This window comes from Meriones unguiculatus, chromosome 10 (genome assembly GCF_030254825.1).
Source record: "Meriones unguiculatus strain TT.TT164.6M chromosome 10, Bangor_MerUng_6.1, whole genome shotgun sequence".
NCBI classification, from domain to species: Eukaryota; Metazoa; Chordata; class Mammalia; order Rodentia; family Muridae; genus Meriones; species Meriones unguiculatus.
Window position 1 is genome coordinate 54,392,487 of NC_083358.1, and position 72,089 is coordinate 54,464,575.

A 72,089-nucleotide genomic window follows, 5' to 3' on the forward strand; every position below is an offset into this window, starting at 1 on the left:
GAAGAAGTTGAATGGAAAAGTATTTTGGAGGAACATGGGTATTATTTAACAGTAAAGGCATTTGCCACCAAGTCTGGTGGTCTGAATTTGATCCCCGAGACCCGTATGATGGAAGGAAAGAACTTTCTCCCCCAAACTGTCCTTTGACTTTCACATGCACCCTATGGTACATTTCTGCTCACGCACACATTCCCTCCCATATACACATAAAAGAGCTAAATAAGCGTAATTTTAAAATACATGTTTCTTAAAAGACAGACATTTTGTATCACCTGTCATGTGCTCAGCCTGTAACAGGCTCCTTCATCTCACATGGATAGTAGCCTGATTGTTTTCATCCTCAGACACAAGGGAGATGGGCAGACAGCTGAGTGAGCAGTCTGCTCTGGACCACAGAGCACAGAAGGAGTGCTCACTCATTCGATGTCAAATTGCACTGCTTGTGTCAGAAAGTCAGAACAATAGTGATTTCTTTTTCATAGTATTACATAAATTGCATTATTTTTCCAACTACTTTGCATCTATTACTGGAATTTCTTCTTTAGAGTCCAATTCCTCAATCAAGACATAGTTCACCTGAGTGTTCCTAAAATCCCTAAACACCAATGTGTGCTCAGACTGTGCCTTCTGCTTCTAATTCCTTCTGCTTCGTTCAAAGGAGTCCATTGAAGATCCTTCCTGGCCTCTTACCTATCCTTCTTCCTCTACATCTGGAACTTGGATCCTACTCATTCCAAAGCCCCAAGTTTCTGTTGTTTATACTTCCCAGTACGTGGTACTTGGTTACTCAGCTCTAGGAAGTGAACATATCCTTTATTAGGTAGCAAATCCACTGGATATTTTTATTATATTTTATAATTCTCTACTCACAAGTGTATTACATATATTGCTGTTTATGTATCAAGTATTTATATAATAAACTGAAAAGAATAACTTGCAGTTTTCATAATAACTAAAATGGAGCATGTTTCTTTTCTCAATGGCAAATTCCAATAAAACTCTGTAGGCAGTTTAATTAAAATGACAAAACTCAGTTTTGAACATTCCTCCTTGTTTCTATTTCAATGTCATAAATTGCTGTCTAATCCTGAGTGGTGGTTGCTAAGCACATGCTTGCGCGTATGCACACACGTGCACGCACACACACACACACACACACACACACACACACACACGCAGGCACGCACAGTGCATTGTTTTTTGTCTTCTTGAGTGGAGACAAAGCTGGCATCAATTTTGGCTCCATTCATTATAAAGAGAGTGCTGGTTATCAAAAACCCTATCACATGCATGTCCCACAAGCATGTTTGTCTTCTAGCAGAACCCACACAGTACAGGCTCCATGCTTGCTCACACAAGAGTTATATCTGTGTTCTCACTGAATCTGTTGAATTGATGTGTGCATGGACAGTTTATAAGATTGTCAACTTCTCAAACGCAACAATAAAACTAAACTATGTTTTCGAAGGCTTTATCAGCCTCTCAGCCTCTCCTCGTATGTTTTGCTCTGACAGCTTTCCTTTCTGTGGATTAACCTTGGAGGGCTACCTCTTGGGAATATGGATAGAGGGTCAGATTTGGGTGGCGCATAGGACTGGGAGCTTCATTGAAAGTTAATTGTTCTTTGACAGCAGCTTACCCTGCTAATGTTAAATATGTCTAGTTTGTCTTATCTATGTTTTGGTTAAGGAATAAGGTTGTAAAGGAGGAATTCCACTAACAGATGCAGAGTAGATTGAAGAAATGATGCAAGTTACGTAGCACCTTGAAATCACCATTGCTTTGCCTTATTAAGTATTGCAAGTTGACAGTGAATGAGCATGCAAGTTTACCCAGTGCCGCAGCAGCCAGTGGTGTGAGATGCTCCTGCCTTCCAGTGGCAGAGATCCAAAACCGAAATGCTGACTCTAGAATTTATTAATTCCAAGGTTTGGTGAGTGTCCAGATGTTGATGTGAGGACGGAGGGGTGGTGGAGAAGTCTTCTGTAGAGGGTCATTTCTGTGAGAAAAGCACAAGGAAAGCCCCCACTATGCCGCACTGTGACTGAGTACTGTTAGTCATTAAAGGAAAGAGTGCCACTCGCTGTCACATTTTCAGCACGGCTTATGACATGGTTGTTCTTTGGGTGCTGGCCATCCAGGCACAGTATTTTTTTTTGCTAATCAAAACATTCAATTCTCTGACCATACCCAAGTAACAGTTTAAACATGCTATGATAATATCAATTAAAAAATTCTCTGTCTCCACCACAGGGGGAAAGTGTGCAATCGGTCTTTCCTACAGTTAATGGCTAATTTATTTTATCTCGCTTTTGCACTTTATGAACCCTTTCAAATTTCAGGAATTTAGAAGCACCTTCTGGTTCTGGAATGGAGAAATGGATTTATTTAGATGTGGCGCTGTTTTGTCACAAGGCTGGTGACAGCATTTTACTAAGTTAGGAAGAGAAATTAAGAGCAGTAACAGTCACAGAAGTGTTATGTCAGGATTGATATGTTAACGCGTGTGGGGTGCCGGCTATCAGTAAAAGCAGTTATAGTGCCAAACTTCCCATTGTACAAGTTAATCCAACACTATAAATTTATAGTATAACATGGGTCAAAAAACAATTCTTAAGGAAAAAATGAGAGTATCTTCACTTGAGCATACAAAATCTGTTAAGATGAACATCCTTTGTTGTGGATGTCATCAGAAATTCTCTTAAGGACTTTGATGCTACCAAAAGGTCTCCAACTCCAGGCCAGGAGATGCTCAGGAAGGCGGACTGCGGCTCACACTTTTCCCCTCATTCTCTTACCCAGATGGTCCTGCACTCTGGTGACAGTGGAGCCTAAGGCTGTCCTGCTTACAACATCTGGCCAGAACGCTTTTTATTTACTCCCTGGGGATATCTGAAGTTCTCTTTCAAACAGGCAGCCCTTTCTCCCCATTTCCGTGTCCCTTTTTGGCTGGACTTGGAATGAGTTCATTTTTTAAGTTGCATCCCACAACCCCCGCACACGAGGTCCCTGGTCCTCTTTATTCCTGTCTTGCAGCTTCGGAAATGGCCTCTTTCATTTGGAAATGAGTTTAACGTAAAACTTTCCGTAGCTGTCTGGTGGCTGAATGTGTCTGCGGCAGCTGGGTGACCAAAGCATCAGAGGATCGTGCCTCAGAAAAAGGGGGCGGAGAGGAGAGAGGCGAGGAAGGGGCGGAGGTCACCCAGACCTCCACCCCGCGGAGACTGCGAGCATCTCTAGGTGCCTCGAAGTCCTGGAAACAGTAAGTCCTGCCGGTGATCCAGCGCGCAAAGGGTACCAGGGAGGTGCGAGCCGTGGAACCTGAGGTTGCCGCTGTCCGCTGCTGGGTGCGTCAAGGCACGCGGGGCTCAGCTCTCTTCTGCTCCGGACACAGCCACTCAGTGACCCAGGATGCCGAGGTAACCAGCAACGCGGTGGCTGAATTCCCACGGCCGGATTCCCACGGCCCTGGGTTCTCCAGCCGACCCGGGAAGAAAACTCCTGCGGCGACAGCTGCAGAGGCCCGGCAGGAGAGCTCCTCAGGCTGCGCTACGCAGTGACTTTGGACCCAATTTGTGGTGTGCTGTGGGGAGTGGGGTGCTTGGGCTGGACTGTGTGCATGGGGCCCGGTGGCAAGGACCCCGAGAAGCAGGCAATCACAGCTACTCACTTTTTTTTCCTGAGATTCCTGCTGGCGGCCCTTCACGGTCCTTCCACTGGCTGCTGCAGACCTTTGGCGCCCCCCAGGGTGGGAGGGAAAATAATTCTCCTGTGTCTGAAGAATTGCAAAAAGTTTCAGCAAGTTAGTTAAGCTTAGAGGCGATGTTGCAAGTTGAGGGATTGTGGGGTGCGGGGTTTGCAGCTGGCGAAAGTCTAGAGGGGCCCCGCCAGCCTCTGCCTCTGGGCACCTAAAGCCAGCCTCCCGGAAAGCAGCTTTGGGAAAACAATCTAATTAGCTAGCGGTGGGGTGGCTGTGGTCCCCTAGCTAGTGACTTACGATTCAACCCACTAGGGAAAAAAATGCAGTACTTCTCACTGGAGGTTACAGTTACTTGACAGTGTGTTTCTGGAAAAGAAACGAGGGGATGCTGCTTTCTCCTTCCTCACCTTAAGCATGGGTTGTTGACTGGGTGAAAGGAGGCTAGTTCAAAACTCAAAGCCTCAACACTCTCTTCCACAAGTCAAAGTGTGAGTGCATGTGTGTGTGTGTGTGAGAGAGAGAGAGAGAGAGAGAGAGAGACAGAGAGAGAGACAGAGAGAGAGAGACAGAGAGAGAGAGACAGAGAGAGAGAGAGAGACAGAGACAGAGAGATTCTGTGTGTTGCCCTGTCAATACTCCCATTTTATGACAAGCAGGTGGCTCACCTGGGGATCACCTACTTGGGGGTCAATGCCCCGCAGAGAAAAGAACAAGTTTTTAAAGGATTAGTTATTTAAATAGATTGCTATGCTTCCATTGGATTGAAATCAATAGTTAGTGCTTTAGCAAGACCTCAAATGAAGTACAAGGTCAGTAACTCTTCAGGAGGGTTTTCAGAGATGTCTCTTCTTCCAGGGAAGTGAACTGACAATTGTCAACTTGGGCGACATCTTTACCTTGAAAGAGGAAAAAACAAAAAACAAAAAACCAGAGGCAGATGCACGCTGGTTTCAGAATGCTGCAACCTGACTTATGATAGGCTGGGCAAATCCTTCCCATTGCAGGGTGCTGAGGCACTGGGTTTTAAATGTCAGATGACTGGAAATTTGGTCCTCATAATTGCTGTCCTGTGTGCTACAGATGTCTGCAATTCGAGACTGCACAGCTGTGATGGAGAGGTGACTTGAGGGAACAGCTTCCATTTCGACAACGATGTCCATGAACAGTTCCAAACAGCCAGTGTCTCCTGAAGCAGGGCTCGTCGCGAACACAACCTGCCACACAGAAAACCGGCTCTCAGTATTTTTCTCGATAATTTTCATGACAGTGGGGATCTTATCCAACAGCCTGGCCATCGCCATTCTCATGAAGGCATATCAGAGATTCAGGCAGAAGTCGAAGGCTTCCTTTCTGCTCTTGGCTAGTGGCCTGGTGATCACAGACTTCTTTGGCCATCTCATTAATGGAGGGATAGCTGTCTTTGTGTATGCTTCTGATAAAGACTGGATCCGCTTTGATCAATCAAACATCCTGTGCAGTGTTTTCGGAATCTCCATGGTGTTTTCTGGCTTGTGCCCACTTTTTCTAGGCAGTGCAATGGCCATTGAGCGCTGTATCGGGGTCACCAACCCCATATTCCATTCTACGAAAATTACATCTAGACACGTGAAAATGATCCTGAGCAGCGTGTGCATGTTCGCCATTTTCGTGGCTCTGCTGCCCATTCTTGGGCACCGAGAGTATAAGATTCAGGCATCCAGAACCTGGTGTTTCTACAACACAGAGCACATCGAAGACTGGGAGGACAGATTCTACCTCCTGTGCTTCTCTCTCCTGGGCCTCCTTGCTCTCGGTGTTTCGTTCTCGTGCAATGCCGTGACCGGAGTTACACTTTTACGGGTGAAGTTTAAAAATCAGCAGCACAGACAAGGCAGGTCTCACCACCTGGAGATGGTCATTCAGCTCCTTGCCATAATGTGCGTCTCCTGCGTCTGCTGGAGTCCCTTTCTGGTAAGTATGGATGATTTCTGCTCCCTTGGGTTTATCTGTGTTCTGTGTGCAAAGTCTTTCTGGGAGCCGCTGGTCTAGAATGTCAATCTTTTAAATGCTGAAACTGACCTCAGCACTCAGCTCTGGCTGTGTTTGATCCACATGTTTATTTTTCCATAGGCCCCAAATGAAATGTTTCTGAACAAGTGTAACCATGGTCTTTCCTGCTTCCATGTGGGGACAGTATGAAGTAACATGAGTAGAAGTTTCAATATACTGGGTGTCACTATCTTCTAAAATGTTGATAGAGTGGCTATGATACACCACTGCAGCAGAATCAGGTGTTTTAACAGAAAGTGACACAGATTTCCATTTGCAGACAGAGCAGAGCAGCTGTGGGGTACTTTATTTAAATTTATTTATTATTTATTACAGTTTACTCACTTTGTATCTCAGCTATAGCCTGCTCCCTCATCTCCTCCCAGTCCTACCCTCTCCCCCTCTTTTCCCCTATACCCCTCCCCTAGTCCACTGATAGGGGAGGTCCTCCTTCCCTTCCACCTGACTCTAGCCTATCAGTTCTCATCAGGACTGGCTACATCCTCTTCCTCTGTGGCCTGGCAAGGCTGCACTCCCCAGGGAGAGCCAGCCATTGAGTTCATGTCAAGACAGACCCTGTTTTTCTTACTAGGGAACCTACATGGAGACTGAGCTGCCATGAGCTACATCTGAATAGGGGGTCTAGGTCCCCTCCATGCATAGTTCTTGATTGGAGTATCAGTCTCCGCAGACCCATCAGGTTTTTTGGCTCTGTTGTTCTCCTTGTGGAGCCCGTGTCTTTGTGGGGCTGCTTTTAACATGTGAAGACCAAGTCACAGCTTGCCAGCTATGGGGATGAGCTGAGATAGTTGGGAGATTGGCCGACCATGTGGATAATGAAGACAAGACCTCACGAGTGCACCAAGGCCAGAGCAATGCTAACAGTGTAGGAGAAGTATGACTGGCAGGAAGATCATGAAAGTAAAACTGTCATTACTTCAGAAACTCTGTAGCCAGCAGGCACCTGAGATGGCTCGGTGTTTAATCTGGGAACAAAGAAACTTGTAATTGAAGTGAAGCGTTCACATTCTCTTCCAGTAGAAGACAGAAAAACTGTAAGAGAGTCATGTCTCCAGCTCATTCACCGAACTCACTGTATGATGAGAGAAATGATGTTATGCGATTAGAAAAAGCTTCCTTCTGTAGAGGGAAAGGCAGGGTCAAGCAGTTTTGTTTCCTTGCCTTCTGTGGCGAGGGGCAGGCTGGCATCCAGAGATGAGCATCCAGGACAGAACCAGGTTGAAACGAGGCAGGAGGAGAAGCAAGGCGGAGGTAGAGCAACGCTAGCTATGGCAAGCACTAAGTAATGAGGTCAGTGGCAAGTCTGTTAGCAACGTTCTGTCGTGTGTCCCTGGCATAGCGGCTGAGAACAGCAGCCTGCCCAGCTGGAATACATAACATAGGTGATCTTGGTGCACATAGAAAGTTGCTCAGGAGCCAAGGAAAAACATGGCTTTGTTTTATAAAAGAACTTCTTTTATAAATACTCAGTTATTTCCATCTGAATGCTTTGAGATTTTAATTTAGTTTCTTTAATTGTTAAATCATTTAAGAAATCTGTTCATGCTTTCCCTGGGCTAGCCAGGTAGAAGGCTCCACCTGAGAAGACTGAGGCTCTCCTGACAATTCAGCTTCGGGAAGACTGCACTGTCAGTTTATGGGATGCGCAGTGAAAAAAGGCTGGAGTCTGGTTTGTCCCTAGTAGTATCTTGCTTTAACTGAAGGACAAAAGCCATATCCAACATTTTGAATTACATCAGTGTTCATTTTGAGTGGTTGAATTTAGATTTACAATTCTTGGCACAAGGAATTTCTTAAGTTTTGGTTTTTCAAAATACAAAACGAGACCGAGTGAATTGTACTTTGGTAACTGTGGAGGTAAACTGAACAGAGGGGGGCGGGGGGGGGGGCGGATGTTAAGGGAAATGCGAGTGTGAGGGGTGGAGGGCACAGCCCTGAAGAAGGAAGGACTCTGCAGTGAGCATTAGAAGAGGGGCAAATGATCCAGACAGCACAGGCGGTCACTGAGGTCTGTTGGTTTGTTTTTGATCATCAAGAAAGTTCTGTTTAGTGCTGACCTTTGACCTTGAGGAACTGGAGCAAAGGTCAACTCCTGTAAGACCACACAGGAAGTGGAACCCCAGACTCTAGCCAAGGGTATTTTGAATTCACATTTCCCATTTTTGGCTCATATTTTGGTTTTGTTTTATTGACTAGATAGATAATATGATATAATCTATATTTCAAATAAATTTATTGTGTTTCAGTTTGAGACTTTTTTTCCTCTCATTCCCCCTTCCCCTACTCCTTTTGCTAGGCATACAAAGTAGCAGGCTTTCCTGAGCCATTTGCTTTAGCTTCCCTTTAGGACTTACTGATATATTTAAGTGTCACTACTTCTGAAATGCTTTTTAGTGTTCAAATTCCTCCTATGTTAAATGCACAAGATATGCACCATAGGTGCTCCTAGCTGGTTGATACGGTGAGTTCTTTCAGCCACTCCAAGGGCTTGGCTGATGCATGATGGGGCCGAGCTTCCGCCGATCACCCCGTTCGGCTGGTGCATGATGGGGCCGAGCTTCCGCTGATCACCCCGTTCGGCTGGTGCATGATGGGGCCGAGCTTCTGCCAATCACCCCATTCTGGCTCACAGTCATATGGTGTGCTTCATTTCTCGTGGGAGGAAAACGGAATTTGCTTTTTCCTTGAGATTTAGAAGTCAAGAGTAAATATTGCATTTGTTTAAAATATAACTTACTAGTAACATTTCGGGTTTTGCCATATCTGTAGTTCATAACTGTAAATAAGATTAACTCAGATAAATTCACTGAATTAAAATTCCAGCTGGTAAATGCAAGAACCTACACTAGGCATTTAGCTTAGAGATACATGTAGAAACAAACTCACTCCAAACTCTGAGAGCCAAGCAACAATTATAAAATCTTCTTTTGAGTTACATTTACATGGAACTCACTAGGTAGACCAGGCTGTCCTTGAACTTGTAATGGTCCTCTTGCCCTGTCTCTGAGTGCTGGAATTAAAAGCAGGCTCCACTATGTCCAGCTTCAAGTAACAATTTTTTTAATAACCTTTACTTTGCCTTTATATATGTGTACGTAATGATTCTTTTTAATGTTCTCTTCAAAGACTATCTGACTTTAAAAGGAGTTTACTGCAATTGCTATGCATATTTCTCCAGTTTGGTAGGGCAATAAATACTTGTTGACTGGTTGATTGAAACTTAAGTAGGATGAATGTCAAGAGATTGGAAATGATTGACCAGAATGGATTCTGAATTTTTTAGGTAAGAGATAAGCAAATACTGAAACACAATGGTGAATTTTAGTGTTTCCCACATCAGCACCTGTAGATAAACAAAATGCTGAAATTCAGCTGTCTCTCAGCAGAACAGATGTTTATTTTACTGTCTCCTCTGAAACAGAGGATAATTTTACATGAAGGAAAACATAGAGTAGGTAAGGAACAAGATGATTTCATGTGCAATGGAGTTGACCCAGGAGATGTGTTCTTTTGTATACGTAGAACTGAATTTAGATTTTTCTCAGGCTGTAACTCCTCTGCAAATGTTTCCAGTCATCTTTGTAGTTAAATATCTAGTTTCTGGGGTCATTAGCAGATACAAATCAATTAGATGGTTAGGTTAACTTTGAATGAAATTGGTGAATGTCTCAGTATTAAACTGACCAGGTGTTATAGAGTGAGTAGGCAATGATGGGGACAGAGAACCTCTGTCATGTGGCTATTAGGTAAAGGCTGTTCTTTTTGGGAGGCTGACACACATCATTATTTAAAAACACTGAATAGAATCTCTAAATATCTGTGTTCTTGTTTTAGCACTAAAGGAGGGTAAATGGATACACATCTGTATGTGCTAAGTTAAAAAAATCCATAAATATGTATTATGTCTTGGATCTTAGTCAAACATTTTTAATCTTTTGACATTCTGTGTACATGACAATCAGCTAATATTTATGTGTCTAAATTTGTGCATACAAAATGTGTTTATGTATAATATGTATATAATGAACACTCTTTAAATGTGTTACTTATTAGTATCATTATTATTTGTGTGTATATAAAAATCATGACATGTATATACACACACCCTTGGAGGCCAGAAGAGGGCATCAGATTTTTTGGACCTAGAGTTACAAATTGTTGTGAGCAGCCTGACATAGGTATTGAGAACTGAACTCAGGTCCTTTGGAAGATAAGCAAGTGCTCTTAAATACTGAGTCATCTCTCCAGTGCAATCGGTATCTGTATACATAGAAAATACGCATGTGTATACAGGCACACACACATATACACAGAGAGAGATTACAAACAATTGTTAAATTATTTATAAGTTTAAAACTGTTACCTGTGATACTGTTAGGTCTGACCATGTGAAATAAGAGGGATACCACGGAAATTAAGAGCAAAGTGGACTCTCGCTGTGTTATTTCATGTATTGGGAAAAGGCGGGTTCTTTGGTTATCATTGGGCTGTTGCTTACTTAACACTGTCTCAGCAGCTTTCCAGCCTAATGTCAGTGTGTTTTTGTTTGGAATATGGGAATCATAGGGTAGGTCCTTGGATGGACCTATGGCTTCAGGGATTCACTTCTGTAAAGGTACTCAACAGCTCAGATACACACAATGGGCAGAAGAAGAAATAACAAACAAACAAACAAACGCAGTAAGTGGTACTCTGCCTGCTCAGTTTGCGTGATGTAGGTGAGGGCAGCCTTCTCCCACTGGGAGGCATGCCACAGGTGACAGCGATGGTCGCTGACAGTGGCTGGCACAGAAGTGGACCTGAACACTCTAGGAGCACATTCCTACCCTGGGCCAGCCATCTTTTGCCTAGAACAGTCCCCTGACATTGCTGTAGCATTCGCACTGTTTGTTTGTTGCTCACGTATTACCCTGCTTTCTAGGCTGTCTTAAGAATTAGCATTTCTCAAATTCTCTCAAGTTCCTCGCTTTATTTCCCTCAAAGCACTCAGAAGCACATAATATTTCTTAGTGTGTCTGGTAATTGTTTTGGTTTTGCCTCTTTCAAAGAAGAAGGGACCTTCCAAAGAGGAAGGGACCTGTTTATTGTTATATCCTCAGTTCTCAGAGCATTGTTGGGCCCACGGTTGGTTTCTATAATAGGTACTAGCCACTATATGCAAAGGAATGCTTGACGTGTGACTATCCTCAGTTCTCAGAGCATCGTTGGGCCCACGGTTGGTTTCTATAATAGGTGCTAGCCACTATATGCAAAGGAATGCTTGACGTGTGACTATTGACTAAGCTTTGCATTCATTCTAGATGTGGCTTGGTTGGTTTTAGACCTCCAGTTCATGACTGGACTTGAAATGTTCTGAGAGGACGAAAACTTCCATCTGTAAAGCACTAGAGCCGGCAACCACCCTGGGTGTTCTGAAGCTTGAATCTGAGCTGGAATTTAGGACCTTGTCGGTGCTCTAGAACAATCCTATAGATAAACTAGGCTTGAGATTTTCTTTTTGGGTTATTACTATTATCTATCTGTGTCATTTCCTCCGTTTGTCTCAGTGGTTCTTGGTGCTGTGTCCTATGGCATTTGTGTTTTAGTTTCTAAACATTGGTGGTGGTGGTGGGAGAGTGGATGATTAGTCAACAAAAACTGTCTAACAAAAATTAACAAACCAGGCATTGAATGGGAAGTCTTGAGGCAAAGGAAAATGTTAGGCAAAAAATAAAAAAAAATGTATTATAATTTGTCTCCATAGTGCGTAGCATTGTCTTTCCCTTTACAAACAACCCCATAATGCACTTGGGAGTCTTGTCAGGGAGCACGAGGAGAAGTTACTTTGAATAAAGACTTCCAGATGTTGTATGCTCACTGCCACAAAATGAAGTCTTTACTCTAAATGTTGAAATTTGTCTAAAATTGAGCTTGAAAATGTCATGTCTCTACTGTCTGATTGACTCAATATGTGTGTGTATATATATGTATATATCTCCATCTGTATATCTGCCTAATTTCCTACTTACATCTTGATTTGTATATTTTTTGAGGCAGGTATTAGATATCCCTGCCTAGTCTTGAGCTCATTGTGTACCCAAAGAAGACTTCAAACTCGGTCTCTACCTCCTGAGTTCTAGGATTACAGGTGTAGGCCAACCTTACCTGATTTACACAGTGCTGGAGATGGAATCCAAGGATTTGTGGGTACTCTGGAAGCACTGTACCAACACAGTTACATCCTCAGCTTTTGACTTGTGTAGTAAGACTAGAAGACTGGACACGTTTTACATGTAGAAATCACTCCTCAGAATAGCCAGCCAGTCTGGTTCGGTGGACGCAGAAGCCCCCGGGAGAGGCGGAGAGGGGGCCCTTTGACTGAATCTTGCTGGGGTGTATTTCCTACAGGAGGGGGCAGCCGTCTTGCCCACAACTGTGCCGCTGTCTGTAGTCATTCTATAGTACAGAATTCTATATTACAGTCATTCTATATTACAGTTACAGACAAATGTGAGACTGGAGTGCTCTGCCGCTTGCTTCATTTGGGACATGACCTCATGGCGCTTCCTGCTTCCAGGTTCGCTGAGGCGCCTGCAGAGGGCTTTTCTCACAGTCTCTTGGCAGCTTGTCTTCTGCCTGATACAGCTACCCACACCATGCCACACTTTGGAAAGCGTTCAGTGCACAGTGTTCAAAGCTAATTGCCTGCAGTTTGTCTTGTGACAGCGATTCGTAAGTCTGTTGGCTCACATCCTATCTATATAGAAAGCATACTGTTTGCAGATTTGAAATAGGACCGAATAAATGTGTTGCACTCCTGCACATGGAAAGGAACTTGACTTGGAAGAGTAACATTTTTCCTCATGGAAAAATCTACCCAATGAAGGTCAGTTAGTCAAAGAAAAGACACTGCTAGGCTGAGAAATTACACAAAAACCAATTGCTTAAGATGAACATGGTGGTCTGGGAGATTTATTATTATTATTATTTTAAGTTCATTCCTTCTTGGCAAAACAAGATTTTTTTTCAAGAAGAAAGACAGAGAAATGCCCGAAGACGTCACAGACATGGGGGCCACACTTACAAAACACTGCTTGAACCATTCGGGGATAAACAAATCTCAAACATGTGCATTGTAGTTATACTTTTGTGGATGCTCTTCTGATTTCTTGTGTGGACTTTTTATTAAGCCTCCGTACATTTAAAGCATAATTCAAGATGTGAACATTTCCAGATCTCCCTGGATTCCCCCATGTAAGTTTCGGTGTGTGGACTTAAGTGAACAGGAGGTATATGGAATGCGCTCACATTTCTGTTTGCTTGAAAGGTGTTAACAGCCACACCGGTTTGAACTGGCATGACCATATTGTTTATCTGTGTTCAGGAAGGAATGGGGGAAAATCATCTTTTGATCCTTAAAAACATATCTTCGAAGCTTGTGCAAACTTGTCACTCTGTTCTCTGACCTGGATGTGAGGGTGTTAATGCCACCGAGGACTGGATGCAGTTGTGGTTTACAGGGACAGAGAGGTGGTTTCCTTACTCCTCCTCAGCTATTGAATCTCCAAATAAAAACCAGACAGAGTGGGGTTGTGGTGTGGTGCTGAAGGAGACAGACTGTTGGATTGTGTGGAAGGAATCTTCCTAGCTTTTTTTAGCATTGCTGCACATCAAGCCGACCCTTGAGAACAGTTATTTAGAGCACAGGCTGGGAGCAGGACCACCATCTTCACACCCTCTTAGCTGTGACCTGGGACTTACCCTGAGCTAATCTTGCACTTATGGGAACCGATTGCAACAATTATACTTATTCAGAGGTATTATTGGATTAAATCACTTGACTTTCCCAAAAACTGCAACAGAGCAATCGGCACATAATAGAACGACAACATTAAAAAAACAACTCTATAAAACTAATGCCACAGTTTCTGATCGCCATCCTGATTAAATTAATTGTGTTTAGTTCAGATGTTATTCAGGCCTCCACCCCACCCAAGACGGGCTGGAGGACACAGAGAAAAAGGGTAGAAGCTTATAGTTTCAGAAAAACTTTTTTTTTTAGATATTTTTACTTGCTTCTATTCTGGTCCTTATTTTAGTATCTCCTCAGAGGTAGATGGTGCCTGATAATCATTTGCATCTTGCTTGATTTTGAATATTCTCACACTGTAGGTAACAAATAAAGTTAAAATTAACAAATATTGTTGGACTATCATTGGGCACCATGCTTTGGGCTGTGAGTGGTGCCAGGGAGGAGAAGAAACAGACTAGCTCCTTTCCCACAGAGAGGGGAATAGCTCAGATGGAGTAAGAGGTGTGAGGGGTTTGCTCCTGAGGAGGTGAGTGAAGCTGGTTAGAGCCTGCTCAAAAGCCCCTTTCCTCTACTCTTGGCTGTGTGTGTGTGTGTGTGTGTGTGTGTTTGTGAGTGGAACAATTTTCTCACATAATTGAGTGGGTATCTAGCTGGGCGTGGTGGTGCATGGCTTTAATCCCAGCACTTCGGAGGCAGAGACAAGTGAATCTTTGTGAGTTCAAGGCCAACCTGGGCTACCAAGGGAGTTCCAGGACATCCAGGATTATTACACAGAGAAATCCTGTCTCAAAAAACCAAAAAACCCCCAACCAAACAAAAACAACAACAACAAAAAACCAAAGTGGATATCTCAATAACACCTGCTTTATAGGTTTGTGGCAAAAATCCGAACAACCAAGGAACAAAACAAAACACCCTCCCAACTCCCCCCTCACCCCAGAGACTGGAGAGATTGATGTGTGATGAAGCACTGAAAAGTTTGTCTGATGTACCTTAAGGGCCATGTGTTTTCAATTATTACGCTATTGCCTTTATTGCTGCTGTCACCATTAAATGACAGTCCTTTCTTATAGTAATTTTGTCAATGAGATCATTAAAGGTCTCTAAAATTACCTAGCTGATGAAATGAGTGTTACGGCAGGAGTTTTGTTTTGAATAACTAGTTAGTTGTTCCAAATTACTAGTGGCTGTTTTAAATTCCTACTTGGCTTATATTGGAATTCTTCTATAGTACATGCCTAGATCTTCCTGAACCACTTAGTCAATTCTATTGATTGATTGATTGATTGATTGATTTGAGTCAAGGTCTCCCTTTGTGGTGTTGGCTGTCTGGGAACCCTCTATGTAGACTAGGTTGGCCTCGAACTCACAGAATCCCATTTGCCTTTGCCTCCTGAATGCTGGTATTAAAGGCATATGCCACTGTGCTCAACTATTTATCTCCTTTTTTATCCACCACATGTATCTTTTTAATCCTTTCATCACAAAATTCTACACAAAGGGTCTACACAAAGAATTCTACACAGAGAAATTTGATGTCCTGCTTTTATTGTTTTGGTTATATTTTGAAATCTGGCAGTAGTAGTTTTCTCTAAGGTATGTTTGGAAACAGCATGGGCTAGGTGAGAAAGCCCTTTTTATGAGTTTTACTACAGCCCCTTTCTCATCCTGGCCCTTGTTAGCCTATGTGGCAGCCATTATTGCCTTTATTATTCCATTGACAGCCCTGGACTGGGTTTCCGTCCCCCATGGAGTGCCAGAGCCTACTCTACACTGCAGAGATGTTTCATGATTTGTTGGTCTCCCTTCTCCCTGCCAACTGAGCCCCTGTCAACTCTCTTCCCTTCCATTGGCAAGATGGTAGACATGTAAGAAGCTACTAATTGGTCATGCTGATGGAATCAGGGCAAGAAGAATGAATCACTTGCTTAAACCAGAGAGACCACTGTTTCTCAAAACTCCTATTTCTTACAATATTATGTGTAAACAATAAAACTGGTTTATAATGTCAAATTAATTTAGTATGTTCTTTTTGCAATTGCAGTCATTTTGTCTGTAAGATGCTGGGATGAACAGCATAACCACATTGTACTGAGGCAGCCTCCAACAGTCCTGAGTCGTTTGCGTGTTCGAGTAGTCCTGCAATGCATCTTCAAGCAAAATAGATTTTCTTTCCTCTTCCCTCATTCCTTTAGTGCCTTTTGGTTGGCTCTTGAGGTTGGGAGCAAGAAAGCGAAATATGACCAGAAACTTCTGATTCCTATTTGGCTGTGACTTTCTATCCCCATATGGCAGCCTGTAGCTGAGTAGGTGCTTTACTTTGTTAATTCAGACAGTGTGAAGGTAGACCAGGAGGTCAGAGTGTGGCAGAGTGTGGAGCCAGTTTTAAAAGTTTGATTTTAACGAGCTCCAGGAACTTGGTACTGACCATGGTGGTCCTCAGTACCTGGAATTGCCCCATTCCTCTTGCAGTCCTGCCAGGGTTTGGGGTCAGTGTTGCTCAAGACATGTATTAGTAAGACACTTCTGAGAATTTACCTCCTGTGGAGCATACCCCAAGGGTTTGCTTAAGTAGGAAATGTTCCTTTTCAGTAAGGCTTTGATAGAATTGCTCATAGGAGGAAAAAAACTCTGCAAAGACTTCCATATCTCTCATTTCCTAGTATATAAGTTCCTTTCTTAATTGTAACTAAGAATTCAACAGATGGTTCACAATTCCAATGAAAGGAGGATTCATTTCTGATATTGTTTAATATCATATGATTATAACTATGTGTTCATATTTTTTATTTTTGAGAATATAATTTAAATACAATTTATCTTCCCTGTAGTTTTGCTACCAATAGTTTATGCAGTTTTTCAGTATGTGGTTCCCTTTCCCCATCCCTGAGTTCATTTCAGCTCCTTGCCCTGCTTTGCCAGGGTTGGTAGACTTGCACAGTGTTGATAATTTGGTCATACCAATGAAATTAGGGCAAGAAGAAAGAAACACCTTAAACCGGAGAGTCCCTATCTATCCCTGAATGAGAAAAGTGCCTGTCCTGCCAAATTAAAAACAGCAACAAAACTGCAGCCCTTATAAACATGGGTAGGTTCTGGCACTTTTATTGGGTGTGTGGTGGTTCTTTTCCCTGCTGAAAGCCTGAAGATAACTAGGGTTGACTCTTCCCTATTTCAAGGGAATATAAACAACCACTTTGCCAACCAAGAAAAAAAATGCAAACAATTCCAACTGTATGGTGGAAAGCAGAGAGCTCTGCCTTTTAGCACTGACCTTTTACACCTAGAGAAGGCTGATGTGCAAGTACAGTGTCAAGGCCAACTAGCTAAAAGCGTTTCTGGATACAGAGGAAGACAGTGATCTGTCTAGCAGTGAATTCTATGTGCACTGCTGGCCTTACCCGACTTTCTTAAGTCTGATTTGTCTCTATAAGCTAAGTGTTTACAACATGAAGCCAGTCTGCCTATTCAGAGGAGATTGGTATTCCACACCGTTGACCTAGAAAACCACTTAACATACGGCTGGAACACCGGGAGGATAACATGATTTACGTTCACCCATTCCTTGTCTCAAACACCTCCGTTGATTTGCAGTGGCATTAAGAGACAGGCATCTCTGTGTTCAGACCACCTTTCTCTTGGATGTCTGGGTTTGTTTTGCCTGGTTCTCAAAAACGGAGGCTGAGATAAACACAGCTCACTCAGACACTATTTATCTGCTCAGAGTGTAAGGAGACAGGAGAAAACCACTTAGAAAGCATGCTTCATTGTGGTTTTTGAATGATGCCTTGCACCGTCATGTGAGGAGCAAAGTGCTAGCATACAAGAAGACCCTGGGAATCTCTACTGTCATCCCAGTCCTTACAAGACAAAGTGCTCTGAACACACTTTGACCTACAGGCTGAAAGTCTCTCCTTGGAATGACCTTCAGATTCTTTGTCTTTGGGAGGCCACTGGGCATTCATGAAAGAACTCTGGGCCTCCCTGGACTATTCTGGAAAAGGGTGACTTTAGGAATAGCTCAATACAGTTTATTAAGTAGCATTTTTACAGCTGAAATCATAACAATTCCATGTGAATGCTAGCTGTTGAATAATGTTTTTCCTTGTAGATTTTTAAAAAGGAAAACACATCCTTTCATTGAGAAAATGCCAAATTTTCATGATTTCGTGTGAAAAACAACCACATGTGAAAAATTAATTTTTTTAATTTATTGTTTATTGTTTTATTTATTACAATTTATTCACTTTGTATCCCAGCTGTAGCCCCCTCCCTTGTCCCCTTCCAATTCCACCTCTTCTCCTCCCATGCCCCTTCTCCAGTCCACTGATAGGGGAGGTCCTCCTCCCCTTCTATCTGACCCTAGCCTATCAGGTCTCATCAGGACTGTTTCCATTATCCTTTTCTGTGGCCTGACAAGGCTGCTCCCCCCTCAGGGGGAGGTTATCAAAGAGCCAGCCCATGAGTTCATGTGAGAGACAGTCCCAGTTCCCCTTACTAAGAAACTCACTTGGAGCCTGAGTTGCCATGGGCTACATCTGTGCAGAGGTTCTAGGTTATCTCCATGGTGGTCCATGGTTGGAGTATCAATCTCAGAAAAGACCCCTGTGCCCAAATTTTTTGGTTCATGGAGTTCCTGTCCCTTCCAGGTCTTTCTGTCTCCCCCTTCTTTCATAAGATTCCCTGTACTCTGCCCAAAGTTTGGCTATGAGCCTCAGCCTCTGCTTTGATACCCTGCTGTGTAGAGTCTTTCAGAGGTCCTCTGTGGTAGGCTCCTGTCCTGTTCTCTGTTTCCTCCCTCTTTCTATGTCTACTCCATTTTCCTTTCTGAATGAGGACTGAGCATCTTCCCCAGGGTCTTCCTTCTTGCTTAGCTTCTTTATGTGTACAGATTTTAGTATGTTTATCCCATATTATATGTCTAATATCCATTTGTAAGTGAGTATATACCATGTGTGTCTTTTTGCTCCTGGGATACCTCACTCAGGATGATCTTTTCTAGTTCCTACCATTTGCCTGAAAATTTCATGATATCCTTATTTCTAATTGCTGAGTAGTATTCCATTGTGTAAATGTACCACACTTTCTGTGTCCATTCCTCAGTTGAGAGACATCTCAGTTGTTTCCAGATTCTGGCTTTTATGAATAAAGCTGCAATGAACATGGTTGAGCAAATATCCTTGTGGTATATTTGAGTATATTTTCACTATATGCCTAGGAGTGGAATAGTTGGATCTTGAGGTAGCACTATTCCCAATTGTCTGAGAAAGTGCCAGAACGATTTACAAAGTGGTTGTACAAGCAAATTTGTGAAGCATTCCATATTTTTAGTGGGACCTCATGAAACTGAAAAGCCTCTGTAAAGCAAAGGACACTGTCATCAGAACAGAATGACAGCCTACAGACTGGGACAGGATCTTCACCAACCCTTTATCTGACAGAGGACTAATATCCAGTATATATAAAGAACTCAAGAAGTTAAAGAGCAAAAAATCAAGTAATCCAATTAAAAAATTGGGAACAGAGCTAAACAGAAAATTCTTTTTTTTTTTTTTATTTTTTATTTTTATTTTATTTTATTTTTATCAGTTACATTTTATTAACTCTGTATCCCAGCCATGTCCCGATCCCTCATTCCCTCCCAGTCCCTCCCTCCCTCCCTCCCTCATCTCCACCGTGCCCCTTTCCAAGTCCACTGATAGGGGGGACCTCCTCCCCATAACAGAAAATTCTTGATAGAGGAATATTGAATGGCAGAGAAACACTTAAAAAATGCTCAATGTCTTAGCCATCAGGGAAATTCAAATCAAACGACCCTGAGATTTCACCTTACACCCACCAGAATGGCTAAGATAAAAAACTCCGGTGACGACACATGCTGGAGAGGGTGTGGAGAAAGGAGAACCCTCCTCCTTTGCTGGTAGGAATGTAAACACAAGGATATTTAAATCTATATGTGGCTGGTGAAAATCACCTCTAAGAAAACGCTGCCTTGGAAGGTAGAGGCAGGAGGTTCAGGAGTTTAGGATCAGCCTCTGCAACAAATTGAGTTCAAGGCCAGCATGGGCTACATAAGATCCTGACTCAAAAGCACCACCACCACCATCACCACTACCGCTAAACAAACAAACAAAACCAAAGAAGCAAGCAAAGAACAACATCAAAAGAATATTAAACTAATTCAATTATTTATTTGAATGGCAGTCCCAAACTGTTGATTCACCTTACATTACTTCTACAGTATTCTCAGTGAAACCTGTGATGATTATTGTAGCTTATATTTATCTCACTTTGCACAAAACAAATAAAATTTGTTCTGTTCTTAGTGTGTTTGTTTTGTGACTGGCTGTCTCTCAAGTTAGTAGAAACTCCTCAGTGACACAGCCAATGCCATCTGTTTCTACTCTGCTTCCTTTGGTACCTCGTACATGGCTTGGGAAGGTCTAAGGAAAATTCAGCTCATCCTTTAGAATCCTTTAATCACAAATGAAATTAGTAAAGAAAATAACAACCTTATGTCAGTGGTTATTAAGTGTCCAGGATGTCATACAAAGGTTTTGTTTGAAAATATTATTTTTTGCAAAATGTTATAACTTTCTGAAATATAACTATAAAACTGTCATTGTGGTTATGGTTTTTAAGGTTATTGCTTAGAAGTTGTGTCCTAAGAATTCAGAATTAATTAATAAATTAAGAAAAGCCCTGAATGCTTACCTCCTCCTGTGTACACAGGCATGTAGTTTTAAGGTACCTTGAAAATATCAGCCCATTGACTCCCACAACATTCCCCTGTACTTCAGACACAGAGAACATCAATGAATAGAGATATTTTGGGAGCTTAACCCAAAGGATGTAACAACTTACAGTGTCTGTATTCAGCATCGTGAGCTATTACTCAAGAGAATTAACCATACATTATGTCTGAAATCATAGTTAAAAAGAAAATATTCCCAGACATAAGGTAACAGTATTCTGACACACACACAAAAAAAAAATGCAAAGATTTTTGATTTGACCATGATTTGTGGAGAAAAATAAATGTGACTAGAAAGAGTATTCATTTTGTATTCTATTTTTATGATAATATAGGTCTGACTATAGGGTTGTCTGAACAAATTTGCTAAAAATTGCACTTCTTATTTTTTTTTAAAGAAATTATTCTCCTTTCCTTTATAGAGCATGGCACTCCCTTCTCTCCCATGTTTCCCTCCTCCATCTAAACTGACCTCTAATTTACCTGAACAAATCTAAAATTTCCAAATTTAGAAATAGACTGCCCTGTTAGTTGGCAACGAATATTAAAACCACTTTTGATTTTGGAAGCAAACATTTTGGCTTCTGAAAAGCATCTTTACTCCTGACATTGAAACTTCAAAGCCCCACCCAGAGGCCACAAGTCCTTTCCATGTATTCACAGAAGACCCGGGCTGTCAGATGATCCAAACCAGAGGACGCTACAAGGAGCCAGCAGTGCTTTGGTTACAACACAGCAAACCTTTGTCATGATTTGTGCCTCTCACCTCCAGCAGAATGCTTATAGCCCAAGCGCCTTAACTTCTTCTTCTTCTTCTTCTTCTTCTTCTTTTTTTTTTAATGATGAGAATCTACTATTTATTATATTACAAAAGGCCAATCCTTAGACAACTGTAATACAAACAGATTTTTTAAAATTTTTTTTTAATTTTATTTTTTTCTTTTCAGTTACATTTTTGTATCCCAGCCGTATCCCGCTCCCTCATTCCCTCCCAATCCCACCCTCCCTCCCTCATCTCCACTGTGCCCCTTTCCAAGTCCACTGATGGGGGGGGACCTCCTCCCCATTCATCTGATCCTGTTTTATCAGGTATCTTCAGGACTGGCTGTAAAGCCCTCCTCTGTGGCCTAACAGGACTGCTCCTCCCTTGGGGGGTGGGGAGGTCAAAGAGCCAGTCATTGAGTTCCTGTTAGAAATAGTCCTTGTTCCCCTCACTATGACAGGAGTCTACTGAGGGCATCTGAAAGACTCTAACTAGCAGTGTTTTCAAAGCAGATACAAAGACTCATGACCAAACCTTCGGCAGAGTACAGGAAATCATATGAAAGAAGGGGAGTTAGTCTGATGGGGAAAGGATAGGAGCTCCACAAGGACCAAATATATCTGGGCACAGGGTCTTTTCTGAGACTGACATTCAACCAAGGACCATGTATGGATATAACCTAGAACCTCTGCTCGGATGTAGCCTGTGGTAGCGCCTTAACTCTTGATGGCTTTGCCACTAGTGCACCCCTGCTTGTGTTCATGCTCAGACACGTCTGTTGGAGGACAACATAGTTCTTTGTGTGTGTATGTGTCTCTACACATCCTGAGGAGGGAGGCTGCTCTTTGTGTGTGTATGTGTGCTTTGCACCTCCTGAGGCTGGTGACTTCTCTATCTTTACCTTGTTTCCTTGAGGCAGGATCTCTCACTGAACCTGGAGCTAGGATGGCATGCTGTGATGCCAATGATGCTGCTGTGTCACCTTTCCACATTGCTGGGTTTATAGGCACTGATGGCAACACCCAGCTTCGAATGTGAGCGCTGGGATCTGAGGTCAGCTCTCATGCTTTCATTCCACCCTACCATGTATGTGTGAGAGTGTGTGTACGTGCACATGTGTATGAGCACGCGCACACACGCATCTGTGTCTAAACATGTAAGTACAGTTCCACTTGGAGGCCAGAAGAGTGTTGGATCTCCTGGAGCTGGAATCACAGGCAGCTCCACCTGATCTGGGTTCTAGTAGCTGAATTTGCAATAGCAGCACCCACTCTTAGCTTCTGAGGCATCTCTCCAGCTCCAAGTTCCCAAGTTTGGAGAGGATTGAAAGAGAGGGCTTTAGTGAAAATTTACTATTCTTTAAAAAACAAACCAACTAAAAACCACATACGTAAATATGATGTTTAGAAACATTCACTCATTTATTCACTAAGTATTTTTCTCAAAGCACTGCATTTGTCAGCCAGCGTTTGTTCAAGCTTGCTAGGACTGTGCTGCTCTAGACGGGCAGCGGCGTCTCTCCCGGGAAGGTTAGGTTGGTTCTTCTGCAGGGGTAGGATGCCGAGGTGAAGGGCAGTGTAGAGAGGGGCAGAGGGTAAGTGAGGACACAAATCATCAGGAGGGTTTCAGACAATGGTTAATTGGAGTGGAGGTGGGTATGGGGATATTTTGGGTGGGATGGCCAAGGACACTCTCATAAGAAGCCTGTCTCTGCATGTCTAGAAAAATATAACCATGGACGATACTGGCGCTTTTCTAGACCTTAGACTGTTTTAATGAAGCCCCTGCAGAAGCAAGCATTTCTGAAGAGAAAAAGAAAGATGGTGCTACTACAGTCAGCCTTGGCATAGTCTGTCCCGAGACATCTGTGGTTTCTGAGTAGATCCGCTTCTTTCCAGAGTCTGCACCTGGCCTGAAAAGGCTTGTGTTCATTCCCAGGGAGACAGGAAACTCTGCATTCCCTGCTTTGGCTTTGTATTCACCTACCAGACACTGTGAGGCACTGTAAGGGCAGTGAGATCTCAGCTGTACGGTTTGTGTCAATGAACATCTATCTGTGCTGACTTCATTCATGCCTGTGAATTCTCACTGTCTGGCTTAATCACAGCATGGAGCCAGTTTCCACGTCCATATTTGAACCTCTTCATCTATGAAGTGAGTTCCTACAGCCTGATGTATGCTGCATAATTTGTGTACTACTGACTTTGACGAGGCTAACCACACATTCTGTGACTAATTATTAACAGTCAATGTGAAATTTAGGTTTGAGTGCACATGGATAAAAATGAATAAGGGGCAATATGAGTTTTCACATATCATCTCATAAACATTCCATAAAAGGTGCGGCATGGTTCCCATCATTATTAGGGCTGTGGTTTGTACTTTATTCTCCACTAAAATTCAGTGGTAATTTAAAAGTTGTGACCAAATACCTACCAGACATTCTCACATGTATTACATAAGCATCAAAATGACTAAAATAAGATCTTACCCTCAAAGGAATCTGTAGTTTGTTTGTGGAGGTACACACAGAACTAGCTCTGTCACACAAGACTCATGAAGTCCACGGTCGGTCAAGGACTGTGGGATTAAACGACCCCTCTTTCCTTACACACTTCCTTTCCACCAATGTATCAAATGCCAGGAGAAGCTCATATCATATCTTAGTTTTCTTTTCAATGTGGGTGTGCTTAACGAGTTCAGCTCTTCTCTGAGGTGCCAGCAATCTCCACTACCTTTTGGGATTTTGGACTTTTGGAGCTCAGAGTTAGAGGAATCTTGTATCTCATAGTGGTCACTGGTCAACCCAGCCAGGAAAATATGGATGCTAATCCACTTCATCTTTTGTATTAAATAGTTTACCTGAACCCAAGGCATCATTTCTACTTATTTTTCTGTTGCCTGTTTCTAGAGAAACCATATTGTTTTTAGTGAGGCCATTTTTGTGGTATTACTTGCAAAACCTCTCAAGAATACAGTATCTTCCACATAATTTCAGAGGAAGGGCTTGGCTTCTGGTTTCACAAATAATACCATAAGACCTGGCAACTGGATAGAGAAAAATAACAGAATTAATATAATGGAAAAAAGGGTGGTAGAACCGGAGCTTCAGTTTTATAGAGTCATGCAAGAAAGAAAATTTCTGATGTTTGCCCACTTCTCCAGGGCCAGAAATGAGTCTTTAGTGCTGTGGCGTGACAGCGGCAAGGGATGTAGGTTGCTGACACTAAGATTTTCATTGGAAATGATTATAAAACACATGCAAGGTGTCTCTATGGCCTATCTCGAATGTGTTCACAGTTTTAAAATGACACTGAATGCTGCTTCTTTCATGTTTATTTACATAGCTTACCTATGGAGAGCTGTGTCAAGGTTCTGGCCAAGGATGTTGGGGCTTTAGCCACTGTTCTGACTACTCCTGAGGGCCTGGGGGGGGAACTTCCAGGAGAGCCTTTTAACTTTGTCACTTCCCAGTCTGAAGTGAGGTAATGGCAAGGTTTCCAGAGACAAGTCTGAGTTCTGCAGGGAGAAGCATCAGAGCTGTAGCTTTGGCCCTATCCCCTCAGGCAGGATAGGAGGGCCATCCTGCTGGTCTGGTTTAGGCCACAGAGGCTAGCTGCCTTCCCTAATTTCCCCTTCTCCACAGCTGAAGAGTCATTCCTACTTCTACGCTAGACCTTTACCCTCTCTGCAGCATCTGAGTTGTCTTAATCTTCATGCTGTAATTGTGCTATTGACTACAGGGAAATTATCAGATGAGAGAAATTATCAGATGTGTGTGTATAACATGTGTTGTGGATGTTTTATGTATGTGTGTCTACATGTATGCAGGTATATGTGCTCATGCAGTCACCTGCTTGTGGAGGCCAGAGGTCAACTCTGATGTCATTCCTCAGATTCTGAAACCCACCTCATTTTTTTCGAGATAAAATCTCTGACTTTTACAAGCTGGGCAGCCAGCAACCCCATAAACCCACGTCTCTTCTCCCGAGTGCTGGGAGGGCCAGTATAGACCATCATGCCCAGGCTCTATAAGAGTTCTGGGGATCAGATTAGGTTCTCATGCTTACATGGCAAACATTTCAGCAGCCATCTCCCTAAACCTCAACTCCAGAAGTTCTCCATAGATGTAGAAGCTTAGCATTTATCTCTCTCAGTTACCTCAAGGAGGGAAACAACAAAGTTTAGTGACAGGGTAACACTCTCATTCACCAATATCATCTCTGCAGAGCTCAGCTCCTCATTTATTATGCATCTCATTCGAACTTATTCATGCAAGTATTCTAAATAAGTATGACCACTGATAAGGTATATTATAATGAACAATGAGAGTGATGTGTACCCACCAGATAACATTTAAAAATTTAGAAATTAAAATTTTTAAGTTCTTTAAAAATGTTGGTGTTGCTGTTGGGGCTGAAGACATGGCTCAACAATTAACTTCACTTAAGCATGCTTGCTGGTCTTCCGGAGGACTGGGGTTTGACTCACAATACCCATGCTGGCTAGCTTACAGCTGCCTGTAACTTCAGACCTTGCACTGGAGCGCCAGCGCAAGGTCCGAAGTTCTCTGCAGCCACCCACATGCCTGCATGTACATACACACAGACAGGCAGAGAGACACTCATACACATAAATAAAAAAGAATCTTAAAGAGATATCATTCTTTGATTATATCTGTGCATTATTGCATATGTGATATTTTAAATGAGAGGTTATTTTTCTTATAAGATATCACTAGTATTGCTAGTATAGGGTAACTTAAGTTAGTACTTGTTGTGATTTGGATATTAAGTGCTATCTTTGCCCTGAATAAAGGTCAGTCATTAAAGGCTTGCTCCTTGGGCTTGCCTGTGAGAGGGAGATGGAGGGGCCTAGTGGAAGCTCTTTATGTTATTGGAGGTTTGCCTTTGGGAGGTTACTTTTTGTGGGCTACTTTGTTAGTTCCAGTGAATGAAGATGGGCAGCTTGCTGTCTCTCTGCCCTGGTGTGAGTGACTCACTTGCTGCCACATGGGCAGCTGCCATTGCCCTCTGCCGTGTGTCATGGGCACTCTGCAGCCAAAACCCAGAGTCTTATGATGCTGTTCAGACTTTCATCCTCTATAAAGAAGCATGTGGGGTGGGTGTGTTCCTCTGTCCCTCTCCATAGTATTCCCTGGAGGCATGGTCTCTCAGTGAACTCTTGCTGTTTCTCCTAGGCTGAATAGCCAGTGAGCTTTCAGGAACATCTCTGACTCCATCCCCATACTAGGTTACAGGCATGAGTGGCCACACCCAGCTTTTTATGTGGATGCACAGATTTGAACTCTGGTCCTCACAGTTGCAGGACAGCTGTGCTCTTACCCACTAAGCCATTTTCTTAGCCCCTGATGCTAAGAACATTGCTATAGACTCTTCTTAAAGAACATTGCTATACTTTGGGTCCTTTGTGTACCCTAAAGGCCTATTTGTTGAAGGCTTGGCCTATGGTAAAAGCTTTGGGGATGGTGAAGAGCAGAAGAATGGGCTTTGGTGATTGTAGGCCTACCTTTGAAAGGACACTAGGACTGTTATCCCTCCTCTGTTTCTCTTTGCTCCTGGCTATCATTAGGTGAACAATATTCTCTGCTATGGGATTGTGTCATGAACTGATGTGTCACCAAAGGCCAGAAGTCTTGGTACATAATGATCATGGTCTGAAAACTCTGACCCATGACAACAACCACAGACTTAAATATTTCATGGATAGACTAAAGGTGGCATTACATGGCCAAGTATTTTACACTATATATTGTCCATGCATATATAAATTCATGTACCTATCTATAGCTATACTTATTAATAGGCTGAGTATTTTTAAAATGCTGAAAGTTACACTGGCAAAGGTAAATTTGCTCAAAGATTCAAGTCAACAAGCTGTAATCTAGAAAATACTAGTGCCTATGTTGAGCATAACTGAAGAGAAAGAATTTCAGTATGCTACTCTGAAGAAAGTTAAAAGCACAACTATAGTGTCTGGTGATACACTCCTGAAATCCCAGCATTTGGGAAGAAGAAACAAGAAGTAGAGACAAAAACAAATTCAAGGCCAGTTCAGCTACATGTGAATTTGAGGCCAGCCTTGGCTAGCAGAAACCTAGCTGAAAAAAAAGAGAAATAACCAAAGATTAAAACTAAAATATAACTACATGACCCTGAAGGGTTAGTCCAGGTGCTAAGAACCATTGTCTTATTATTGTTGTCTATTAAGCAGATGAACTAAAAAATTTATAAAAATTAAATAGTTTAAATTGACTTGACTGATGAGCGAAGGCTGTTTCCTGAGCAGAGTAGAAGCCTGCATGGATTGTGTTTTTCACTGTGCTTCAGTTATGCTTTAGAGTCACTTGCAGACCTCATTTCTTCCCCTGACCCAGCTCCCCCGAGCTCTGCAATCCATTGTTTCATTTTCTTGTCTGGAAAGAGGATATAAAAATACCCAGAGAGTTGTGGAGAGTGCATGTGCTCTATTAACTTAGGAAAGCTTTTTCAAATCCTTAGTTTCTCTAAAATTTATGGGTGTTTTTTTATTTTTAAAGGGACACCCATTTCTTTAAGACCTCTCATGGAATGACAGATGATTGTACTAGAGCTTAGAAATGCTTCGGGCAATATTTTCAAACTACTGGGACAATTGGCAATTTCTCTCTGGAAAAACATTCTGTTTCAGGACAGATGGTTTACTGAAACACCTTATTGGTACCGGCTGCTTTTGCTATAAAAGGCGTATTGTAAACATTCAAATAAAGTAGGCTTTGCTCATGAAACAATGCCTTTGTAATTCCATGATCAACTTCCAACTAACCATCTTCAGCCTAACTCATCCACATGATCCTAGTGACTGCTCTGGTTAAGCCATAAAAGACAAACACTGCTTGATGAGGATGAACATGTCTATGTTTATATTTAGAATATAAACAATTTTTCATATTAACTGCAGGTTTAATAGCAGTCATCATGACTGGAAATGAGAATTCATAGAGCCATAAAGTGCATAGTTGTTAAAAGTAAAATGCCTCAAATTCTGGTGGGATAGATACCAGCTTTCTTCTTAAAAATCTGACATTTTGCCTATTGAAGGTTTACTGTAATCATTGCCAAAGACAGAAATGATGGAGGAAGAATCATAATTAGAATAACGACTCCTCAGATTAAGTAATAAAAAATTCTAACAAGCATCTGAATACCAATGTGAGAATGAGAGGAAGGAGACTATCAAATGAAAATCATATGGTGGAATGGATATAAAGACACCTAAAAAAAAAAGGATATCACTTCATGCTAACATCTTACTTTAAAGATGCCCAGTGGTGCATGCTTTTAGTTATGACACTAAGGAGGTAGAAGCAAAGCCAACAGGCTAGCCTGGTCTATATAGCAAGTTAGAAGAAAGAAATAAAAGATTCTGGCATTGCCACTTACTAATAGTTCACTTTATTTTTGTTAATTCACTTTCTTTCTGTTCTAAAACACCACATTTATTTGTTGAGTATGTGAGTGTACATTGTGTATGTGCCTGTGTCTACATACAGGAGGCCAGAAGAGACCTCCAGACCCCTTGGAGCTGGAGGTACAGACATTTATGGGATGTCCAGCTGAGACTGCACAGCAAACACTTTTAGTCACTGGTCTGTGTCTTTCCAGTCCTGACATCTGTGTTCTGACAGAGGTCTCGGTTATGGGGTGCTTAGTCCACTTGGCCTGTTAGGTAAGTTTGTTGGAATGGGCACAGAGGATTCAGGGCAAAACATCTATGAGCTTAAAGCAGTTCTGGCTTTAAGAAAAGATCCTAGTAACAGCTGGACATCCATATGGACAGAAATTGAAATTTCACGTTTGAAACATGAGCTCTACCAAGGCCAACGAGGCTCAGTATTCCTTACCTAAGAGTTCCCACTCAAAAATCCCAACTCCTCCAGATTTTGCTTTATTAAGATTTACTTTGTTTTTATTTAAGTGTATGCATGTCTGGTAAGTGCATGTGTAGGTGTGTGTCCTATGGACATGAGAAGAGTGTGTCAGATTTCCTGGAGTTAAAAGTGATTGGGAACTACTCAGTGCAGATGCTGGGAACCAAACTCAGGTTCTCTCCAAGAGCAGCAAGTACCCTTAATTGCTGAGCTGCCTTTCTAGTCCATCCACAGTCTTGTAGCTGGGTAACCTCAGCTACAAGTTAACCTCTCATATCTTGGCGTCAGCATCTTCAAATAGGGATAATACTACTCCTCTCACACTTGGAAACAGTTGTAAGTGGATACTAGTAGGTACCATGATGCAGAGCAAGCCCTCAGTGGTACTTGGGTTACTGCCCACGCAACATCTTGATAATAATTGTAACAGCAGGCAGGTAGACTTGGGTTTCAGATTTATCCTGACCAGTTTCTAGATGTCATAACCTGGGCTAGGTAACATCTCTGGTTTTGTGTTATGTTTTATTTTTCGTCTCACATCAGAAGCAAGGGCCTCTCAGGATTTCATGATAATGAAATAACTTAAGGTATATCTTACTCCTTTCTTGAGAGGCTCTTTCTTGAGAGGGTAAGATATACCCCTCATTTCATACATTATCCCCTTAGCTGGTATGGAACTTTTTGATTTGGGATTGTCACATTATAAATGGAGAGGTATCACTATAGCAAGGTAAGGTTTCACTAAAGTGAGACTTGTCACTATAGGAAGGGTGTCACTATAGCAAGGGACAGTGTCACTATAGCTAGGAAGGGTGTCACTATAGCAAAGAAAGGTGTCACTGTAGCTAGGGAGGGTGTCACTGTAGCATGTCTTCCTCTCTCCTTTCTTGTAACTTTGACAGTCTTTGAAGTGAATGTTCTGCCAGGTAATTGGTTAGCCCTCTACAAACAAATCAGGTACATACACACACAAAGAGTGTTCAGATGCCTTTGTTTTTTCAGTACTGTGTTGAACTTAAAAGTTATCCACATTTTTCAGTGTTTAGAGCTAGACATAAGACGCATTACTCACTCGCTCACACACTTGGGAGGTAAGGATCAGGAGCTTTGTCTGGGTACACAGTAACTCTGGGGTCAGACTGGGTTACATGAGCCTCTGAGAAAATGTGTAAAGCTGAGGATGTAGCCCGGTGAGAAAAGTGCTTGCCTTGCAAGCATGGGGACCTGAGTTTGAGCCCCTAGACCTGTGGCAGTGAGTGTGTATAATTCTATCACTGGGAAGGCAGAGAGAAGAAGTCTCAGAGCTCCCTAGGCAGCTAGGCTGGCCTATTTGGCCACCCTCAGGCCAGTGAGAGAAGATACAGTCTCAAGAAACAGTGTGGATGGTGCTTGGAGGGATATCAGAGGGTGTGCTCTGGCTCCCCTGACATACATGTACTTGGACATGAACACACACACACACACACACACACACACACACACATTTGTCCTTATCCTCCTGTTGTGATATTTCCATATTTTCTCTGAATCACCAATAAAATGCAATTTAAGGGTTTTTAACAAATAAGTAATTGAGATATAAAAATTATGCAATTTCTGCCAAAGTGTGTAATTTTCATTTTTTTTGTAGTTTCAAATGTGTAATATATATATAAATATGTATTAATTAATATATGTGATTCCTGAATTGCATAGTAAAAATTGTTCTGCAGGTTCTTGTCACAATTACTCTACTTTTTTGGAGTTAAGTTCTCAGTATGTTGCTGAGAATAACCTTGAACTTAGAGAGGAGCAGTCTGGCCTCTGCCTCCTGGGTACAGCCCCTTTTTAAAAAGATTTATTTATTTATTATGTATACAGTGCTCTGCCTGCATGTACACCTGCATCCCAGAAGAGGGCACCGGATCTCATTATAGATGCTTGTGAGTCATCATAGGGTCACTAGGAATTGAACTCAAGACCTTCAGAAGAGCAGCCAGTGCTCTTAATCTCTCAGGTCATCTCTCCAGCCCCACAACTCCTTTCTTAACAATTCCATTTACAGAAATAGGATCAGTCTGCAGAGTTAAATCACCACAAATACATTTAATTTCCAAAATACCCTTTTAACTTCAACTTCTCTAAATACTAAGAGCCCTCACGTTGTCCTTCCACAAAGCACTGGAAAGAATCTTTTGTATGTGAAGCTGGGTTGTCATTGAGTAATCACCATCAGCCCTCTGTGTTGAGGCGTAAACTCAGACATTACCCTTGGATGACAAAGTTATGAATGATGACAGTTTGAAAATCAGTGGGTTTTACTTCCTTTTATGTAAGCAATTCCTTGGGGGCCTGACCAGTCTTCTCTAAAGCTGACAGGAGAATGAGTTGTCTGCCTGGAGTAAAGTAAGTTATAGTAAGAATCGGGCACAGTGGAAACACCTGCCTTAGTTATATTTCCACTTCTGAGATAAAACAACACAACCAAAAGCAAGTTGGGGAGGAAAGCATTTATTTCACTTACTTCCTGTGTCAGAGGTCACTATTGAAGGACGTCAGGGCAGGAGTTCAGAGGAGAGGAACCTGGAAACAGGAGCTGATGGAGAGGCCATGGATTACTGATTTATTCATCATGGCTTGCTCAGCCTGCTTTCTTATGGAACCCAGGGATGGATGGCACTACCCACAATGGACGGGCCCTTCCCCATCAATCACCAATTAAAAAGCGCTTTAAAGGCTTGCCAGCAGCTGGATCTTATGAAGGGAACTTCTCAGTTGAGGTCCCCTCCTTTCAGATAACTCTACCTTGTGTCAAGTTGATAAAAACTAGCTTGCACAATCTACTTTCATGACTAGGGGAGAACTCTAATAAATTTTGTAGACATCATTCACATGGAAAGAGATCTTATGACTATTACACAAAGGCTTTTGGTATCTAAGAATAGGGCATCCCTCCAGGAAATGTTTTGATTACGGATTCGTTTAAATCACTTTAAAATGTGCCAGTGTAAAATTGCTTCTACATCTGAATGATGCTAAGTTCAAAACTGCTCAAACAAGAAGGGCATTTTGTTGTCATGGTGCTGGAGTCAAACCAAAGATCTCATGCTTGCTCTGCAAGTGTTCAACCACCGAGCTACACCTGCAGCCCTTTAAAATAATGCCTGAACAACTGTAGTGCTAGCGCAGTACAAAATCATAAAGACATATGCATTTTCATGATGCTTATCAATAGTCCTCTTTGCAGCAACTTGCATGCCCTCACTGTGCTGCATGCAGTAGCAGAACTGCATTATGTTGGTCCTGCACTTGGTGACATCATACATCCTGACTCACCCAATAAAAACCGTTTTTTCTACTTTTCGTCAGGTATTGGAACAAGAATTAGTCAGATGAAACCCATGCACTTTCAAGACGACAATATTTTAGTGTGATGATTTGCTAGACAAGGAAGCTAAATTAACCATGTTAGACAGAATTTCCCTAAAGCTTTGCTTCAGTGTCAATGTCATCTTGCACAATGCCTGGACAGTTGGCAGTGAGATCCGCTCACTGCTAGATTAGTGTGTTTCTTGAAAGATCAAAGAGACAGAAGCATAAACACTCTTCTTGAATTTGCCCTCAGTGTTTGTTTTTCTCTTCTGTTCCTGAGATTTTGCCACACAGCTCAGGCTTGCTTATGATGTAGCCAGCGCAGCTCTGAAACTTCAGATCCTCTCTCCAGCCTTTCACGTGCTGGGATTATGTGTCATCATGTCTGGCTTACCACTGCTTTTATCTGTAAGTAAAAATGGAGCCCTCATTCAGGTCAATCCATGCACACACAAGCATATATCACTTTAATAGTTTCCATAGTAAAAAGTTAGCTAACATGGACTCTTGTTGATAATTAAAGTTGCAGATTCATTACTAAAATGACCTTATTAGTTTACAAAATTTTATTCTTATAACCTGAATGGAACAAAAACAATTATGTCATTTATTTTTCTCTTTTAAACCTGGGCATGGTTGTGAGGTCGCCTCATATATTTATTTGACACTGTTGTGAGCATCTGAGAAATTTTAAGTGTAAGTAGTGGATCTATTTTCATAGATCATCAAAACATTTTGTTTTGATTTTTTCAGAACAGGATTCTCTGTGTAGCTTTGGCTGTTCTGGACTCACTTTGTAGACCAGGCTGGCCTCTAACTCACAGAGATCTGCCTGCCTCTGCCTTCTTGAGTGCTGGGATTACAGGTGTGTGCTACCACATCTGGCCATCCAAACATTTTGTACATTTACTTTTTACTGAAAATTCTAATCACTAAAAAGGGATGATATCTTACTGGACACAGTGCTTTCTGCACAAATGTGGGGACTGGAGTTTAGGACCCTAAAACCCAGGTAAATGCCAAGTGGAATGGTGGCCCTCCTGCGACCCCAGTATTTGAGAGGCAAAGACAGGAGGATCCCAGAGCTACTTTGGCTACTTTGACTAGCTGACTGGGTGAGCTCAATATATGAAATCTTATATGTTGAGCAATCTTAGTAGACACTCAGTGTCACCTTTCGGCAATACACGTGTACCCTAAAACATGTGCATTTGTACATACACCACACATAGATCCCCCACCATTGCAATATCTAAGAAAGGTATTTTAGAAAACACGATGTACCTTCCCTTAGTTCTGTATGCTAGATTGCTTGATGAGCATCTGTCCATAGTGTTCTGCAGCAGGCGGTGTTGTTACTAAAACACTGTGTGATCTCACACACACACACACACACAAAAATTAGTAAATTTAACAAAAATCAAAGGGAAATAAATCAGAATCCTATTAGAATCAACCAATGAAACACTGACTAATACCTCTATCATTTTATTGTTATTTACAATAAATGTAACTATAACATGCACAAAAAAACATTCTTTTTCTGAGAATTGTGAGCACAGAGAATATCAGGCAGTGACTTGTTTTCTTTAAGCTAACACTAAATCCCAAGGCCAGTTCCCATGTGTAGTTCTATTCTATGAAATGACCACAGCTTATCCTTTGTTGTACATCATGATTAGTTTAATGCTAAACTATCAGTAATGTACTAATATCAATAACATCCCAATTGGTGGTTTCATTTACAAAACTATTCTACCTATTTTTTTTTTTTGATTGCTAACTAATGAATGATCTGGGCCCTGAAGCAACTGCTTCAAGCTAACAGGGAAAAGGAGTGTTGTGAATGGCTGAGCACTGGCTTTGTGCTCTAGAGAGAAGCGAGGACCTGGGCTCCTTTAGCAGATAATTAAATATCAGCTCACAGCCACCGGGTGATGGTCCAGGAGAGAGGAGCATCCGAGAGGGACAGCCATGCAACTGAGGCACTTTGCATTGGAAGGAGCACACTTGTTCCAGGATTTACAGGCCAGTGTCTGGCTGAGCTAAGAGATTCCAGGAGTACAACTTATTCACTAATAGAAAGTAGGTGCTTTTTTAAATTTACTTGTAAGGCAAAATAAACATCTACTCATTCAACCCCAAACCAAAACTAATGTAATAAAATTCTCACAGACAGATGATAGGTTTCACTGTCTGATTTGTTCCCCCTGTGCTTAGCACATTGCCTACCGGAGAGGAGGTGAATGGGTATTTGATGAGTGAAGACAAAATGTGATCTCGTGTGTGTTGCCAATCAGGTCTTGGCCCCAGTCATTTCATAACTAGGGCAGGAAATTATGATCCTTTTGCTCCCATCTTTATCATGCCTGTATTACAGTGTCCAGAAAAATTCATTGTTTAAAAGTACTTATAATCTCATGAATAATTAATTTGTTTAGATATACTTTCATTTTCTATTGAATAAACATGTAGTATTTGCTTTAACATTCTTTTTTTTAACTTTTATTAATTACACTTTATTCACTTTGTATCCCCCATAAGCTCCTCCCTCCTCCCCTTCCAGTCCCACCCTCTTTCCCCCTTCTTCATACATGCCCCTCCCCAAGTCCACTGATAGGGGAGGTCCTCTTCTCCTTCCTTCTGATCTTAGTCTGTCAGATCTCATCAAGAGTGGCCGCATTGTCATCTTCTGTGGCCTGGTAAGGCTGCTCCTCCCTCTGTGGGAGGTGATCAAAGAACAGGCCAATCAGATTATGTCAGAGGCAGTCCCTCTTCCCATTATTATGGAACCCACTTGGACACTAAACTGCCATGGGCTACATCTGTGCAGGGGTTCTAGGTTATCTCCATGCATGGTACTTGGTTGGAGTATGAGTCTCTGGGAAGACACCTATATTCAAATTTTCTGGTTCTGTTGCTCTCCTCTGGAGTTCCTGTCCTCTCCATATCCTACTATTTCCCACTTCTTACATAAGATTCCATGCACTCTGCCCAAGTTGGCCATAAGTCTCAGTGTCTGCTTTGATAGTCTGCAGGGCAGAACCTTTCAGAGGCCCTCTGGGGCAGGTTCCTAACTTGTTTCCTGTTTTCTTCTTCTTCTGGTGTCCATCCTCTTTGCCTTTCAGGATGGGGATTGAGCATTTTAGTTAGGGTCCTCTCTCTTGATTAGTTTCTTTAGATGTACAGGTTTTAGTAGGTTTATCCTATATTATATGTCTATATGAGTGAGTATATACCATGTGTGTCTTTCTGCTTCTGGGACAGCTCACTCAGGATGATCCTTTCCAGGTCCCACCATTTACCTGCAAATTTCATGATTTTCTTATTTTTCATTGGTGAGTAATACTCCATTATGTAGATGTACCACAATTTCTGCATCCATTCTTCAGTTGAGGGGCATCTGGACTGTTTCCAGCTTCTGGAAATATAAGGCTATTACAAATAAAGTTGCTACAAACATGGTTGAGCAAATGTCCTTTTTGTGTACTTGAGCCTCTTTTGGATATATGCCTAGGAGGGGTATGGCTGGATCTTGAGGAAGCGCTATTCCTAGTTGTCTGAGAAAGCGCCAGATTGATTTCCAGAGTGGTTGTACAAGTTTATATTCCCACCAGCAATGGAGGAGGGTTCCCCTTTCTCCACAACCTCTCCAGCATGTGTTGTCACTTGAGTTTTTGATCTTGGCCATTCTGATGGGTGTAAGGTGAAATCTCAGGGTCGTTTTGATTTAATGCAAATGACATTGAACATTTCTTTAAGTGTTTCTCTGTCATTCTATATTCCTCTACAGAGAGTTCTCTGTTTAGCTCTGTTCCCCATTTTTTAAGTGGATTACTTGGTTTGCTGCTTTTCAGCTTGTTTAGTTCTTTATATATACTGGATATTAGCCCTCTGTCAGATAGAGGGTTGGTGAAGAGTCTTTCCCAATCTTAGGCTGTCGTTTTGTTTTGATGACAGTGTCTTTTACTTTACAGAAGGTTTTCAGTTTCATGAGGTCTCATTTATTGACTATTGCTCTTAGAGCCTGTGCTGTTGTTGTTCTGTTCAGGAAGTAGTCTCCTGTACCAATGAGTTCTAGGGTCTTCCCTACTTTTCCTTCTAACCGATTTAATGTGTTGGGTTTTATGTTGAGGTCTTTGATCCACTTGGACTTTAGCATTCTTTTTTTTTTTCAATGCAGTTTATTCAGGAACCTTGAACAATCATCTGACCCTGGGGAAAGCCAGCCCACAGCTTAAATAGCCTCTGGGTAGCCAACCCCAGCGTGCCACGTGGGCAATGCAGATAGGTCCACATACATGGAAGCAAGTCAGATCCTCAGCCTTAGCCAAATGTGGAGTTGTTTGGACTTTAGCATTCTTATTCCTAGAAGTATAAGGCTAGTTACTGATATCAATGTTTCTTTCCCCTTGAGTCTGTTTGTACACAGCAGAATATAAGTTTTGCAGTCTTCTTGTGAATTTGAATTAAAATAATCTATGGTCTATGTCCATGGTTTCTAATATTTATCTGACACATATACATATGTAAATTAGACTATTTCTATGAGTGCAGTTATATCACCAGTGTTTTGCAAAATCGCTGCACTTTGTGGGATGTGGTACAAAGGTCGTGTTGCACTTGTAGTTAACCTGAAAATCTGTGGAAATGTCAGTGATCAACAGCTTCTCCTATTTTGCTTGTTTTCCAGGTAACGATGGCCAACATTGCGATCAATGGAAATAACTCCCCAGTGACCTGTGAAACGACACTCTTTGCTCTCCGAATGGCAACATGGAATCAGATCTTAGACCCTTGGGTCTACATCCTGCTCCGGAAGGCTGTCCTTAAGAACCTGTATAAGCTTGCCAGTCGTTGCTGTGGGGTACACATCATCAGCTTGCACATCTGGGAGCTCAGCTCCATCAAGAACTCCTTAAAGGTTGCTTCTATCTCTGAGTCACCAGCTGTGGAGAAGGACGGCCAGCAAGCATCTCGTGAAGCTGGACTGTAAGTCACTGCAGTGCTGGAAGAAAATCATGGGGGGTTCGGAAACATCTCAGCTGATCAGACACAGCCTAACCAGAACATTTGGACCTCAGTGTTTAGCTCAGGAGTACACGGACACACTGCTTCTGAACTTTGTTATGTTGGCTGCTTCGTGGTTGTCCACTTTCACTTTTTTTTTTCAGCAGGTGGTAAACTGATACAATGTGAGGGGGTTGAATAGAACACACATTTGAGTTTAGCAGTTTGACTCTTGTGTTTGGAATAAATATATCTGTTGAGGCCCAAAGCCTTTAGTTGACCTCTTTGTCCAAGAAACTTAATGCTACCTGCACCATGAAATGGCCATTTGAGAATCATTGACTTATAGACAAGGCTCAAAGTAATAACACGAGACTCTGTTTGTGTGTGAGATTCTGGTCTGTTTACTAGTCCATATGTTCTCAATCAATGTCTGAATGACCGTGACATTTGGTATTCATGGTGGCCTGTGATAGGTACTATGTAGGCTAAGTCAGCCTGACCTTTCGAGGGTGATGAAGATAGCCATTCTTGCCACAAGTGACAGATGTGATTGCTTGCATTTGTTGTTGTGCAGGCCAATTATTGTTTGAAGATTTGTTTTTTATAAAGTTATGGATTCTTAGTGTTTAAGTAATCACACTTTCCTCTGAAAATTGTGGAGAAATACAGGCTTTATCTTAGCACAGATTCGGCTCATGATAGCATGCTCACACAGCCCTATCAAGGATGAAGCAAATCATCTACATCTCAGTGACACATGCCAAGAACATGGCAAACATTGCTTTACCTGAACTGTCACTTCTATGTCAGATCTTCTATGTCAGAGCATAAAAGAAAAACTATCAAGACATATTGAAAGTCTGTTTGCAGCTAGTGTGTTTCTGCCTTACACACACAGGCACAAGGGAGTTCTGTTGATGGCAGTTTCACTAAATCTGTTGGACCACATTTTAAAAAATTTATTAACTATCAGTGAGGTTGGGAAAGATCTGAAGTTAGCCAGGAGTTGGGGACCTGTTGTTTTAGCCAGAGACCAAAGGACAAGATTCTGTCCCCAAGTTTCCCAATCTTAATTCACATTTCTCTTTTGCTCTCTTGTATAATTTAACACAAAGATTTTCAATTTCAGTAATCATTCTAAATATTTTAGGTCCATCAGTGACTATGGCTAGATCTATATTTTATAAAGATATACATTTTCATATTCAAAAAGTCCTTGCTTTCATCAAATTTGTGTTTATTTAAAAGTTATTACTATTTTTTTTGCATTGTATATGGGTGTTTTGCCTGAATGTATTTCTGTGTATCATGTATCTTCCTGGGACCTACTGAAACCAGAAAAGGGCATCAGATCCCTGGGACTGTAGTGACAGATGGTTGTAAGTTGCCATGTGGGTGCTGGGAATTGAACCCAGGTTCTCTGAAAGATCAATCAATGTTCTTATCTGCTGAGCTATCACTCCAGCCGCTAAAAATTGTTGATATCTGTGAAAATGATTTTGAATTCTGGGAACTCTAAGAATTCAATAAACTTAAATTAGTATCTTCATAACCTTCTGTTTTTGATTGGTAGTTTACATTACATATGATTACTGATTTTGGTAAATTTTCATGAGTAAATTAAAAGAAGTTAAGCAAATAGCCTTACAATTCATTACAAATAATTTTCTTTATTTGTAGTGAATCTAAAAAAAATATTCACTATCATGAGATAATCTTAAAGACAACAAGTAATCAATCATACAATAGATTCTTAAGCAGAGACTATGTCAGGGAATAGACAAAAATATCCTGGTATAAGTTGGGCATGGAGTTGTAAAAGTTTTGCACCACTTAAATTTAAACTGACAGCTAACTAACATGTTAGTTATTGTGGTGTACATATGTATACATGTATGTATGTGTGTTCATGTGTGTATGCATCTGAGTGTGTATGAATTTGTGATTATGTATGTGCATGTATGCATAATGCATATGATTGTAAAAAGCTATTACAATTTGTGATTACTCTTATATTACATAAATGTTATCATTTTTAATTTCAAGAGCACTTAAAGCTCAGAAAAAAGCTTTTGGAAGGTTCACTTACTTTCAGAGAAGATAATTATTTCCCTCGGTGATAAAGTGTTGGGCTCCTGTGAGCTGTAGCATGAAGAACCAAGTCTCTGTCTTTCCTAGCTATGGTTGGTAAACTTCTGCAATGAACAACACCATGCATTTCAACTGAGAAGGGACTGAGAAGGGACTGAGAAGGGACTGCTTCCCGAGAACCCAGCACTCTCCCTGTGGGCTCTAATGCAGATGGAATTGTTCCTCTATTGCCATGATGTCACCTTGGCCTTGTGTGTCTACAGTGAGACCATCTTGTAACACCACCCTGTAGTAGGGGCAAGCCTCCACTCTGTACGTATTCTGGAAGATTTATCCGTACTACCTGAGCATACTTTTACGGCAATTTAACCGATCTTGAGCTAAGGCTAAACCCCCAGTATAAATGTCAAAAATTGAAAAACGTTCCGTATTATACCTGTTTGTCATTGTAGATGTTGTATACAGCTTAGCAGTTTATGATGTAATGAGTAATAGAGGAAGCATTCGCTGATAGCTTCCACAGACCCAAGTAAAAATGTGTTTGTTCTTATTTGACATAATAAATAGTAGAAATAGTTTCAACAAGCTCACCAATGTGAGTGTTTAAGCTCCGTTTTGACATTTATAGTCTGTTGCATGAAGAAAACTACTGGCCATGCAACTTCACATACTATCCAAACAGTGAGTTTCTGGGGAATTACGATCTTAATAGGCAAACAAACATTAAACATGTCAGACCTTTGTGAAGTCTTTGTGAGTGTTTTATGTAAATAAGATGAAGCACATATCGAGTTTTTTCAAGGATGGCATATACAGAGAGAATACTGAATTGTAATTAGCTGTGGGTACCACCCAAAACCATGCCACCTACCATTGCTGGTGGGTTTAAGTAGTCTATAGAAATATTTTAGATAGAATGTTGCTTCTATCTGTGAAATAGAAACTTTTTAGATGTTAACACCCATAAATGGATTTCTGTTCTGTGACAAAAAGTTTTCTCATTTCAAGTTCAGACTTTGAAGGCAATCCTGCCTTGTTTTTGTGCCTAATGTGAGGTTAGGACATGAATAAATATGTAGAATGAGATTTTGTGGACAGTTATTTCACTGTGTCACTGTATACCACTAAAAACTACAAATGAGCTGTTTTTTAGGATCAGAATATGAAAATGAGAGTGTACATTTTCTTAATTCTTTACCTGGTTTTGAGAAACATTTACTTCCTGGTAAATAGTGTTGGACTTCAAACCATTACTGACACATTTTAATTGGAGAGGAAGTGAGTGGGTTTTTTTATGTGAACACATGTATTTTACATTCTTCATACTTGTAGTAAACGTGTAAATGATAAAGACATGTAGATACTGTCACTTTCATTAGTATGGACTGCATGCTATTTAAAAGCTTTCGCTAGTTTGAAACTTCAATTGGTTTTATGATGAGCATGAATTGATATTTACCATGAGAGATTAGCTTTAGGAAGTCATACAAATGTGGGCCACTTGAAAGGGAATTTTTGGGTGGGAAGAACTTCAATTTGCACTTTTCATGCTTTTGTTACTCCTTCCCTGCCCACTCTTCTGAGACAGAATATTGTGGTTCTTTTAGCTGAGCCTCCCTTTCCCTAGGCACACCATAGCTCAGATCCCATGGATGCAAAAATCTGGTGGAGTCAGTATAGGCAAGTAGTCCACAGATGTCCATCATGTCCAACAGCCTCAAACGTCAGTGCCAGAATCCTCACAAAGGTTTGTTCCTTGTGGCTCCTGTCAAGTCAGCAGTGTGGTCACTGGGCTCAGAACTCAAACATGAATTAACCACGATTACATGCTGATGCTCATGCTAGAAGGAGGAGGAGGGTAGAAGGGTTGGAGAGATGATCTTCACCACCAGAGATGATCTCTGGTTAGAGCAAGTGATGCTGGCCTTCTGGTCTCAACAGGAACAGATAAGGCTGCGACAAGATACCCCACAGCTCAGAAATGACTGGTGGGCAGCACCAATGATTTCAACATAGGAAAAATAAATCCCTGAAAGCATTTAAACAAAAATCACTTAACTGTTTGATTTGGTTTTTTAGTTTAGGCATGAAAACATCTAGGAATCATTGTTTTCAGTCTTGAGAAACTTATAACCTCTAAGGAAAAGAAAATTTAAAATTTTTAAAATTATGAAAATTGTTTAAATTATGGTATGTTCATCTTATATAATGGTATCAAAATGTAAAAAAAAAATCACATCTTATAAAAATTCAGTTATATTCTTTAAAGAATGTCTTACCTTGGGATTTCCATTAGGCTTTTTGTTTCTTCCAAGTAGGGTGTGCATGTGCACACACGTGTGTGTGCAGAATCACATTTGTGTGGGTAACATACGTGAATGCATTTATGTAGAGGTCCAAGATTGAGGTCAGGAGACTTTTTACTGCCTTCTCCACTTTATTCTTTGTGGCAGGGTCTTTGAACTGAATCCGGGCTCACCAGTTCAGTTAGTTTAGATAGTTGGTTCAGAGAATTTCTTGTCTTCATCTTGCAGGGTAAGAATTACAGGGGAGACACAATGGCTGCCTGACATTTCCATGAGTTCTGAGGATCATAATTCTATTATTAATGCCTGTATATCAAATGCTTTAAGCACTGAGCAATCTCCCTATAGGCTTCTTGAAGAACTGAAACTTAAGTTACTGGCTTGTTATTGATTCAGACTGGAAAATACTAGATCATGAGACAAAAGAAAAAAGAAAAAAAATATGGGAATATGACCTACCATCAGTTTTCTAGACTAGAAGATAATTGTATGGGATTCTGCCGGTTGTACCCATAATGGAGTGACTGTTCATGATCACAAGCATGGATCCTGGGAGGGGGAGGAAGGCAGGAACTTCCCGGGGATGGAGACCTTAAGTGGTGGTGAGTACACAGGAAATGTTTCTTAGGAGACAGCTTCAGTGAAACTGCTCCTTTAGATGGGGGGGGGAACAAAGGCTATTGAAACCTTTGGGGAGCGGGTGGAGGCCTTTGGGGTGAGTGTACTTCATTGGCCAGGGAATGCCTTATTTACAAGAAGAGGAATTCCAGGTGCTTGTTGGACATGATCTTCTAAGGAGAGAGGAAGTTTAACCTGTACTGTCTGCCAGGCAAATGACCACCTCAAGGGTGACAGAGGTGGGGCCCATAAGGATGTGTGCACCAGGCCCAGGGCAGGGAGGGAACAGTCCTAGTCCTGCCAGTCTCAAGACAAGATCTTTGGGGTTTGAACATGAGTCAAACTCATTCCTGCCCCAGGCTGGCTCCTCCATCACACAGCTTCCTGGTCCCCCCAGGATTCCATATTCCTTTTGCCAGATGTCTGCTGGGATTAACTCTGCAGAGCGTCACACGGTTCACAGTGAGACAGGAGGGTGGTAGCTTGCTGGATCTGTTGAAGCAAAATGTCACAGATGAAGTCAGTGATGCTAGCAAGTCCTTTTTCCAAACCTTTCTGGGAGCTTGAAAGGTCAGGTTATGGTCAGCGTCTGTTTCCTTGCCTTGTAGATGTGTCTTTTCCCTTTGTCTTCATACAATCATCCCTCTGTGGGTTTCTATGTCTCTGTCCTCCTTTGGGGAGACAGAAGCGGTCAAACTTGAGTACGATTCATTTTAGTTATCTTTTTGACCTTAGTCACTTTAGAATGATCCTGACAAAAGCAACTAGCATGCGTGACATTTGGAGGGTCATAATTCAGCTTGTAGGAGCAGGAAAGACAGTGGCGTTAGGATGACGTTTCTGCGACTGACACAGAGGGACTGCCACACAGCCTTGCATGTCGGTGTGTATTCCCTGGGCACAGGTGTTTTCCGCAATCAGATGGCTGTGAGCAGCCACACTGGCTGGTTTGGTAACTCTGGCTTGTAGGAGGGAATTTATTTTGTAACGGGCTTTCAGACGAGGGCATCACACTGCTAGTCTGAAGAACACACTTTGGGAACTGCTGACCTAGTCCTATTTGAGCATGTGGCTAACCAGACACATGTTGTGGCATGACATTCACAAAGAAACAAAGCTTTGTAAAAAATGCAAAATTTTATCACCATTTTCACATTGGCCATTTTTAGCCTGAGTTTTCTCCCCAGCCCTAACCAAACTGAATAGGAAAAAAAGTCTGCAGAAGGAACACATAGAAGAAGCTGTAGAAAAACAACCTGAAAGACAGGGAAAAGAGGTTCAGTTCATCTCTAGTCCCTTAGCAGTGTCAGGAGAACTGTTCAGAAAACAGACAACATTTCTAGATGTCTCTTAGAATATTGTTTGGAGTTTGATTCTCTAGCTAACTTTTTTTTTTCTCTTTTGCTGTCTTCACTCCCTTATTCTTGAAAGAATATGAGGCCATTTGGATTGATTTTATGTTTTTCTTTCTACAATTCTAATGTTTACAATATTTCTGTTCTCTTTTGATCTTGATATATTCCACTCTTGTTTGAGTACAGTGGTTTTAAAATCACTCTGACTATAGTTAAAAATAAATCTTTAGACAGATGGGATGTGTATTGAACGTATGACAGGAGTCTACTGAGCGCATTTGAAAGACTCTTACTAGCAGTGTTTTCAAAGCAGATACAAAAACTCATGACCAAACCTTTGGCAGAGTACAGGGAATCATAGGAAAGAAGGGGAGTTAGTATGATGGGGAAAGGATAGGAGCTCCACAAGGACCAAATATATCTGGGCACAGGGTCTTTTCTGAGACTGACATTCAACCAAGGACCATGTATGGATATAACCTAGAACCTCCACTCAGATGTAGCCTGTGGTAGCTCAGTAACCAATTGGTTTCCCATAGTGAGGGGAGCAAGGACTATTTCTAACAGGAACTCAATGACTGGCTCTTTGACCTCCCCACCCCCCAAGGGAGGAGCAGTCCTGTTAGGCCACAGAGGAGGGCTTTGCAGCCAGTCCTGAAGATACCTGATAAAACAGGATCGGATGAATGGGGAGGAGGTACCCCCTATCAGTGGACTTGACACGGAGGAGATGAGGAAGGGAGGGTGGAATTGGGAGGGAATGAGGGAGCGGGATACAGCTGGGATACAGAGTTAATAAAATGTAACTGATAAAAAAATAAAATTAAAAAAATAAATCTTTAATTGGTTGTTGGCTTTCTAGATAAGTGCTGAGTATTTATTCCAAATAAGATGGGAGGTTAATGCTTTTGTTCTATGGCAAATAAATCATTACAATGGATTTTATTTTATGGGATTAGAAAGGTAATTGAGAATAAATGGGTGGAAACAAAATAAAAATATATTAACAATCAAGTCTCATACTAAAGGCATTTATTTATTAAAGTTTTAATATAAATCTAAGTGTCATTCTTAAGGAAATAAAACAACAAAAAGAACTCAACTACTAAACAAAAATAATATTAGCAAACAAATAATATTAACAAAACAAGAAAACACATACACTCACACATACTCATACACATGTACCATGCAAATACACATGAACAGATACATTCTCACACACACAAGAAGACACATGCACACATGCACACAAATACATACAAACACATGCACAGATACATGCACACGAATGCACACACTCACACACGTGCATGTACATACACAGACACACATGCACACTCAGACACAGAAGCATGCACACACATGCATGTTGTCGGTGTAAACATGTTTTTGTTTTGATCCCACATGTAGGAAATCTGAGTGCCAAACACACTAGTTTTTCTTCTTCTTTGGCTCCACTGTGGAATGCTCGAGCCTGAAATTTGTAGATGACAATGCCACATTGCAACGGCAGTGTAAAACAGCGTTTCTTCTCTGAGACGCCAGTCTCCTTCCTCAGTACCAAGGGTGTCTGCCATGCCTCTGTTTCTGTGAAGAGGTTTTCCCACAGGCTTCATGAAGGTGTGAAAATCAGATTTCCTGCCTGGAATTTTAGATTCATATCTCATCATTTTCTAATTTCATCTTTATTGTGACATGATTTTTCCATTGTAACATCATATCCCTTTAAATAGATGGAATAAAAGCTATTTACCCAATAGTACAGCTTCCCAGAACGCAGGCTACGTGACAGCTGTGAGGAAAGATTTAAACGTCATAGTCACTAAAGTGCCCTATGAACTACCTACCTTGTAAGGCTGAATAGTAGAACTACTAATGACAGTTCCAGTTATTTAGTAATATATTTTTTCATATATGTATTTCATATATATGTATTTCATATATACATATATAAAAATATATGTATTTCATATACACATATGAAAAGTGGGTTCCTCACCCATAGACTTCACAGCAGTGTATTCAATCAGCCAGAGGAAAAAATATTCATATAAAACATTGCCTATATAGTGATCCTTGTGTAAGCATTTTTTTATTGATACCACTTCTTAAGCAATAGAATACTATAAAGACATAAAACTCAGAAATGATTTTAAGGAAGATGTGTATATCTGTGTCTTTGTATGACTGTGACCCTCCATTTTCCTGTGGATTGTTGGCAGACAGGTCCACGAGGGCGAAGGGAGCAGGAACAATGAACGGGGTGGGCTGGGCGGGGTCCAGATGGCCCACAAGTACAATGGAAATGACAGACTTCCAGGCCCAGCTTCAACGAGGCAGTTTAACTTTATTCGGGCTGAACGAGGGTTATATGGAACTTTGGGGAGGGGGAAGGGAATCCAGGGTGGGTATACATCTTTGGTTGGAATTTAAGGTACTGGAACGTCTTGCTTGCTTGGAGAGGCATGCCAGGATCTTGGGTGCTTACTGAGTGGGTTCTTATCTGGAGAAAGGAGGTTGAGCTTGTAATTTTACCAAGAGCAATGTGACATTCCTGAGGTTCCAGGCTCCCCAGGCAGAGAAGAGGGAGCCCCTCTGACAAAGGAGTCCCCCACTTTGTGCCAAGCTCAGGGTGTTCCAGTCATGGTGGACTGTAACCTTAGCAGAAGGGTTTCCCAATCTATGACCATCTTTCATTTTATATGACTCTCGATAACCTGTAATTATTTTGTAATCCCTGGTGAACAACAACAAATGACTAAGTTGGAATTAAATGAATCTCTTATTATGCTCAGAATTCTGACATGAAAGTTATTATGCCAAGAGAATTACACAGACTTCATATGCCAGACACATATATCAAACAGAAAGGAAATAATTTTTTTCTATATTTATTATACTTTATTATTTGGAGAGTATTTACATATTTTATGGACCACTTGAGAAAGAAAAAGAATTATAGAAAAAGAAATGTTCAACAATAGGGAAATACAAATCAAAACAATTCTGAGATTCCATCTTACACCCATCAGAATGGCTGAGATGAAAAACTCAAGTGACAACACATGCTGTAGAGGATGTGGAGAAAGGGAAACCCTCCTCCATTGCTAGTGAGAGTGCAAAATTGTACAACCACTGTGGAAATCAATCTGGAAGTTTCTCAGAAAAATTTAAATAGATCTACTTCAAGACCCAGCTACACCAATCTTGGGCATATACCCAAAAGATGTTCCACCATTCTAAAAGGACACTTGCTCAGTTATGTTCATAGCAGCTTTATTCATAATAGCCAGAAACTGGAAACAGCCTAGATGTCTCTCAACTGAAGAATAGATAGAGAAAATATAGCATATTTACACAATGGAATACTATTAAAAACAAGGAAATCATGAGATTTGCAGACAAATAGATGGAACTAGAAGAGATCATCCTGAGTGAGGCAATCCAGCCAGAAAGACACACATGATATGTACACACTTATAGTGGATATTAGCCATAATGTACAGGATAAACATGCTACAATCCAGAGATCCAAAGAGGCCAAGGAGGGCACAAGGGAGGATCCTGAATCTCACTCAGAACAGAAAAGAAAATAAACATCTGAGCTAGATGGAGGAGGGCGTTGGGTGGGAGAGGGGTGGGGATCAGGTGTTAGAAGAGCATGGGGGATGGGTTCAGGTTTGGACAGGGAGGGAGAATAGAAATCACTGGAGTAGGCATCTATGGGACAGGAGAGACTCCCAGGAGTCCATGGGGGCAACCTTAGCTAAGACTCCTGCAGCATGTAAAGGAGCCTGAATTCAACACCTCCTGTAGCCAGGTGGGACTTCCAGTGGAGGGAAGGGGACACCAAACCCACCCATAAATCCCTTGACCCAAAACTTGTCTTGTCTACAAGACATTGGAGAGAGCCAATCCCAGACACTATTAATAGTACTCTGTTATGCTTGCAAAAAATGATCCTAGTATGACTATCTTCTGAGAGGCTTCATTCAGCAGCTGATGGAAACAGATGCAGAGACCCTCAGCCAAACAATAGGCAGAGCTCAGGGAGTCTTGTGGAAGAGTGGGAGGAAGGATAGAGGGAGCCGGAGGCGTTGAGGATACCACAAGAAGACCTACAGAGTAAACTAAGCTGAGCCCATGGGGGCTCACAGAGACTGAATCACCAATGAAAGAGCATGCATGGGCTGCACCTAGGCCCTACACGTATGTAGCAGATATGAAGCTAGCTCAACATGTAGTGTGGGCCCCCTAACATTGGGAGTAGGGGCTGTCTCTGACTCTGTAGCTTGCCTTTAGATCCCTTTCCCTTAGTTGGGTTTCCTTGTCAGGCCCCAGTGGGAGAGGATGTGCTTGGGATTTGAAGTGCCAGGGTGGGTGGGTACCTCTTGGGGGTATTCCCTTCTCTGAGAAGAACAGGGGGCATGGAGGTGGGTGGGAGCTTGAGGGTAGATCTGGGAGGAGAGGAGGGAAGGGGCTCTAAAGGGATTAAATAAATGTAAGTGGAAAAAATAGGAGAGTGAATGATGATAATTGAAATCCTGTCATTAATCATTTTATGCAAAGCATCCCAGCTTCAGATTGCTTTCCAGTGACTCATTATGCATGGGGAACTGTGGCGCCCAGTTTTGAGTTTCAGCAGAAGAGACTTTCCTCCAGAATACTCAGTATGACTTTGTATCTATATTTCATCACCAGTAGGAATTTTAGTCTTGCTCTAGAAAGTCAAATTAGCAAAACAGTAATCCTAGCGCAGCTGAAGTTCCAAAGATGTGCCGGTAACAGACATTTATAACATTCATGTCACAATATTGAATGATGGTTTCTCTCTAGTTTGGATAAAATAATTAACTTGGATCCAAATTAATTGCCAAATAGCATGGTAGTCTTCCAACTTTCCTTTGTTTATCAAGTATTTATTGGGGGGTAGTGAGGTGGCTTAGTCTTAAAGTTATTTTCAAGCAAACATGAGGAACTGAGTTAGATCTCTCACATTAAAAGACAAAAAACACGCGTGTGCACGCACACACACACACACTTAGTGTTTTCTAATCACACATGCTGAATTGTATTTCAGAATCTGAAATCTGTTATTTTTGTCAAAACACTCTTGTTTCCTTCAGTTGCTTAATTCCAACCCTTTTCCTTAACCATATATATGTATGTAATATATATAAAATGATAATTTATTATCTCCTTGTAGTTCTTTCATAGAACTTTACAGAGCTAAGCATGATCCTTGTAAATCTCTTTCAAAGTTCTGGGAAGCAGTTTAGTAGATATTAAGACAGATAATTTAGAGTTTTATTGTCAACACTCAGTAATACACTTACTCTGTAACACAAATGCAGAAGCACATTTTATTTGGGTTTTCAGCTTTCTGAAAGTGTATTCCTCCTCAGCAGTGTCAGTAGGATAGGTTGGGTGAAATAAAGTTTCTCAATGATGAAGAAGTCCACACATCATTTGAGGTCAGCTTTACTAAGACTGTGTATAAGGAGGGGCCTATCACCACACCCTAGCAAGTCCGTGAAACCAGCAGGCAGAGAGATTCAGCAGTGCAACAGAGCATCAGCAGCCAATTTGTCTTTTTCCATCAGGAGGAGCAGCATGTCTTGGTTACTGATCTCCACATGCCATGACCTTTAAGACAGATGCTTGAGTCTATGAATCGCCCTGTATAAATTGAAATAAAATATCATCTCTATAGAAACACTTGTCCTACCTTCCCTTTTAACAAATATTTGTCAAACTCCTTTCAATGCATGCCAGTTTTAAAAGCCACAGATTAAAAGTGCACATTTATCGTTAATTTGTGATAACTGAGTAACCAATATCCCTGTATAAGAATACATAATACAACAGGAAAGCCTAGATTAGCTATAATTAATTAGAAAATACCCGACGTCTTTAGCCTTAATGAATTTGTACTTAGCTTTTTGCAAAACACACTGAAACTCACTTATTAATATATAAATACCTCTTTCTTTGATTTGTTCAAACACAAGTTCATTATTCAAACTCCCTGGAACTATTTTTTCACATATAAATTGAATTAATGAGTCTTATTTCCTGACACTGCACTATATTTTAATAAATAATAGCTATGTATAATAATTGTTATTAAAATGACTCCCCCTTTTCTTCTTGTGACCCCTGAAGTGATGCATGTAGCAGTTACTCTAGGAGAAGAGGAGAATAGAGACCACAGGGAAAGCTCAGCCTGGGCACAGAGAAGGAGCCATTCAAAGGCGCACACGCATGTGAGAGCAGGTGGAGTGGCCGATATAGTAAATCAGAGCTCAGAAGGATACAACAGAAGACAGTCTGTTTGCAAAGTCTGATGGGGCTTGGCCCTCATGAGTTTTGCCTCATTTCCAAACAACAGAATCACCAGACAAGTTTACAAAGAAACATGACATAAGCTTTGAATTGTAGAAAGATACTTCTCAAGAGCCAGTAAAATGGCCCAATGTGTAGAGGTGCGTGCTGCCAAGCCTGAAGATGGAGTGTTATTGTACACAATTTGGTCATGACTCCTTATGCAATCTCTACACAATCTAAGCAAAGACTTAAAGTTAATTTAATAACCAATAAAGTAGAATGAAGTACTCACAGAACTGTGAGATTTCAACGCCTGAATTTACTATTTGAAATTAAATGGAATCTGTTCTGTAGTCAGTGAAGTGGGTTGGAAAATAGGTATAAATGGTTTGAAAAATCATAACATGAGTGGTGGAGAATATGCATTCGTTCATAGATACACTGAAATTTTTCATGGAGTATCAAACCTAGGACTTTATGCATGCTAGGCAAGCAATCTATCAACTGAACATGGCCCATCCTTATATTGAAATTGTAAATAAAATTTAGTAAAAAATATCAAATAAATAAAATACTTATTATGTTATGAAAGTATTAAGAGTGTGATTTCTTAAATGAAGTTCTAAAACACCATGACCCTTCATTGATTATTATGTTAAAATAGGAATAAGAGTTAAGATTGTACAGTGTTGAAATGCACAGCCTACATGCAAAACTGGATTTTCCTGGGTAAATTCTACATCGGACTACTTTTCATTAATTCTAAATACAGAACGGAATAAGAGCCAGGCATCATCTTGGTGACTTGAGGAATCTAGATGGAGAACGGCTTAGCTGAATATTCCTGTGTACACGAGAGTGTCCTGAAGGACACTGGGAGGTAGAAGTGTTTGTGGTACTCTTAAGTGGCCGCTGGGAGGTGGTTTGCAGGCTTCATGATCCATGATTTATGATTTTGCCACTCTTTGCGGGAGTGTATGGGGGTCGGTGGGCAAATGCTAGGACTTGGTTTTCTTTAAGAATTCAAGAAATTAAGTCAGGTCACTATCCTGATGTAAGCATCTCTACTCACTAAGTGATCTCACTAGCTTGCATTATTCTGTGTGTGTGTGTGTGTGTGTGTGTGTGTGTGTGTGTGTTTAGCAAACAATGTTTGATCTGGGAGAATCTGAATGCGTTTCTTTAATTCTAAGAACTATGTTGTTTCATGTTTATTTTTTAGAAAGAAAAAGGAAAATTTCTGTGTGTTTATGAATGTATCTATGTGTGTGTGTATGTGTGTATATGTATATATATATATATATATGATTTAATAGGAAGACAGTGATTTAATAGGAATCATCTCTCCCCCTTTCCCAACTCTTGCCAAAATCTTCACCCTCAGGTTGAGGGTGTTAGGAGATGTGGCCTTTGGGAAAGGCTAAGCAATAGGATTAGAACCTTTGTGAACAAAATTCATGCTTTTCCAAAAGAGGCCTTAAAGAACCCTCAGTTGCAGGTTCTTGAGCAAACGGCTGCTGTGAGGACCTCAGCACAGTGAAGCTGAAGGGACTTTGACGCTGGATTTCACAGTCTCCGGAAATAGCAGAAACTAACTCCTGTGGCTCGTAAGCTATTGAGTCTGTATGTGACACGGTTCAGAAAAAAGCAGCTGAAGAGCTGGAGAGACTAAGGCACAGGGTGAATGCTTGCTGCGCTTGCTACAAACGCTTTATCTCATGACGCCCTGGCTGCCGCTGTTTCCGTCTCAGAAAACTGCTCCCTCCCTCCTGCTTCTCCCTGTTGCTCTGTTCCACACAAAAACGAACGGTGGATCTCTGCAGTTTTCTTCATATAAGAACATGAAGTCTTGTGGAGGATGGGCCTGGGGAGGTGTCTAATTGACTTCCAGTGAGTCTTTCTAGTCGCCAAACTGGTTGGATGGTGAAGATTGACTTGGATTCAGAGATTAGTGGAGAAAACAAATATAAAGAAGCAAACACTGGTCATCTATTATTAAAACAGAAAGGCTTTAGGGTGTGTGAGTGTGTGTGTGTGTGTGAGAGAGAGAGAGTGAGAGAGAGAGAGAGAAACTTGGCTTTAAGAGTTTTTAATTGTACTTTTTGACTATTTAATTGCTTATTATTGCTGTTTTGAGACAGTCTCGCTATGCAGTCCAGGCTGGCTGAGAACTTCCTGCAGAGATCAGGCTGATTTATCTTTCTACCTGTTTTTCCTTCCCAGGTGTGAGTGGCAGGACAGCAGGGGCGCGTCACCACATCTGGGTACTTAATGGTGCCATTTTGTTTACAGAATCTCTGCATAGTAAAAGTATTTTATGTAATTATTAGCAGTGGCTCACAGATCAAAAATGGAAGAGAAACAGTGTGTGGCCCTTGGTCTCTGGGGTCTGAAGTGTCTGGCAGAGGGAAAGCTGCTCTTTGCTGAGAGCAGTGGCTTCGGGAGTGTAGGCTGTGGGATAGAGAGAGATGCATTTCCATCTTGGGGGCTGGAGTTTTCACAAAGCAGCTCAGTGGTGTCTAGAAGATACATAGATTAGACACCCACCAGTGCAGAGTTGCAGGGTGCTTCCATTTCCTTCTCTGTCAACACCTGACCCTGCATGTTTAAAACATATCTTTTGGCCTAGGCCAAATATCATTTTTCTATAGTTTCTTTTTTGTTCATAAGATGATTCAGAAAATACAGTGAGTTTCTTTAGCAAAAATTTTAGTTGGCTTTTTTCTTTCCAGTCCCATATACAAACCGTTGCAAAATTTTTGCTTTATGTCAAAATATTTTTTCTGAGTTTTTATTTGTTTTTATTCTCACCACCATAACTCCTGAACAGCCGTCTACTTTTGCCAGTATCATACTTTTAACCCATCTTCTTCCAGCACAATGATGCCTTTAATAGAACAACCACAGTATGTAATTCGTCCAACTGGGATTAAATGCAAATTCCCTGACTTGGTCTGCAAGCCCCCATCTGGTCTGGTGTTACTGTGCTTTCCTACCTCTCTGTCCACATTAGATGCTCTCTCTGTATCACTTCTTTCCATCCTTGTTGTTTTCTTCTCAAAAATTGATTACTATTCCCCTGAAACTTGTTCTTGGCTTATTTTCATGACTACTTTCTTGCTTTTGAAGTCTTAACTCAAATGCTCCTCTCTCAAAGAGATCATCCTGGACTATCTTATCCAAAGTATTGTTTCTCTTTGTAACTATACAGCAAAATAAGCCAGCTTTTACTATTGTGACAGATCTGTTTGTTATGTGAAATCATAATTTTTTTTTCTGCTGTTGAAAATGAAGTTCCCTACATATGGTAGCACATGCCTTTAATCCAGCATTCTGGAAGGCAGAGGCAGGCATATCGCGGTGAGTTCAGGGCCAGCCTTGTCTACAAAAGCAAGTTTAGGACAGCCAAAGGTATACAGAGAAACCTTGTCTTGGAAAAGAAAAGGAAGAAGAAGAGGAAGAAGCAGAGAAGAAGAAGAAGCAGAAAAAGAAAAAGAAGTTTCATGAAAGCCAGAACATTGTCTTAGCTAACCCTTGCCCACTACATCTCTTATAAAGAGGCCTGCACACCACGCTGGCACTTATTTATTTGGTGAACCGGTGAAAGAACTAACAAACTTAAGTTGAAAGTTGTGATCCTCATTTCATTAAATTAGTCGAAACTGGGTTCTGGCTGAATAGACACGTTCTCTGTCAGCAGACCTAAAGCAGGTGACGCTGCAGGAAAACAAGTGTTCTAAAATATTTGGACAAAATGGAGAAAAGTAGGTCAGTCTTGCACTGGTTTGGACTCAGATTTCTTTATTGAACACAGCCGGATGAACTGATGAACATTACTAAAGTTTCACTGTGTACTAGTTTTGTTATGAGGTAGGAAACACTCAGCATATTTGTGCATATCCCACAATATGAGGAGCCTAGCTTAGGAGGCGTTAGCCTAAGACTACTAAGATAGGCAGGGACTGTCTAACTGTAGCAAAAAGTCAATGAAGATCAACAGGGCTCTGCAGTGCAGATTTTATGAATGGTTTAAATGTGACAGTAGGAAGCTGTGACATTTTCCATCAGATTAAGAATAGTCTGAGGAATGATGTGAGCAATGAAAATACCTCCCTTGCTCAATGGACGTTTATGTCCTGTCAACAACAGAGACATTGATTCTGAGAGTTAGAGCAAACAGAAAAGCCAGGAATTACAAATGGAAGATTTTAATATGAAACTGCAATGAACTTTCTAGCAATAAGAAAACAGGTTTTGGAGAAATAGGTGTCAGTACCTGTTGAATGGCCACTTGGGGGGGGGGTTTGTGTGGGGGCAGTTTTATGCTTCATACTGTATAGATTATATTACATAGATGTCAGTTTCAGCAGAAATTGGCCTTGTCATGTTGTCAGTCAATGATAAGCAGACAAAATGCACTTGTGGTTCACAGCTGGCACCTTCTAGCTGTCTTCACATGGTAGTAAGGGAAGTAGCTCTCTGGAGCCTCTTTCATAAGGCAAACAAACAATCATTCATGAGGCTGAGTCTCTAAATATTATCACAGTAGGGAGCAAGTATTCCACAGCACTTATTTATGATGGTTTCAGGACCATTTTATAATAGTTGTTTTTCCAGTTTTCCTCCTTCTCCCCCTGCTTTTCCTTTTCCATCCCCCTTTCTTCCTCTTTCCCCTCTTCCATCAGCTTCTCCTTCCTTCTCCTCCTGCTCCTCTACCTCTGTCCTTCTCTTTTCTTCTCTCTTCCTCCTTCCCCCTCCCTCTCTCTCTCTCCTTCCCCATTCTCTTGTCTTCCTCCCTTCCCTATCTTTTTTTCCCTCATCTCTTCCCCATTCTCCTCCTCAACAACACCAACAGCCCCCTCATTTAACAATTTATTGTCTGCCAGCTCTATCCCACTCCTCATTGCTTAAGTTCTAAAATGGATTGAATGTTTTTACCTGTATTTTTCTTCACAGCCCACATGGAGTTAAGCCTTGTCAGCAGAGGGCACTGGAGAGAAGCTGCAGGAGAAAGGCATTGTTCTTGGGTCCCATAGACACTACAGCTTTGTGGTCCAGCCCCTGCATCAGGTACAGCTATGGCAGTGACTGCCTATTATGCATGATGGCCAAGAGTACTCAGCAACTATTAGTATAGTATTTTCCAGTATCTCCCCTAAGGTGACCTTGTAGCAGGGAGACTCCAGTGAGACACTCTTTCCTTGACCAATTTTTTTTTTTTTCAGAAGCAAGGTGATGGATTCCCACCAGGGAAGTGGCTCGGTGGGGTGGGGGTGTTGTCTGCCAGTTAGTTGAGTCTCAACCATACTCCTGATTTGGATTTGAGTCCTGCTAGGAGAGAGGTCCCTCTCTCCACAGCAGTTGAATACAGCCTTACATCTGCTTTTCTACTAGCCTTAACTCCTTATTACTGTAACCCTCTGCTGCTGCAATTGCCATATAGATTTGGTATTTTATTGTCACAATATCTTATATCAAAGCTCTACATCTTGCTTACCAAATTCATCACTATGAGATATTCTAACACCAAGTTTTAATTAATTTTCTGCAGTGTTTTACAGACCACTTGTCTTCACCACTCCAATGTGTAGTCACAACACCATTTTAGAGTAGTTCTTTCCTTCCCCATCCTCTTCCGTGGCCTCTGATTTTATTGACAGAGATTGAATTGCTATCTGTAGGCATTACTTTTAAACTCTATTTTATTTATGTTACTTAATGCTTCTTCCTCCATTATACACTCCAAACCCTTCCAATATTCCAATACAAGGTAGGAGAGAAAGGAGGTTAGTGGGGATATGGGGTGTAGTTCTCTTTGGCTATTTCCTGCTGGTTAGGATTGTCAGGTTCCTTGGGGCAAGTCCAATCCTCACTTCAGGATATCTCCAATTTCTTCTCATCCAACGGTGTCAACAGCAACCAGGAGCATCAAGGGTGAACACCAGAAGTCTTCTTTTCCGGAGCCCCAACACTCTCTGGATTCTGGCCTTTATTCCCCCTCCAGATTCCTCAGAGTTAAACTATCTGCAGCTGGCAAAGATCCCCTCTCAGAGCCCACATGAGGCAAATAGTTTGCTGCTGTGGATCATCTGAATCAGTTCCATATCCTATACCTGGGATCAAAACAAAAACATGTTTACATCCACAACAGCTATCTATATTCTATATTTTATTTTTGGTTCTTTCTCCATCCTAGGTTGATCTTAATTGCCCTTTTATTTATCATTTCATAACTAAAACTTTACAAGAGTTGTAGCAGAACTATCCAAAAGAAACCACTTAAGGAAGTACCATCCATGTCTTACTCATGAGTTCTTCCCCATGTCCTTACCCTTCTTAACACATCCTGTTAGTAAACAACCTTTTCAGTGTCTGTTTATTGTTTCTGTATCTATTTTGCATAAGTTTGTGTGTATTAATGTCATATCAATAAGAATTATCCAGGGAGTGAACAACAGTATATAAAGTAATATTGTACTGTGTAATTACATCTATATCATAAGAAAGATTTTTTTTGTCGATGTCACAGATATTGTTTAATAGATTTAATGACCAGAGCCCTCCTTAGGGCTAGTAGATAACAAGATTTAGCTGGGCTTGTCCAGCTCTTTACATCTTCATATAAATTTTGATGTCCTTATGTTGCACAACATCTATGAATCCAGGTGGAGTGCGATTCAAAGTAGCTAAGAGAGAGATTTATGACATACTGCTCTTTACTGTGAAAACTAATGTACTGGGTTTTACATGTAATGGCAGTAGCTAATATTGTGCTGTCAACGGTGGTATTTCAAACACATTATGATAGAGTTTATCTAAGAAAAAATAAAATAATGTCCTATGAAATATCTTTTATTTGAGATTTATGCTCTATACAGCCAATAAAAAGCTTAAAGATGTTTATAAGAAGACATATTCAGAAAAAGTAATAAAATAGAAAAGAATGTCGCAGTCTGTAATGGCATTGTTATCTCTGAAAACTTTTAGTTACTAAATTTGAACACTGACTTTACCCTTGTGCCTTTTTAACTGGAGCATAAATAAATAAGCACTTACTATATTTGCATATACAGGAACAGTGTAAAAAACAGACCTCAGATTTATACACTTTCATCATTGCCATGTATGGTACTGTTTCATTATAATTGTGAAAGTTGTAATTTATTCACTATTATATGACTTGATGTAGACCATTTCTTTTAATATTTGCCCAATATCTTAACATCTAGTACTTTATGTTGACCATTATATTCTAATATTTCTCCAAAAGACTTGCCAGTTTTATGTTGCTGTCTTCTCCTTTCAGCATAAGAAAGATTTTTATTACACTGTCTTATGCAATTTGAGGTGGAAAGTCCCATCGTGGCTGTCTGTGGACATCTGCTAAATCGAAGAAGATAGAAGCTATGAAACAAGAAGCACTAATGATGCAGCCCCAACTTAAGAATAGAGACTGTGGGCTCCCAGGAGAGTTGCTGATGTAAGAACTTAGATTCTGATGCCCATGGTGGTGGCAGCAGCCAATAGATGCAGTCTTTCAGGAAGAACTGAGTTTACAGAGTTTGATTGGCCCCTCCTTTGTCCACTTTTTTTTTTTCATGTGAGCTCCAAGCCCATTGGATAGTATTACCCACATTTGAGGTGTGCCTTCCCTCATCATTTGCTACTCTGCATATCAGTCTTTCCTGGGAACACTGAGACACACCTAGGAGGCGTTTTACCATCTCTCTGGTGCCCATCTCTCAGCATAATTAAGTCAAGCAAGACTCACCACCAAAAGATTGTCTTCCGTGTAATCAAGTTGATCAGTAAGATTTAGCACAAAGGTAACATGATGAAAGATATTTTTTTTCTGGAGTAATAAGATAGTTTTCTTATGTTTAAATATTTAGCTCATTATTTTTATTGGTTTCATACTCTTTTGTCTTTTTTACAAACTGAATTTATTTAAAAATGATATTTAACCTAGGCTCTAGAAGAGTATCATAAGTTTTGTGTTTTATTCTTACCACATACTAACTTCAAGCATTTTAGAGTCTCCTTTGGTATTTGGTAAAATTATTTTATAAATAAAAGCCACAGCAGAAATGGGATGCTATAATTTTTGAAGGAATATTTTTCTTCAGAAAAATCAGTCATGTCAAAATAGTTATGTGATGGTGCTTGTGCAGTGTTGGAGGTGTGTGTGTGTGTATTTTCAATCATCTGCTCACTTAAACTGAGGATCTCAGGCTTTATAAGAAGCAGAGGCACATCACAAAAAGGAAGGAAGAAGGGCACTGAAGCAACTAGAGGAGGCAAAGCATACCCGCACAAAGAAAAATCATGAGATGAAGGAACAAAGTACAACTACAATGTGGCCCTCGAGCAAGAGTATAATATGTCTCTGGAAGAGTGTAGGGAAGAGGAGAAAACAAATAAGGAGAAGAAAGACGGTTATACTTTAACCTGTCATGAGAGGTAAGTAACTGTGGTTTCATCTCCTTTGGCTTAGCACCAAGAATGGAAAATACCATTTTCAGGGGGCTCTTTACTCAGTTGCATGGTCATACTACAGGCCGTAAGATTTTGGCCCCTCTAGTCGTGAAGGTCTAGACGCTGATATGGGAATTCTACTTCAGAAATGACATTAATGTGGTATAGGTACTGCAATAGTAAGATTCCCAACATTGTATCAAAATAGTTTAGAAAAGCAACTTGCAGAAATATTTATGTTGGATCATAGTTTTTGTCCATAATTTTTTGTCCTGTGGTGCAGCTGAATGCATGCCAAAGAGGACATCATGGAACAGAAATATTTGTGTCCTGGTGGCTGAGGAGAGTTGGGGCCAAGATCAATTCTTTCAAGACCCATTCCCAGTGACCTACTTCCTCAAACTACACATTACCTTTGAACACACTGTTCAGTAATGAACTTATCAATGGGTTCACTCACCGATAAAGTTGGTACGTTTATGATTTTACAATGGTTAAAGTCCCTTACTTCTGAAGACTTTTATATCAGGAACTAAGCCTTCAATGCACAGTTCTTTAGAGGAAACTTTTGATGTATATCAATGTGGAACTCAAGATATGAGAACAGTCTCTTTTTATATTTCCTAAATATATAAAAAATATTTTAAAAAATTAAAAGAATCATTTATTTCTGCCTAAATTCTTTATTTCATTTAACTTTATTCTTAAGTACAATATTTCCTTACCTATTTGGGATGTTTTCATGAAGATATAATCTATCCATATTTATGTCTCAGATTCTACCAATGATTTATAGGTATTCAGTAACATTTTTTTATTGAAAGAAAAATAGGTTAATGGATAGAAGAATAAATAAGTGAATACAGAAATATAAAAGGCTTAGAGTTATTGTCTTGGCCCTCCGACATGCCCTATGTAGTTGATAAAATTTTATGATGTACCTCTATTCCCCACCTGTGACTTATATACTCTCTTTTGATGTGTAAAAAGATCTGAATACAATAAGATGCCAATACTATGGTTAACAATTTTTATTTTAAAAATGATAAGTTGTCTTCCCATGATCTAAGTAGGTGCGCCTTTTGAAAGTTACTGTTTCTAGAAGAGACTCAAAGGAATCTGATGTCTTCCTTTAAGACATCACTAGCTTGTGTCAAGTTGACATAAAAGTATCCAGGACACTGATGAATAACTGACTTATACAAATAAGAACCCTAACCCTGCACAAAAATAAAGTCTGAGTGGATCAAAGACCTCAACATCAAACCAGACACACTAAATCTGCTAGAAGAAAAACTGGGGAAGAGCCTTGACTCATTGGCACAGAAGACAACTTCCTGAAGAGAACAGCAACAGCACAGACTCTAAGATCAACAATCAATAAATGGAACCTCATGAAACAGAAAAGCTTTTGTAAAGCAAAGGACACTGTCATCAAAACAAATCGATAGCCCACAGACTGGGAAAGGATCTTCAAGAACCCAATATCTGACAGAGGGCTAATATGCAGAATACATAAAGAACTAAAGAAGTTAAACAGCAACAAATCAAGTAATCCAATTAAAAAATGGGGTACAGAGCTAAACAGAGAATTCTCAATAGGAATATCGAATGGCAGAGAAACAAAGAAATGCTCAACGTTATTAGTCATCAGGGAAATGCAAATCAAAACAGCCCTGAAATTTCATCTTACACCCATCAGTATGGCCAACAACTCAAGTGACACCTGGAGAGGATGTGGAGAAAGGGGAACCTTCCTCCATTGCTGGTGAGAATGTAAACTTATACAACCGCTTTGGAAATCAATCTGTCGCTTTCTCAGACAATTAGGAATAGTGCTACCTCAAGATCCAGCTATACCATTCCTAGGCATATATCCAAAATATGCTCAAGTACACAACAAGGACATTTTTTCCAACCATGTTCGTAGCAGCTTTATTCATAATAGCCAGAACCTGGAAACAACCCAGATTTCCCTAAACTGAGGAATAGATACAGAAATTGTGGTACATTTACACAATGGAAACCTACTCATCGATTAAAAACAAGGAAATCATGAAAGTTGCATGCAAATGGTAGGATTTAGAAAAGATCATCCTGAGTGAAGTATCCCAGAAGCAGGAAGACACACATGGAATACACTCACTTATAAATGGATATCAGACACATAACATAGGATAAACATACTAAAATCTGTACACCTAAAGAAGCTAAGCAAGAAGGAGGACGCTGGGTAAGATGATAAATTCTCATTTAGAAAGGCAAACGGGATGGACATCAGAAGAGGGAATAAACAGGGAACAGGACAGGAGCCTACCACAGAAGCCTCTGAAAGACTACCCTGCAGTGTATCAAAGCACATGCTGAGGCTCATAACCAAACTTTGGGCAGAGTGCAAGAAATCTTATGAAAGAAGGGGGACATGAAAGACCTGGAGGGGACAGGAACTTCACAAGAAGAGCAACAGAACCAAAATATCTGGGCCCAGAGGTCTTTGCTGAGACTGATACTCCAACCAAGGACCATGCCTGGAGATAACCTAGAACCCCTGCACAGATGTAGCCCATGGAAGCTCAGTATCCAAGTGGGTTCCCTAGTAATGGGAACAGGGGCTGTCTATGACATGAACTCAGTGACTGGCTCTTTGACCACTTCCCCCTGAGTGGGGAGCAGCCTTGCCAGGCCACAGAGGAGGACAATGTAGCCAGTCCTGATGAGACCTGATAGGCTAGGGTCAGGTGGAAGGGGAGGAGGACTGCCCTTATCAATGGACTGGGAGAGGGGCATGGGAGGAGAAGAGGGAGGCAAGGTAGAATTGGGAGGGGCTGAGGGAGAGGACTACAGTTGGGATACAAAGTGAATAAATTTTAATTAATAAAATAAATTAATTAAGAAAGAAAAAACAAAACATTATTTACTAGGAAAAACAAAACAAAACAAAAACCAAAAACCCAAAGACCTAATAAGAACTTAATCAGCTATGACCATAAACACACCAACATATAAAAGCAGTATTGTGAGCTTGGCAAACACAACACACAACCCATGATGCCACTGCTCCATCTGCACTGTATCAAAGAAGGGCTGGTCTTCAAAACTAGGATTCGGAAGCACCTAACCAGCTTCAGGCCGTTTCTCAGTGTGTATCATGGGACTGACAAACAACAAACCAAGAACCCCTGAGCTGTATAGGCACAGCCTCTCCTATCACTTTCTATTCCGGATGGACTGAACCCTTGCATGGGAAGCACAGGTAACGGCATTCTCTCTCTCTGTCCTTCACTTCATGCTTCAGTTTGAGGTCTGATTTGCAGGGAGACCTTTCACAGATGTCCCTGATTGGTTGAGGCCACTGTCCTCTTAGATCTCTGAAATCTTCCATCTCTTCCTTTTGTTGCACTTAGCAGCAGTCACGTGTGTAACGGCCTGGGTATTTGACCATCCTCCTGAGCACTCTGCATGCTTCTTAATGCTTTTCTCTAGCTAAGCTTCTCGTTTCTCAGGTCTAGAGGAGTGCTGGTGTGTTAGTGAGTAGACCGGAAAATGAATTGAGAGGTGCTGCACAGAGTCAGAGAAAGCAGAACTACCCTGCGCTTGTTCCACGGAGGGGGTCTAGGTTTGAGGAGTAGCAGCCGGGCCACCCGAACTTCTAATTTGCTTGATGTTTTCAAGAGGTTTTTGGACTTCGAGAAGCAGAGCTACAATAGGTAGAGTGCAGTTCTAGGAAGAACTGTGAAAGCGTTAGCAATTACAGGGCTAAAGACAATGGCAACTAACCTTACAGGAAGGATGTTTTAAAGGAACATGCAATTATTCATTGACCACTGTTCACCATTATTTACAATAAAGTGAATATACATTTGCATGACGTTCTGATGCTATATAGTTGTTTTTCTGGCTTATTAAACCAGAACCAAATACGGAAAAGATTTATTCTATTTGTAGAGGATGAGTCATAGTAAAGAAAAAGCATGCAGGTTATTAACTGATATTAGCAAATTTTGTTCACTCACTTATGTCAGCAGGTCTTAAACTGCCAACGTCGCTAATCATGATTACGTTTCTACAGCAAACAGACTCCATGAATCATAAACTTTTAGTACAGATTTCAACTTTCTACAAATGAATGTTTCATCAGAAGAACCTTTACATGCTCTAGCTGACCTAGAACTCACTGTGTAGATCAGTCTGGCTTCTAAATCAGAGATCCATCTACCTGCAGAGTGCTGGGATTAAGTCTTGTCATTAAGCCATACTACTACTTGGTCTAATTCCATTTTCTGAAAGGGAGTTGATATATATATATATAATATAAATATATAATATATAAACATAAATTTATATAAGTATATAAATATAAATTTAAAGATATATAAATTTAATAGATATAAATATAAATTTAAATATAAATTAAATTATAATAAATATAAACGTATAGATATATAGATTTATATAAATATATAAATATTTATATGTATTTATATACATATTGTGTGTATATATATATATGTATATATCAAACAATTACTGCGTTTCATCTTCAGGTCAGCAATGGGAAGTCAGCGACTCCTCATAAAAGGTGATGACAGTCTGAGGACATTTCATATTCGCCTCCGTTGCCAGCACCAAGTCAGCCTTATCTGAGCCCTTCCATTTCTTGAGAAACAGTAATTCTCCACTGCTGTCTGCGGCAGCGATTGCCCGTTCAGGATCACGACCTCTGGCAAAGCTCCTTGGTTTGTCAGCAGAGTTTTGTCTCTTCTTCGATTTGCTGTCATCACATTCACTGTCAGATAAGAGTTCCTTTTTGTGCCATCTTTTTCTTTCTTTCTTTTTTTTTTTTTTTTAACCAGCTTTTTGAGAATTAAGAAAAGCTTCAGTTAATTCCGGATAACCTGAATTTTCCCCTGGTTCCCAAGTATACCAGCATCTGTGAGCCCCTTCCCCTTCAGGAGATACTCCACCTTCCCGTTCACTGCACAAGGGTCCTGCACTTCTCTACCACACATTCTGCAGGCTCTGCTTCTTCAACTTTTTTACTCTTTCCATTGTTTCTTTCCCCCATTTTTTGCAATGCAGTTTTATTAGAAGACTTTTTTTTTGTTTTTTGTTTTTTTTATTTTTTTTTATTTTTATCAGTTACATTTTATTAACTCTGTATCCCAGCCATGTCCCGATCCCTCATTCCCTCCCAGTCCCTCCGTCCCTCCCTCATCTCCACCGTGCCCCTTTCTAAGTCCACTGATAGGGGGGACCTCCTCCCCATTCATCTGATCCTGTTTTATCAGGTATCTTCAGGACTGGCTGTAAAGCCCTCCTCTGTGGCCTAACAGGACTGCTCCTCCCTTCGGGGGTGGGGAGACCAAAGAGCCAGTCATTGAGTTCCTGTTAGAAATAGTCCTTGTTCCCCTCACTTTGGGAAACCAATTGGTTACTGAGCTACCACAGGCTACATCTGAGTGGAGGTTCTAGGTTATATCCATACATGGTCCTTGGTTGAATGTCAGTCTCAGAAAAGACCCTGTGCCCAGATATATTTGGTCCTTGTGGAGCTCCTATCCTTTCCCCATCAGACTATCTCCCCTTCTTTCTTATGATTCCCTGTACTCTGCCAAAGGTTTGGTCATGAGTCTTTGCTTTGAAAACACTGCTAGTTAGAGTCTTTCAGATGTGCTCAGTAGATTCCTGTCATACGTTCAATGCACATCCCATCTGTCTTTCCAAACGAGGATTGATCATCTTACCCTATGTCCGCTCAATTGATTATCTTTTTTAGGTGTATAGATTTCATTATGTTTATCATATCTTATAGGTCTATATAAGTGAGTATATCCCAAACTTCCTGAACAGAACACTAACAGCACAGGCTCTAAAAGCAACAATCAATAAATGGGACCTCATGAAACTGAAAAGTTTCTGTAAAGCAAAGGACACTGTCATCAAAACAAAACGACTGCCTACAGATTGGGAAAGAATCTTCACTAACCCTTTATCTGACAGAGGACTAATATCCAGTATATACAAAGAACTAAAGAAGCTGAAAAGCAGCAATCCAAGTAATCAAATTAAAAAATGGGGAACAGAGCTAAACAGAGAATTCTCGACAGAGGAATATCAAATGGCAGAAAAACACTTAAAGAAATGCTCATCCTCATTAGCCATCAGGGAAATGCAAATCAAAACGACCCTGAGATATCACCTTGCACCCATCAGAATGGCCAAGATGAAAAACTCAAGAGATAACACATGCTGGAGAGGTTGTGGAGAAAGGGGAACCCTCCTCCACTGCTGGTGGGAATGTAAACTGGTACAACCACTCTGGAAAGCTATCTGGCGCTTTCTAAGACAAATAGGAATAGTGCTTCCTCCAGACCCAGCTATACCACTGCTAGCTATATACCCAAAGTTTGTTCAAGTACACAAAAAGGACACTTGCTCAACCATGTTTATAGCAGCTCTATTTGTAATAGCCAGAACCTGGAAACAACCCAGATGTCCATCAACGGTGGAATGTGTACAGAAATTGTGGTATTTTTATACAATAGAAGACTTTTTTTTTTTACTATTTGAATTTTTATTTGTATATTATAAATACATTATTATATACTTATTTATCAAGATGCAATGTATCTTGATCACATCTACCCTTTAACCCACCCTCAGTTTCCCCCAGGACCCTCCAGCAAATCTCCTTCTCAACTTTATGTGCTTAGTGTACAATTATTAAACCCACAGAGCCCAGTTCCTACTGCCCATACGCACATGAGTGTTGGATTATCACTGGGGCATGGCAACCTTCCAGTGGCCACACTCCTAGAGAGAAATGATTCTCCCTCTCTCAGCAGCCATCAGCTGCCAATAACGACTTGCTGAAATTTTAAGTAGTGTGATATCACGCAGGTCTTGGATAGGTAACCACAGCTGCTATGAGTTCATGTACGCAACAACTATATGTCCAGTAGACAGCAATTCGCTGCACTCCTCCCATGCTCTGGTTCTTACGTTCTTGCTGTGCCCCTTGCCGTGATTGCCCCTGAGCCTTGGAGGAGGTTTATACCGATGCTCCTTCTATGCTCTCCTGGTACTTCATGCAGGGAAGCTTCCATTGATACTCTTGCTATAGGAGAGCCCAAAGTGCACTCTGAGTTCAGCTCTATGATACACAGTACTTTTGAGATTTTTTTTACATTCTTTTTTTGTGTATTAAAAGGAGATTTATTGAAAAAAAAGAAGTAATAGGACCCAGTGGAGAATCAATTTATGTGTTTTTTTTTCTAGATGGGCATGTTGTCCTACCACATCTAAATATTTATATTATATGCATAGATATGTGTTACTCCCAATTTTTGTCAGAGAAGAGTCTTATTGAAGTGGGTAATGGTGAATGCAGAGATGTATTACTGTCCAAAGAAGACTTTTTTTTAATCGAAGATTTTAAGAGCTTTCTCAGTGTGGCGCCCTCGTGTGTCCTGAAGGCTGGCCAGCTAAACAGCCAGGTTCTTGAAGCAGCACCTCTCCCAGGGAGGGAGCTCCCAAGGCATTCAGCCTCAGGTGTTGAACTTGGATTACAAGTTCTGGGAGGGGCTTAGTCAGCGCCCTCTGGGACCCGTACAAAGGTTGTGTGGCTCGAAAACCCGGAAATAGGGTTGGCGAAGGGTAGCTGCAGGGACCACACTGGGTGGAGACGGTCGCAGGCCTGAGCTGCAGCTTACAGTAAGGACTTTTAAAGGTAAGTTTTCAGGAGTCATCTTCATTTCAAGCATGTCTGCATGTGGTCAGGCTCAAGGATTTTTCTTCCTTTCTCTCTGTCTCTGTCTCTCTCTTTCTTTTCTCTTCTGCTTGGCTTTGTGTTTCTCATCCTCCTTCCCAGAGAGGAAAAGGAAAGTTAAGGGCGACGGCATGCAGCAGCTAGCTAAGCACAGGACAAAGCATTTTCTTCCCTTTTCTTGTGATAGTTTGAGGCACGGCTAAGCATTCTTAGGCTAATTGAACCTCTCACCTTGCCCTGATTACAAAAAAATGGAACAAAATCGAACACAGGCCCGCAAGGTGCAGCAGCCTCTGAGCAGCCAGCAGGTGTGCATGGCCAGCACCCTCTGGTACTGTTGGCTGGCCTTGCATCTCTCTCTTCTAGACTCTTATTATGACACTAACTCCATGCACAGCAGCCTTCCACTTAACACTGGAAGAGTTTAAACTCAGACCCTGAGGGCATTCAGGTCTTTGCAAGAGAGGAGAAGCTGGGTGTGGGGTCTCTGGGCACTGCTGTTTGTAGCAGGCCACCTCACACACATCCTTCTACTAACCTCACCCACACTCTGCAGCGGGTTCTTTATTTGGGCTACCTTATAGCAACAGCAATGCTCTTGTTATAGATTCGTACTGCTATGTCTGGCTCTACAGAAGTCTTAAGAATTTGAACTCACAACCTTGTACTTGCGTGACCAGGACTTCTCTCACTGAACCATCTCCAAGCCTCTCAGGTATCTCTCTGAAGCTGATATCAACAACTCAGGGAAATACAATTTTAAAAGTCAGGTTTGCTCTTCTGTGCTATCTTTGCTGAATCCTAGTCAGTAATACAATTATTTATTGACTTCCTACTAATTCGATTAACTATCCAATGATTTTTAATACTTCAAAAAAGTTTCCATGATTTTTTATTTTTTTCATTTAGTAACTGGGATGACAGCTGTGAGATTAGCTCTCACTGTAGGAGAGCTTATCTGTTGACTCCTTTCTTATTTTTGTTATTTCCTTTGTGAACAATTTTTGTATATATTTTCATCTCCATCCTTTGATTTATAGGTTGACAAATTATAGGTGATGTGCGCTAAAACTGTTTTATTGACATACAGTTGTGTTCATTTGCTTAGATAGAGAATTAGCATGCTTTTGTTACTATAGAAATCATCTCAGACCAGTTACCTTCATAGAAGAAACAGGTTCATTTACCTCACATTTCTAGATATCTAAAGTCATATTGTCCAGCTTTGGCACATGTCTTCTTGGTTATATCACATCAGGGAGGATTGTATCATGGTGGTGCCATATGTGTGCAGAAGATATCACATCGCTAAACTGGAAGCCAGAATCCTAGGTGGTCTGAAGCTTTTATAACAGCTCTCTCAAGAAATATGACTAGGGTCCTATGGGCAATACCATAGTTTCTTACAAGAGAGAGCTACTAAATTGAACTAGCAATTTCTTACTACGTCCTGTCTATTTTTCCATCAGTCAACATCGTATTAAGGGCAAAGCTCTCAACACATGAATCCTGAGGTCAGCACACAAACCACGGCATATATTGTCTATAACTGTTGTGATTACAATGGAGGTCAAGTAACCAGGGTAGAGACTATGTGATCTACAAAGCCCAGTAAATTATTTACTATTTGTCTAGTTAAGATAAAATGTTTGTTGATTGCTGACTTTTGTTTTATATTTTTCTTTAGTCTGGAATATACTTTGTCAACCAATGTTAAATTTTATTTATTTATTTAGAGACAAGCTCCCCCTATGTAATGCTGGCTGGACTGAAACTCACTGTGTAGGTAGATCAGGCTAGACTGAATTTTACTATTTATATAGATCAGGCTGGCCTTATACTCACAGACATCGGCTTACCTTTGTCTCCTGAGTGTGCCATTATTTTTAGTACAATATTACATTTTAATGTTGCTTATCGTTTCAAAAATATTTAGTTTTCATTTATAATTGCTATTCCTCCATGTCTGCATATGATATTTTTTGCTTCAGTTTCGTAATGTATTTTAATTGGGTCAGAGGATAATTAACTCACCGGAACTAAACAGAAACTTGCATTTTAAACTGCTATGTAATGCTAGCCAGTCAACTTCTATTTGTTTTTCTATCAGTTACAGGAATATGGAAGTGACAACCAGATTGACATGGCTAGAGGAAAAGATTCTGAAATATCTGCTTGGGAATGCATCGTTGACTCTTCTTTATAAGTCTAGTGTGCACAAGCCTTGTGTTATTGAGATGACTAAGAAATGTTCTCACCAGGGATCCACAATGACAGTAGTTCACCTGGAGCAAGATGTTGTGGGCGTTTTTATGCTGGAGCATTTTCTCAGTGAAAAGCCAAGTGCTTGTGTTTGGTTTTCATTTGAAAAGAATAAGAGCTCTGGAATATCATCTCTATTTTTGAACACACTAGAAACCACAGTAAAATCTCCAGAGCTGAGATTTTCTTCACCATATGGTTTATCACTCACCATAGACCCAAGCAAACGCAAACTTCATCTAAACAAGGTAGTAATAAAAGCGCTAGGACTTAATCTTGACATGATCTCTCAATATTTGGAATGTGAAATTTTTCGAGTTGATGGTATGTACAAAAGGATAATTGACCTCTATGTTTGGTTCTAGTCTTTGCAGTTTATGCATTATTATCCATGTGCAAGGGCAAGAAAAATGATGACTACACCTATTGTGCAGGACCAAGGATTATAGACTACTCTGAAGAAAAAACCCAAAAAACAAAACAAAACAAAAACCAATGTATGTGTATACAGATAGAAATGGTTTTGTTGTATCTGCCTCTCTGCTGTACCCCCCAACACAATTTAAGCTTGCTTTAATTTATGCCTTTCTTTTTTGTTCTTTAAAACTACAAAAATGCTGTAAAACTGCTTCCACATTGGAATGTGGAATTTGGGGTAACAGAAATCTTTGTTCTTGGGTCATGGTCACTTAAAATGTCTCTAGGATAAACAGAAAGACAGAGATGGAGATGAAAGTAGGTATAGGAGAGAGGGAGGAGGAAGAGAAGAAAGGAGGATGATAGCAGAGAAATGAAGAGGGAGAAACTTTGACTTTACCGTTTCAGAGTTTCATGTTTTCTCCTCTTCCTTTCAGAATGCTGCCAACTAGAACTCTCAGTTGAGAGGCCGGGTTACACAAGCAGACCAGCCCTGTTTAGGAGGGAGGCTTGACCACATAGACCGAGCAGTCAGGGGCCTTACTATGCTGTGCTTATTTTCTGTAGGCATTAAGAATGATCCAGGCTTCATAAAGAAGATGGTGACTGCCAAACAGTAAGTTAGGTTCTTGACCTACCTGATATTAATTTTATTTAGATTAATTGTGTTTAGAATGCTGACAATGAACTAGAAAGATTTAAAAAAATCATATTACTTGGAATGATAAAAAGTTGTTATTGACAGACCATATTTCAGTTAACATAAAAAACAAAATCCCCCTTTTCCAATTTATAGATACGAATATATTTTTATTTCCCCTTAATATATTTTATTGCTAACAATCACTTTCAGTGTTAATATATCTCAAAGATTTGTGTTCTAAGGCTATCAATGGCTTGTTACAGGTTGAGATTTCATTCTGATATATAAATGCAGTTTATTCAAGCGTAAAATATATAAGGTGTTATACTTAATATATGATAGAGGTTCTATCAAAAGAAGTGTGTAAATAACCCCATCTTTAAAACGGAAGACACGGAAGCCCTGGCTTAGTTACACTGCTTTCTGGAAGATCTACTGTTGTACTTAATCTCTACATTCTGAACAGGCACCGAGGCAAGTTGCTCTCTGCTCTCAGAGAGTACCGGCCCTATAAAGACTTGGTTTCAGAAGTTCGTATTCTCTTGGTGGGCCCAGTAGGTTCTGGAAAATCCAGCTTTTTCAATTCAGTGAAGTCTGCTTTCCAAGGCCACCTAACCCGCCAGGCCACCGTGGGCTCTGATGAAAGCGGCATCACCAAGCAGGTAAGCTACCCAAAGATTTGTGAAAGGCTGTGATTACAGGTTACAATGAATGCATTTGTTCATTTCTTTGTAATTTTATCTCAGAAATAACCTTCTTCCTAATCTACAATTAAATGACAAGTAATTAAGTAAAATAGAAATAAACTTGCATCAGAATTATCTCCATTCAATAATATTATCCAGAGAAGCCTTTTGCTTTTACAGACCCAAGGATTAGTTAGGGAAAACACCTTTCCTACTTGTTGCAAACATACCACAAGCTATTGCATCCATTTGCCATTGGTTCTATATTAAATATCAAAATATTCCTAAGACTTTCACAAATTGTGTCTTGTTTCTTTTTTTATTAGTTAATTTATTTAATCAGTTTCAGCCTGGCCACAGCCCTCTTCCTCCTCTCCTCCCAACCCCATCTTCACATCCCCTTCCCCCATTTTCCTCTCCCCGTCTCCTCAGAGAAGAGGAGGCACCCCATGGTTACCAATCTACCCTGGCACATCAAGTCACTGCAGGACTAAGTGCTTCTTCTCCCACTGAGACCAGACAAGGCAGTTCAGCTATAGGAAAGGAAGGCAACTGAGTCAGAGACAAACTCCTACTCTAATAGCCATGAAGAACAAGCTGCACATCTGCTACATATGTGTAGGGCACCTACATCCAGCTCATGCAGACTTTTTGGTTGGAGGTTCTTGTTTCTTGATGTGGCTTTATTTCAACATGTCAGCATACTCAGAGAAGACTAGGCAAGATGCTACAGCAAGAACAGAATCCACTAAGCATTAACTGAAACGCTTCAATGTCTGAGCTGTGGTGATGTCACAGATGAGTTCTGCCCTTTCTAGTAGAGTGCAGTGTTAGAGCATCTCCATATCACATGTGGGACTGTGAGTACACAGCTTGATGTGGTGCCTCATGCCTGCCATCCCAGCCCTCGGGAGGCTGCAGCGGGAGGTTCATGCTGGTTCCAGGCCCTTATAATAAAACATCAGCTTTTTTTCTCCTTCTCTTCTTGTCTTGAATGCTAACAAACATCCTTTAACTCAGTAATCTTTTACAGTACAGAATGTATTCTCTTAAATGTGGGGAGAGTGGTGAAAGGCTCAGATTTATGTTGTGTGACTCTATGGGGCTCGATGAGAGGGAAGAGGAGGGACTGAACATAGACGACATTCCGAACATCTTAAATGGCTGTGTACCAGACAGGTATCAGGTAAGATTTCTTCCACCCCAAGATACTTTAAATTGTTTCATTGCATCTTTACCCTACAAGAATGATTGAATGGCCATATATGATTCTAACATTAGTACTACTCTACTTTAAATGGATATATGGTCATGAGAGTAATGTAAAGATATGGTCCTTATAGCATGTGCCATTGAGAAAGAAAACTAAATGGCAGGGCTTGACCTCTCTGAATTCCAGTAAAGGATTGTAGGAATGTTCTGTTTACGTGATTCTTTTAATAATGCAAGCCATGAGTGAAGACATTTAAGTAGTTAATCCAATGGTAGTTTATTAGAGAAGATATTAGAATAATTATCTACTGTCTCTTGAAGTATTCCATAGGAGTGAGGCAGCACTGCTCCTTGCCTGGATCTGTGTTAGATGTGTACCCATGAAGGAAGTCATATAATGGCTTTTCTAAACCTTAGATTCTAAATATATGAAGTGTAAGGACAATAGTGTTTGTGTCATAAAACATCTGAGAATATTAGGTGAGCAATACACTCTAAGTGCTCAGATTCAACCATTTAGTACCTTTCTTTTAGGTATGGAATGTAATGGAATTGGCTTCAATTTCTAAACATT

General features: G+C 40.8%; 2 protein-coding genes and 1 pseudogene across 5 annotated transcripts in view; 2 read left to right on the forward strand and 1 right to left on the reverse strand.

Moving 5' to 3' along the window:
• The first annotated feature begins 3,041 nt into the window (after positions 1-3,041).
• Ptgfr (prostaglandin F receptor) lies at positions 3,042-40,028 on the forward strand. Its single transcript, XM_060392501.1, has 4 exons — positions 3,042-3,419; positions 4,781-5,650; positions 37,033-37,331; positions 39,531-40,028. Exons 2-4 carry the CDS (start codon positions 4,853-4,855, stop codon positions 39,541-39,543), a joined length of 1,110 nt encoding a protein of 369 aa, XP_060248484.1. The 5' UTR covers positions 3,042-3,419; positions 4,781-4,852; the 3' UTR covers positions 39,544-40,028.
• A 23,023-nt stretch (positions 40,029-63,051) lies between these two features.
• LOC132657036 (chromobox protein homolog 3-like) lies at positions 63,052-63,613 on the reverse strand (annotated as a pseudogene).
• A 2,513-nt stretch (positions 63,614-66,126) lies between these two features.
• The window catches only part of Ifi44l (interferon induced protein 44 like), a 10,341-nt gene continuing 4,378 nt past the window's right edge, over positions 66,127-72,089 (forward strand). The window contains exons 1-6 of one of the 4 annotated variants that reach the window (XM_060392502.1): positions 66,127-66,256; positions 66,903-67,010; positions 68,406-68,881; positions 69,542-69,590; positions 70,084-70,279; positions 71,337-71,489. In XM_060392502.1, coding sequence (XP_060248485.1) covers positions 68,416-68,881; positions 69,542-69,590; positions 70,084-70,279; positions 71,337-71,489 — 864 coding nt within the window. In that variant the 5' untranslated portion in view covers positions 66,127-66,256; positions 66,903-67,010; positions 68,406-68,415. The other 3 variants (XM_021662447.2, XM_060392504.1, XM_060392503.1) reach the window with 3 other exon arrangements.

Bases quoted from the DNA above. Each gene is read 5' to 3' on its own strand.
- Ptgfr (XM_060392501.1), top strand. From the start codon at position 4,853: ATGTCCATGAACAGTTCCAAACAGCCAGTGTCTCCTGAAGCAGGGCTC. The intron at 5,651-37,032 runs GTAAGTATGGAT...CTTGTTTTCCAG, and splicing joins TCTGCTGGAGTCCCTTTCTG to GTAACGATGGCCAACATTGC.